This window comes from Mobula birostris, chromosome 12, assembly GCF_030028105.1.
Source record: "Mobula birostris isolate sMobBir1 chromosome 12, sMobBir1.hap1, whole genome shotgun sequence".
NCBI classification, from domain to species: domain Eukaryota; kingdom Metazoa; phylum Chordata; class Chondrichthyes; order Myliobatiformes; family Myliobatidae; genus Mobula; species Mobula birostris.
Genome location: NC_092381.1, coordinates 85,594,949 through 85,667,037, shown reverse-complemented (window position 1 = coordinate 85,667,037; position 72,089 = coordinate 85,594,949). Strand labels below are relative to the sequence as shown.

Genomic DNA, 72,089 nt, shown 5'->3' with positions numbered 1-72,089 from the left:
CACTGCTGGTCTGCCACCCTTCCCGCTAGTGTCCCTTTTCAGCCAACTTTGGCCAGTTCCTCTCTCATGCCATTGTAATTTTCTTTCCACCACTGAAATACCGACACATCGGATTTCGGCTTCTCTTTCTCAAATTTCACAGTGAACTCAATCATGTTACGATCACTGCCTCTTAAGGGTTCCTTCACCTCAATCTCCCTAATCACCTCTAGATCATTACACAATACCCAATCCAGTACAGCCGATCCCTTAGTGGGTCCAACAACAAGCTGTTCTAAAAAGCCATCTCGCAGACATTCTACAAATTCTCTCTCTTGAGATCCAGTGCTGACCTGATTTTCCCAATCCACTCGCATGTTAAAATCCCCCAGTATTATCATAACACTGCCCTTCTGACAAGCCTTTTCTATTTCCTGTTGTAATTTGTAGTCCACATCACTGCAGCTGTTTGGAGGCCTGTATATAAGTGCCATCAGGGTCCTTTTACCTCTGTGATTTCTTAGCTCAACCCATAAAGATTCTACACCTTCCCATCCTATGTCACCTCTTTCTAATGATTTAATATCATTTCTTACCAGTAAAGCCATACCACCCCCTCTGCCTACCTGCCTATCCTTCTGATACACCGTGTATCCTTGGACGTTCAGCTCCCAGAGACATGCATCCTTTAGCCACGTCTCAGTGATGGCCACAATATATACCTGCCAATCTGTAGCTGTACAACAAGATCATCCACCTTATTCCTTATGCTGCATGCATTTAAGTATAACACCTTAAGACCAGTATTTGGTATTTTTTGCTTTGATTGCACTGCAACTCATCCCAATTCGCCCCATCGCCTCCCTGTCCTTCCTGACATCTTTCCTGTTCACTGTCTTAGATTTACTTCTGTTTTCCCCTTCCTCTGCTCTATCATTCCCGCTCCCATCCCCCTGCCAAATTAGTTTAAACCCTCCCTAACAGCTCTAATAAACCTTCCCACCAGGACATTCTTTCTTTCTCCCTCCTTTTTCTCCCTCTGTCCCTCTCAATATACCCCTTGCCCATCCTCTGGGCTTTCTTCCCCCTCCCACTTTTCTTTCTCCCTGGGCCTCCTGTCCCATGATCCTCTCATATCCCTTTTGCCAATCACCTGTCCAGCTCTTGGCTCCATCCCTCCCTCTCCTGTCTTCTCCTATCATTTCGGATCTCCCCCTCCCCCTCCCACTTTCAAATCTCTTACTCACTCTTCCTTCAGTTAGTCCTGACGAAGGGTCTCGGCCTGAAACGTCGACTGTACGACTTCCTAGAGGTGCTGCCTGGCCTGCTGCGTTCACCAGCAACTTTGATGTGTGTTGCTTGAATTTCCAGCATCTGCAGAATTCCTGGTGTTTCCGCCAGGATACTGGTCCCCTTCGGGTTTAGGGGTAACCCGTCCTTTTTGAACAGGTCACACTTCCCCCAGTTCGACGTCAATAATGATTGGAAATGACAGGACAAGAGCCGTTTATGTGGTCTGTTTCCAAATTCAGATTCTTTGTAGTAGTAATAGGCTTGAGAGATGCTTCCCAATAATCAGCAGATTAAGTCTGAAGAGACCCAAAGAACAGATAGGGTCAGCAGACATACCCTTCAACTGCAATACTAATCTACTAGTTCTAAGATATCCAGCCGACGGAATGGCTGGAAATTTAGTCCTACAATAAGTATCAAGGCATAGAGATATGCTGAGTAGCAACTTTATTAGGTACCTCCTGTTCCCTATTAAAGTGGCCACTGGGTGTACACATGAGGAACGAGAATGAAGGAACATAGCAAAGGAAGGGAAGCTTAGAAGAGCTGTAAATCTTAAGGATCTTTAAGACTATATTTTTCTGGTTTTTAGCGTGACAGCAATATAATGGTTGCTGTCAGCTCAGATGCCTCAGGATTTATGAGCATGTAATCCAATGGTAGACAAGGAGCTCAAATTATTGTAGTTCTGGCTATTTCCAGTGCTATTTCCATGCATGGAATGCTAGATTGTGGGCAACGTACATTGGAGCCATTTCCAGTTTTCCATGACGATATTCATTCACAAGAATCATCAGTATAAGCCTTAATGTAAACTTTGTCCGTTTCTGGCTGCATACAAGCAGCATAACTGGTTGCCATCAATTGGTGAAATTCTTCAATGGCCGATTGCTTATTCTGGTCTTAGCTTTTATTTTTCACGTTTTATATGCTCTTGATGCAGGATCCCCTGTAGTCATCCTCCTCAACAACAGGATTATCATTTTGGACACTGTTGGGGCGGGGGGGGGGGGGGTTGACCTAACAGAGGAAAGTCACAGTGGCCGGGCCTCCGTCACTGACTCCAGTTCTGTGATTCAGAAGGGAAAGGTGAGAAAAGGCACATTGCAGTGATAGAGGATCCGTTAGTTAGGGGAACGGACAGAAGGTTCTGTGGGTGAGATCGAGGTTCCCAGATGGTATGTTGCCTTCCAGGTGCCAGCGCCCAGAGCATTTCGGATTGAGTTCTTAGCATTCTTAAATGGGAAGGTGAACAGCCAGAGGTCGTGGTCCATGTAGGTACCAATGACATGGGTAGGATGAGTGATAAGATTCTACAGAGGGAGTTCAGGGAGTTAGGTGCTAAGTTAAAGGGCAGGACCTCCAGGGTTATAATTCAGGATTGCTCCCCATGCCCCATGCTAGTGAGGCCTGAACTAGGAAAATTATACAGTTTACTACATGGCTAAGGAATTGGTGTAGAAGGGAGGGCATAAGATTTCAGATCATTGGGCTCTCTTCCAGGAGAAGTGGGACTTGTACAGAAAGCACAGTTTGCACCAGAACTGGAGGGGGAACTGATATCTTAGCAGGAGGAAGATTTGTTAATATTGCAGGGTGCAGTTCAAACTAGAGTTGCAGGGGGATGGGAACCAGAGTGCCAGAACAGTTAGTGGAGAGGTTGTGGAGGCAGATGTTGGTAAGACCTCAGACAAAGTTAGGAATAAAAAGGTTGAGCATGATGTGACTAGTGTCCTGAGCGGCGTATATTTCAATGCAAGTATCATAGGAAAGGTGGATGATAGTACTGAAGATGAAGTTGCTGGTTTACAAACAGAGACAATGTGTAGTGAAGAGAGGCTGTTGATGGGGAAAATCTGAAGTCAACAGGATGAGTTGCAATGTAAAAGGTGGAAAAAATGAAAAGAGTGAATACAGGTGTTATATTTGAATGTGTGCTGTATATGGAATAAGGTAGATGAACTTGTAGCACAGTTGCAGATTGGCATGTATGATGTTGTAGGCATCACTGAATCATGGCAGAAAGAAAATTACAGATGGGAGCGTAATGTCCAAGGATTGTATCAAAAGGACAGGCAGGAAGGTAGAGAGAATGGCGTTGCTCTGTTGGTAAAAAATGAAATCAAATCATTAGAAAGAGATGATATTGTCATGGTCCGGTCCATGAAGTCTGTATTCCGGTTCATGGTCTGGTCCATCGACCCTTGCTCCAGGTTTTCCTGTCTACCCTGTTTCTGTTCTTGTTGAGCTCTAATTGAGGCAGCTGATGCTCGTTGGGGCTGGCTGCATAAATAACTCAGAGACCAGGCTGTGGCTGCTGGATTGTTCTTGTCCTTACTCCTTGTATCCCTTCATCTGTGGTCTGTTTCCTCACCTGAAGCCCTGCCTTGTCTTGCCGATAACTCTCGCCTCACCTGAAGTTCTCATCTCGCCTTGCATTGCTTGAAGTCTTGCCTTGTCTTGCTGGTAACTCTTGCCTCATCTCGCCTGCAGTCTTGTCCTGGAGCCACCCTGTACCTAGCTCCCTTCCTGTCCCTTGCCTCTGCCCAGGTAAGCCAGGCTGTCTTGCCATTACCTGCAGTTGGTTCAGTCCCTTCCTGTCCCCTGCCTCCATCGGGTAAGCCAGGCCGTCTTGCTGTTACCTACGGTTGGTTCTGTCCCTTCCTGTCCCTTGCCTCTGTTGGTTAGTGATCCGCGCCCTGCCCAGGAGGACCCTCTAGCCTCTGGCCTCCAGCCAGGCCTCTAGCCTCCAACCAGGTCTCTAGCCTCCAGCCTGAAGACTCCAGCCTCCCGCCTCCTACCAAGCCTCGCCTCTGGTCTCTACCCTCAAGCCTGAAGACTCCTGTCTCCTGCCTAGCCTCAATCCTGAAGACTCCAGCCTCCTGCCTAGCCTCAATCCTGAAGACTCCAGCCTCCTGCCTAGCCTCAATCCTGAAGACTCCAGCCTCCTGCCTAGCCTCAATCCTGAAGACTCCAGCCTCCTGCCTAGCCTCAATCCTGAAGACTCCAGCCTCCTGCCTAGCCTCAATCCTGAAGACTCCAGCCTCCTGCCTAGCCTCAATCCTGAAGACTCCAGCCTCCTGCCTAGCCTCAATCCTGAAGACTCCAGCCTCCTGCCTAGCCTCAATCCTGAAGACTCCAGCCTCCTGCCTAGCCTCAATCCTGAAGACTCCAGCCTCCTGCCTAGCCTCAATCCTGAAGACCCCAGCCTCCTGCCTAGCCTCAATCCTGAAGACCCCAGCCTCCTGCCTAGCCTCAATCCTGAAGACCCCAGCCTCCTGCCTAGCCTCAATCCTGAAGACCCCAGCCTCCTGCCTAGCCTCAATCCTGAAGACCCCAGCCTCCTGCCTAGCCTCAATCCTGAAGACCCCAGCCTCCTGCCTAGCCTCAATCCTGAAGACCCCAGCCTCCTGCCTAGCCTCAATCCTGAAGACCCCAGCCTCCTGCCTAGCCTCAATCCTGAAGACCCCAGCCTCCTGCCTAGCCTCAATCCTGAAGACCCCAGCCTCCTGCCTAGCCTCAATCCTGAAGACCCCAGCCTCCTGCCTAGCCTCAATCCTGAAGACCCCAGCCTCCTGCCTAGCCTCAATCCTGAAGACCCCAGCCTCCTGCCTAGCCTCAATCCTGAAGACCCCAGCCTCCTGCCTAGCCTCAATCCTGAAGACCCCAGCCTCCTGCCTAGCCTCAATCCTGAAGACCCCAGCCTCCTGCCTAGCCTCAATCCTGAAGACCCCAGCCTCCTGCCTAGCCTCAATCCTGAAGACCCCAGCCTCCTGCCTAGCCTCAATCCTGAAGACCCCAGCCTCCTGCCTAGCCTCAATCCTGAAGACCCCAGCCTCCTGCCTAGCCTCAAGCCTGAAGACCCCAGCCTCCTGCCTAGCCTCAATCCTGAAGACCCCAGCCTCCTGCCTAGCCTCAAGCCTGAAGACCCCAGCCTCCTGCCAAGCCTCACCTCAAGTCTCCTGCCTCCTGCTAAGCCTCGCCTCAAGTCTCTAAGACTCCAGCCTTATCCTGCCTGCCAGACAAGCCTCATCCTTGCCTAGTTCTGGGGTCTGAGCCAGAGGGAAGACCCAGCTACTGGGTCCTTGTCCAGTCTCTGGCTCGGAGTCCAAGCCTGGGCTCCTAGATCTCTTGTCCAGTCCTGTTCCGGGTTCCTGGTTTTTATGTCCATGTCCTTGCCCTCACCCTGTATCCTAGTCCTGTCCCTAGTCCTTCAGTGTCTGTGTCTTGCACTTGGGTCCGTTCCCAGCCATGGCCTATGACAGATATAGGGTCAGAAGGTGTTGAACCATTGTGGATAAAGATAAAGAACTGCAAGGGTAAAAAGACCCTGATAGGATTGCATACAGACCCTCAAATAGTAGTAAGGATATGGCCTACAAGTTACAAAGGGAGAGTGAAAATGCATGCCAAAAAGTTCATGTTACAATAGACATAGGGGATTTCAATATCTGTGCTGGATTCTAAGAGGGGAAGTTTCTAGAATGCCTACAAGATGACATTTTAGACCACCACATGGTTGAGTCCATTAGGGGATCAGGTATTTTGGATTGGGTGTTGAGCAATGAACCAGAATTGATTAGAGAGTAAAACAACCCTTAGTGGAAAGTGATCATTATATGATCAAATTCATAATGAAATCTGAGAAGGAAAAGCTGGTCAGATGTAACAGTATTTCAATGGAGAAAAGGCAATAATAGAGGCATGAGAGAGGAATTGGCCAGAATTGATTGGAAAAGAACACTGGCAGAGATGACGGCAGAGCAGGAATGGCTGGAATTTCTGGAAGCAATTTGGAAGGCGCAGGATATAGGTATGTCCAAAAGTGGAAGAAGTATTCTAAAGACAAGGTGACACAACTGTGGCTATCAAGGGAAGTCAAAACCAACATTAAAAAGGGATTAAAAAGGGTTGAAAAAGGGTTCTAAGAGTAAATCTAGCAATTATCAGCCTGTGAGTTTGATGTCAGTGGTGGGTAAATTGATGGAAAGTATATATAATTATCTGGATAGACAGGGTCTAATTAGGGACAGTCAACATGGATTTGTGCATGGAAGGTCATGTTTGACAAATCTTATTGAATTTTTTGAAGAGGTTACAAGGAAAGTTGACAAAGGTAAAGAGGAGGATGTTGTCTATATGGACTTCAGTAAGGACTTTGACAAGGTTCCACACAGAGGTTAGTTAGGAAGGTTCAATCGTTAGGTATTAATATTGAAGAAGTAAAATGGATTCAGCAGTGGCTGGATGGAAGACACCAGGCAGTAGTGGTGGATAACTGTTTGTCAGATAGGAGGCCGGTGACTAGTGGGGTGCCTCAGGGACCTGTACTGGGTCCAATGTTATTTGTCATATATATTTATGATCTGGATGATGGGGTGGTAAATTGGATTAGTAAGTATGCAGATGATACTAAGATAGGTGGAGTTGTGGATAATGAAGTAGGTTTTCAAAGCTTGCAGAGAGATTTAGGCCAGTTAGAAGAGTGGGCTGAAAGATGGCAGATGGAGTATAATGCTGATAAATGTGAGGTGTTACGTTTTGGTAGGACTAATTAAAATAGGACATACATGGTAAATGGTAGGGCATTGAAGAATGCAGTAGAACAGAGGGATCTAGGAATAATGGTGCATAGTTCCCTGAAGGTGGAATCTCATGTGGATAGGGTGGTGAAGAAAGCTTTTGGTATGCTGGCCTTTATAAATCAGAGCATTGAGTATAGGAGTTGGGATGTAATGTTGAAATTGTATAAGGCATTGGTGAGGCCAAATTTGGAGTATTGTGTACAGTTCTGGTCACCAAATTATAGGAAAGATATCAACAGAATTGAGAGATTACAGAGAAGTTTTACTAGAATGTTACCTGGGTTTCATCTACTAAGTCACAGAGAAACGTGGGATATGGATTTCATCTCCTAGGTTACAGAGAAAGGTTGAACAAGTAGGGTCTTTATTCTTTGGAGTGTAGAAGGTTGAAGGGGGACTTGATAGAGGTATTTAAAATTACGAGGGGGATAGATAGATTTGACGTGGATGGGCTTTTTCCATTGAGAGTAGGGGAAATTCAAACAAGAGGACATGAATTGAGAGTTAAAGGGCAAAAGTTTAGGGGTAACATGAGGGGGAACTTCTTTACTCAGAAAGTGGTAGCTGTGTGGAACGAGCTTCCAGCAGAAGTGGTTGAGGCAGGTTCGATGTTGTCATTTAAAGTTAAATTGGACATCTGTATGGACAGGAAAAGAATGGAAGGTTATGGGCTGAGTGCAGGTCGGTGGGACCAGGTGAGAGTAAGAGTTCGGCATGGATTAGAAGGGCCGAGATGTCCTGTTTCCGTGCTGTAATTGTTATATGGTTATATGGTTATAAAAATCAAAACGAGGACATATAATAGAGCAAATATTTGTGGGAAATTAGAGGATTAGGGACTTTTTAAAAACTAACAGAAGGCAATAAAGGAAGCTTTTTTTGGTTGGCTGCCAGGGACTCCTGATGTTCCACAGCGGTCTGCATGAGGACTGATCCATTTTATGTTACATACCAATGATTTGGGTGATTGAATAGATCCTTTGTTGACAATTTTGCAGATGATATGAAGATAGATGGAAAGGCAGGTAGTTTTGAGGGAGTAGAGAGGCTACGAAAGGGTAGGAGAGTGGGCAAAGTGGCAGATTGAATACAGTGTTGGGAAGTTTATTAGATTAGATTAGATTAGATTAGATTCAACTTTATTATCATTGTGCCGAGTTCAGATACAAAGCCAATGAAATGCAGTTAGCATCTGACCAGAAATGCAAAGAATATTGTTATTTGCAAAATAACTGCAAATAAAAAGTAGGTGCTACAGCACACAAATATAAAATTACTGAGACAGTACGATATGGATACAATACTGCTTAGCGCTGTGATGTGAGGTTCAGCAGTGCCACAGCCTCAGGAAAGAAGCCTGCTGGTGCAGGAGAGGAGGCTCCTGTAGCACCTACTGGATGGGAGGAGAGTAAAAAGTTCATGGTTAGGGTGAGATGCATCCTTGATAATTGTCATACACTTTGGTAGAAGAAATGAAAGGGTAGAGTATTTTCTAAATGGAGAGAAAACACAAAAAACTGAGGCACAAAGGGACTTGAGAGTCCTCATGTAGGATTCACTGAAGGTTAATTTGCAGATTGAGTCTGTGGTGAGGAAGGCAAATGTTATGTTAGCATTCATTTCAAGAGGCCTAGAATATAAAAGAAAGGATGTAATTTTGAGACTTTTTAAAGCATTGGTGAGGCCTTACATGGAGTATTGTGAGCTGCTTTGGACTCCTTATCTTAGAAAGAATGTTGTGAAATTGAAAAGGGTTCAAATGAGGTTCACGTAAATGATTCCAGAATTAAACAGCTTGTCATATGAAGAGCAGTTGATGGCTGTTGTCTAGTATTCACTGGAATTCAGAAGAATGAGGGGTGACCTAATTGAAACCTATGAAATAGTGAAAGGCCTTGATAGAGTGGATGTGAAGAGGTTGTTTCCTATGGTGGGAGAGTCCAAGACCAGAGGACACAGCCTCAGAATAGAGGAGTGCCCTTTTAGAATGGAGATGAGGAGGAATTTCTTTAGCCAGAGAGTGGTAAATCTATGGAATTCATTGCCTCAGGCAGCTGTGGAGGCCAAGTCTTTATGTATATTTAATGTAGAGGTTGATAGACTCTTGATTGGTCAAGGTATGAAGGGATACAGGGAGAAGGCAGAAGAATGGGACTGAGAGGAAAATTGGATCAGCCAATGATGAAGTGGCAGAACAGACTGGATGGGCCATATGGCCTAATTCTGCTCCTATGTTATGCTCTTACGGTCTTATGGATCTGAGACCAGCAACCCACGTAGCTGTGTGCTGCTCTTTAGTGGGCAATGGGGGTGGATGACTCACACTATGTAACCACAGACATCTCAGCAACTGGGAATTGGCTGCAATACGACAAAATTCCTAGATTAATGCATGCATTACTAAATGGCAATAAAAAGGGACTGCGTGTCCTCATAATCATAATAATAATTTGCTGTAATCTATAGAAAATTTCTCCTACTTTAAATATTTGCCACTGTAGGACCATGTAGTTGTGAGCATTAATCACATCCCTTCAGTTTCTGCTTTTCTTAGTTAGATTATGAGGACACGCAGTCCTCTTTTATTGTCATTTAGTAATGCATGCATTAAGAAATGATACAATGTTCCTCCAGAATGATATCACAGAAACACAAGACAAACCAAGACTAAAAAAACTGACAAAACCACATAATTATAACATATAGTTATAACAGTGCAAAGCAATACCGTAATTTGATGAAGAACAGATCATGGGTACGGTAAAGAAAAGTATCAAAGTCTCTCGAAAGTCCCATCATCTCAAGCAGATGGTAGAAGGAAGAGAAACTCTCTTCCTGCCATGAACTTCTAGCACTGCAAACTTGCCGATGCAGCACCCTGGAAGCACCCGATCACAGCCGACTCTTGAGTCTGTCCAAAAACTTCAAGCCTCCGTCCAGCCCTCCGATACCGAGCACAGAGCACCATCTCTGCCGAGCGCTTTGACCCTGGCCCCAGCAACAGGCAATAGGCAAAGCTGAGGATTTGGGGCCTTCCCCTCCGGAGATTCTTGATTGCACAGTAGCAGCGGCAGCGAAGCGGGCATTTCAGAAGTTTCTCCAGATGTTCCTCTGTGCTTCTCACGTCTGTCTCCTCAAATCAGGATTGTGCATGGCATCCTACTTCACAAATACGATATCATTTCAGAGTGGCTGCGCGTGCTGTGTCGCGCTGCCATCTGCTCCTCCCCTTATCTCTTTGTTTTGCTGCTTTATTTAATTCCATTCAGATTGCTCTTTCATCTGCATGCAAGTTCTTGCAACTATTTGGCTAACACCTGGCCTGGCATTCCAGTATCTGCTGCTTTTCAGATGGGAAGTTAATCTCAGTGCATAGGGAAGTTGAAAATATACGCAGAATAAGAAGTGGGCTTAATGTAGGATTAGTGTAAATGTGAGGCAATAGTCCTCATGGACTTGAAGGCTGAAGGGGCAGTCACTATGCTGTATCTCTGTATGATTCCATGACCTTTTCAAGAGAAGCTTTTCATCCTCAGATCTATTGCCCCTGTCAGATGGGCACAAAAGAGCCGACAGCTCTGTTTTAAAAAGGAGCAGAGAGATCTCTCCAATATGCTCTGAAATAGTTAAATCTTGACCAACATGTTTAAGAAGCAGCTTTTCCAGTTGATCTAGTCTTGCCTGCAGAGAGTTACTAGTGCACAGCTTCTCTACACTTGAAAGTATTTAGTTGGTTCTAAATTATTAGAGAATATCCTGAAATCATGATGTGCACTGTGCAAATACAAATCTTTTTCTAAATAAGTATATTGTATTGTATACTATAGTGTTGACATAACTGCAAATTAAGGGATAACACTAAATAGCCCCTTTTCTGTCTTCCTACACCTCCAGTCATAGTATCTTTGTTTTGCTGCATGCCAGAAAGTTAATAAATCAATTTTAGAGTCTGTAAGAATCTGAACCAGTCATTAAATTAACTTATAATTATCTTGTAAGTTATTATTTACTTAAAAGTACTCTTCATGCTGAAGAGTATTACTTTTCTCCATATTCAGCTGTCAGATGTGAGCACTAACATCTTCCTTTGTTACTTGTCATTGCATTTTCACTACACTTGTGGTATTGGTGTGAAGTGATTTTGTTTCAAGTTAGTGCTAATTTGGATAACATTGCTGTAGTCTAGGTGTGGCCTAAAGAAAGTGGAGCAAAATCCTCTAGATAATGAAATATCTCCTCAAATTCTATGGAACTTCTCTGTCTCCTTGACAGTTCTTCGCATCTTTGGGAAATAAAGCTTCCTTGGAGCAACACCAGTTGTATAAAATCTGTTATAAACCAAGTGGTGTGAGTAGTTGATGTCTCAGGCCAAGACACTTCATCAGAACTGGAGAAAAAAAGATGGGAAGTCTGTGTAAGAATGCAGTGGGGCAGAGGAAGAAATACAATGTAATAGGTGATAGGTGAAACCATGAGCGTGGGGGGGTTAAAGTAAAGAGCTAGAAAGTCAAGTGGTGAAAGAGATAAAAGGCGAGAGAAGGGAAAATCTGATAGGAGAGGACAGAAGGCCACGGAAGAAAGGGAAGGAGGAGGAGTACCAGAAGGAGGTGATAGGCAGCGAAGTAGATAAGGTGAGAGAGAGAAAAGAGAATGGGGAATGGTGAGGGGGGAGGGTCATTAACAGAAGTTGGAGAAGGCAATGTTCATGCCATCAGGTAGGAGGCTAGCCAGACTGAATATAAGGTGTTGCTCCTCCAACCTGAGTGTGGCCTCATCACAACAGTAGAGGAGGATGGACACATCGGAGTGGGAATGGGAAGTGGAATTAAAATGGGAGATCCCACTTTTTCTGGCAGACAGAATGTAGGTACTCGACGAAGCGGTCTTCCAATCTACGTTGGGTCTCACCGATACGCAGGAGGCCACAGCATGAGCTCAGGATATGTTAGATGACACCAACAGACTCACAGGTGAAGTGTGGCATAGTGGCATGAACATCAATTTCTCAAACTTCCAGTAATGGCACCCCTTACCGTTCCCAATTCCCATCACCCTCTCTCACCTTTCCTCCTTACCTGCCCATCATCTTCCTCTGGTGCTCCTCCCCCTTCCCTTTCTTCCATAGCCTTCTGTCCTCTCCTATCAGATTCCCCCTTCTCCAGCACTTCATCTCTTTCACTTATCAACTTCCCAGGTCTTTACCACACCTCCATCCCACTTCCAGTTTCACCTATCACCTACAACCTTGTCTTTCTCCCACCTCTCCCCCCACCTTCTTACTCTGACTTCCCATCCTTTTTCTCCAATTTTGATTAAGGGCCCAAGACATCAACTGTTTACTCTTTTCCATAGATACCGCCTGGCCTGCTGAGTTCCTCCAACATTTTGTGTGTGTTGCTTGGATTGACAGCACCTGCAGCTTTTCTCTTGTTTGTAGAGTGAGTAGTGCTCTAATCTTGTCTCACATTCTTTTCATTTCATGATGAAAGTTAAAGGACATTAATAATCCAACAGTAAAGGAAGGACGGCAGTATTGGTACAGGAAGATCACTCTGCTAATACGATGGGTGACTTGGCTTGACATGAGTTCTTGTCAATAACATGTTCATTCAATTTATTTCATAACTATGAACTTTACAGTGATTGTCTACCACTCTGGAGCTTGATAGATGTCAGAAGGGTGGTGTAGTGGTTAGCACACTTTATATCACCAACTACCAGGGTTCATTTCCTGCTGGTCTCTGTAAGGAGTTTGTACAGCACTGTGCAAGAGTCTTATGCACATATATATATAGCTAGGGTGCCTAAGACTTTTCAACAGCACTGTATTTGTCAACGTGGAGAGGAAAGCGAGTTTGTAAATCCGGCGAGAGCAAAGAATGTAGGGAATGTGAGGGTGGAGCACCACAGGAGAGGTGTGGAATGGTTGGTAGAGAAGGAGTGTCGGGGCAGGAGATGGTGTGGGTACAGACACACCCAGCCCCGAGACACCAGGCAAGGTCATTTGATTCCAAACTGTTGGTTTATTGATTATTACAGAATGTGCTTCTGCTCCCATCCTTCTTTCTTCCACTTTTCTTAATCGTGATTCACCTCTCCCTTCTCCCTTCCCACTCCGATGTCAGAATCAGGTTTAACACCACTCACACGTGCCATGAAATTTGTTTTTTTTTACGGCAGTAGTACAGTGCAATACATAAAATTACTACAGTACTGTGCAAAAGCTTCAGGCACCCTAGCTATGTATACTGCAAATGCCTAAGACTTTTACATAGTATTGTACATCCTCCCCGTAACTCCGTAGGTTTCCACCAGGTTCTCCGGTTTCCTCCCACATTCCAAAGATCTACCAGTTGGTAGGTTAATTATTCATGGTAAATTGTCCTTTGATTAGGCCAGGATTAAATTGGGGGTTGCTGGTTGGCACAGCTCAAAGGGCCAGAAGGACCTATTCCAAACTGTATCCCAATAAATAAATACATTAAAAGAAGGGTTTAGGAATTAAATGCATCATGTGGGACACCAGTCACATGCAGAGCAGACTGAGTAGGGATGTAACACACTGCCCTAAAGGACATCATCTAATTTTCACAGTTTTTTTTCTGGTCCAAACTTAGTTGGTCAAATTGGTTTCAAGATAGAATTTAAACTCCTTTCCCTAAGAACGTAAGATATAGCAGCAGAATTAAGACAGTTGTCCCATTGAGTCTGCCCTGCCATTTCATCATCTGATCCATTTTTCCTCCCAATCTCCAGCTTTCTCCCCATATTCCTTCATGCCAAGACCAATCAAGAATCTATTGACCTCTGCCTTAAATATACATAAAGACTTGGCCTCCACAGGCTGCTGTGGCAAAGAATTCCATAGATTCACCTCTCTCTGGCTGAAGAAGTTCCTTTCTCATCTGTATTCTAGAAGGACGCCCCTCCATTCTGTGGCTGTAGACTCTCCCACCATAGTAAACATCCTCTCCACAACCACTCCATCAAGGCCTTTCACCGTTCAATAGCTTCAATTAGGTCACCCCTCATTCTTCTGAATTCGAGTGAATACAGGCCCTGAGCCATCAAATGCTCTTCATATGACAAGCTGTTCAATCCTGGAATTATTTTTGTGAACCTCCTATGAACCCTCTCCAGTTTCAGCACATCCTTTCTAAGATAAGGGGCCCAAACTGCTTACAATACTCTAGGAGAGGCCTCCCAACACAGATCTCTGTGGAACACCATTAGGCACTGGTAGCCATCCAGAAAAGGCTCCCTTCATTCCCAATCTTTACCTCCTGCCAATCAGCCACTGCTTTATCAATTCTGGAATCTTTCCTGTAATAGCATGGGCTTGTAACTTGTTAAGAAGCCTCATGTGTGGCACCTTCTCAAAGGCCTTCTGAAAATCCAAGTAAATCAATCGATTCTCCTTTGTCTATCCTGCTTGTTAATTCTTCATAGAATTCCAACAGATGTGACAGGCAAAATTTTCCCTTGTGGAAACTGTGTTGACTATGGTCTAGTTTATCATGTGCCTTCAAGAATCCTGAGACCTCATCTTTACTAATCAACTCCATTATCTTCCCAACCACTGCGGTAAGACTAACTGGCTTATAATTTCCTTTCTTCTACCTTTCTCCCTTCTTGAAGAGTGGAGTGACATTTGCAATTTTCCAATTTCCAGAACCATTCCAGAATCTAGTGATTCTTGAAAGATACTAACATCTCCACAATCTCTTCAGCCATTTCTTTCAGAACCCATCTGGTCCAGGTAATTTATCTACCTTCAGACCTTTCAGTTTCCCAAGAACCTTTTCTCTAGAAATGGTAACTTCACACACTTCATGTTCCCTGAAACCTAGAGTGTCCATCATACAGTTAGTGTCTTCCACAGTGAAGACTGATGCAAAATATTTTTTCAATTCATCTGCCATTTCCTTGTCCTCCATTACTAACTCTCCAGCATTGTATTTCAGCAGTCTGATGTCCACCCACCTCTCTTTTATACTTTATGTATGTGAAGAAACTTTTGGTATCCTCTTTAATATCATTGGCTAGCTTACTTTTGTATTCTATCTTTACCTTCTTAATTATGTTTTTAGTCACCTTGTTGTTTTTTTAAAAGTGTCCCAGTCCTCTAACTTTCCACTAAATTTTGCTCTATTGTATGCCCTCTCTCTGGCTTTTATGTTAGCTTTGACTTCCCTTGTTGGTCCACGGTTGTGTCATACTTATTCTTCTTTGGGATGTATATATCCTGTGCCTTCCGAGTTGCTTCCAGAAATTCAAGCTATTACTGCTCTGTCAGCATCCCTGCCAGTGTTCTTTTCCAATCAATTCAGACCATCTCTTCTCTCGTGCCTCTTTAATTCCCTTTACTCCACTGTAATGCTGATACATCTGATTTTCGCTTCTCCTACTCAAAATTTCAGGGTGAATTTGATCATATTACTATCTCATTCAGCCACCTCATCTTCAGAACTATCACTCCACTTCCCATCCCCCTGCCAATTTAGTTTAAACCCTCATGAACAACTATAGCTAACCCTGCCCGCAAGGATATTGAACCCCCTCTGGTTCAGGTGTAACCTGCCCCTTTTGTACAGGTCATTCCGTCTCTAGAAGAGATCCCAATGATACATAAATCTAAACCCCTTCCTCCTGCACCTGGTCTTCAGCCGCACATTCACCTGCCAAATCTATTTCTACCCTCTGTGGCATGTGGCACATGCAGCAATCCAGAGATGACTACCCTGGAGGTCCTAGCTTTCTATCTAGCTCCCTAAAATCTCTCGTCAGGACCTCCTCACCTTGTCTACCTATGTCATTGGTACCAATATGTACCAAGACCTCTGGCTGCTCACCCTCATCTTGAGAATGCCATGGATCTGATCTGAGACATCCCTGATACTAGCACCAAAACATACCATCCAGATGTCTCTATCGCTCCCGCAGGATCTCATCATGTTATTTATGTTCTGACAGAATTACAAATGTGCATTTCAACACTACATTGATGCCAAATATTAACTGTTTGAAAATCTGATCATTAGCAACCTTTTGCAATCTTATGAAGGTAGATTCTGGAAAGATGACAAGATGTGAGTAACTTAATTTGACTTAATTCCTAATATTGAATGCAACCTCCTTAGTATCAGAAGATTAGACATTTGTTAGATGCATACAGAAGGTTTTCTTAGAAAAATAATGTAGAAAGTCCAACCAGGGAAGGGGCTCTGCTAAAACTTACATTAGGAAAAGTAGATGGGCTAATTGGTAAGTGTGCAGATCACACAAAAATTGTTAGAGTTGTCTTTAACCAGGAAGGCTGTTAAAGGATACAGCAGGGTATGTATGTTAGAAATATGGGTGGAAAAATGGTAGATAATTCAATCCAGACCAATATGAGGTGTTGCACTTGGGGAAGTCAAATGTAAGAGAAAATCACACAGTGAATGGCAGAATCTTTGGGACATTGATGTACGGGGTCTTGGGGTGCAAGTTCCTAGCTCCCTGAAAAGTGTTTCTGTGGTAAAGAAGGGTTATGGCATGCTTGCCTTCATTAGGTTGCAGTACTGAGTATAAAAGTTGACATGCCATGTTGCAACTATGTAAGACCTCGGTTGAGACACCGTTGGAGTATTCTGTATGGTTCTGGTCAACATATTACAGGAAGGATATGCAGGTTTTGGAGAGGATGTAGAGGAGGTTCTCCGGGGCATTTCCCGGATTAGAGAGTATTAGCTATCTGCAAAGTTTAGACAGACTTAGCTTGTTTTCTTTGGAGTGTCAGAGGCTGAGGGGCAACCTGATCGATGTTTGCAAAATTATGAGAGGCTTAAATAGAGCAGATAGTCAACAACATTATTCTCATGATGGAAATCTCAAATACTGGAGGGCATGGCTTTAAGATGGGGGGGCGGTGGGAGAGTTTAAGGGAGATTTACAAGGCAAATCACGCAAGAGCCAGCAAAAGAGGTGAGGATTGAATCCAGTTCAGTGGAGGAGTGAGACAGCAGCTTCACCAGCTGTACAACCGTGTTCCCCCATTTTGTAGGTCAGGTCCCATTAGACCAGGGGTTCCCAACCATTTTTTATGCCAGGGACCAACACCATTAAGCAAGGGGTCCGTGGACTCCAGGTTGCGAGCCCCTGCATTAGAAAGATGTCTTGTATGGAACAGGCGGTTGGAGAACAAAGCAACAGGAGTCAGTGTTAACTTGCTGGTGCAGGTCGTATATTTTAGTACCGCTGTTCATTTCTCTGTGATTGCACATGATTGTGGTTTCTGGCGAGAATAATGGAGAAAGTATCAGCCCTGAATATTTTTCATAGTGTTCAGCAAGACCAGCTTCCAAAATGCACACATGCCCAACCATTGAAGTCAACAAGCTGTCCTGTCCCTCTAAAGTCTAGACATTCCAAAGCACATGCTTTACTGGGGCTGGTGGGTCTTCTCATAATACCTGAGCAATAAATGTGAACATTCACAACTCTCCTGAACTAGTGACTAGAATAACAACAAGCATTCTTAAGATCAGTCTGTTGGCCAGAAAGAACTACAGTCTACAGTGAACTTGAATGAATCAAGGACAGTGGAAGGAGACAGACCGATTGCCTTTGTTCTTGCCATGAGGTCGAAGGAATGGAGGCTGACATTTTGTGAAGTGGCGCTGTCCTCCATTTTGTGAACTTAAGTTGCTTTGCTTGATCAGTGTTTCAAAGTAGGCACAATGATGCTCCAGGTAATCTGCTGAACTAGAGCTCACCTCCAATTGTGAGGTGTCCTTTGATATCATATAACATGCAGGTTTGTGAACGTTGGGGTCTGTGCCTGCTCTGAGTGATTCGAGCTGGTTACTGAAGAGAACCGGGATCCATAAACTTCCTGTTGTCACTTATGAAAAGAAGGGAAATAAATTGATGCTGGTTTGCACCAGAGCCAATAAGAGATCAGTCAGGTGACCCGTAGCCAATAACACTGAAATGCAACTTTTGAATTGGTAAGAAATGAATATCAAAGCAGATGCTTTGAGTGAGCTGGCAACAGTAACTCTCCCGCCATCAGGGACTAACCGTTGCAGATGAGGAGTGCCCCACAGACATGTTCTGTGGAGATTCAGAATGGGATCTTGAGAAGTACATGGCCAATTTTAAATTCCTCAGTGTTATCAGTTCAGAGGATCTGTTCTGGGTCCAAGCACATAAGTGGCAAAAGGGTGCATGGAAATGCCTCTCTTTTCATAGAAGTTTGTCAATGTTCAGCATAACATCTAAAACTTTCAAAAACTTCTCTTGATGTGTGGTGAAGAGTTTATTGACTGGTTGTATCACAGACTGGTTTGGAAACTCTGTTGCCCTTGAAAAAGAAGCCTTTAAAAAGTTGTGGATACAGCCAAGTCCATCATTGATAAAGCCCTCCCCACCACTGAGAACATCTACAGGGAGCTCTGTTGTAGGCAAGTGGCATCCACTATCAAGGACCCCCAGCATCCAGGCCACGCTCTCTTCTCACTGCTGCCATCAGGAAGGAGGTAAAGGAGCTCCCAGTGGTGTCCACAGGGATCAATGTTGGGATATCTATAAATGATTTTCACAAGTAAATAAGTGGTCTGATTAGCATTACTGCAGATGACACAGAAATTGTTGGCGCTACAGACAATGAAGAAAGGTTATAAAATATACATCATGAAATGGATCATTTGAAATGTGGGCTGATAAATGGCAGGGGTCTTTAGTCCACTGTGAGAAGTTGCATTTTTGGAAGTGAAAGGTAAGAGGAAAATGTAGAGTAAATACAGGACCATTAGGACGCAGTGATATACAGGGGGATCTTGGGGCACAAGTGCGTAGATCACTGCAAGTAGTAACACAAACGGATGGGGTGGTAAAGGAGGCATAAGGCATGCTTGTCTTCATTGATCAGGGTACTTAATATAAAACGGCAAATTGTATTGTTGTATAAAATAGATTAGGGTATTTGGAGTATTGTTCAACAGATTTCAGGAAGGATATGGAGACTTTGTAGAGGGTGCAGAAGAACGTTACGAGGTTGTTGCCTGCATTAGAGAGTATTAAATATAAGGGGAGGTTGGACAGACTTGGATTGATTTTTTTGGAATGTCAGATGCTGAGAGACGACTTAGCTGCAGTACATAAAATTATGAGAGTCTTTCCTTTCCCATGTAAAATTGTAAAATACGAGAGAACATGACTTTAAGGCGAGAGGGAGAAAGTGAAATGGAGACTTGAAGGGCAAATATATTTACACAGAGTAGTAGGTTCCTGGAATGTACTACCAGGGCAAATGGTAGAAACAGATACACTGAGAACATGTCAGAAGCATTTGAACAAGGATCGGAGAAACATGGACCTTGTGTAAACAATGCCATTAGTTTAGATTGGCATTATGGTCAATACAAACATTAGGGGACAAAGGCTCTGTTCCTCTCCTATACTGTTCTGTGTTCTATTAGGGTCAGTATGCAAAATAGGCTAAGTAAGTAACCCACCTTTCCTTTAGCACTTTTAAGATTACTTTGGGTTTTTATTTCGGAGTTTGAATGCAGGGTCTCTTAGTGAACCGTACTTGACTTACCGCTTACTTTTCATTGTGTCTTGCTTCCTCCCACTTCATCCCATGTTCATGAAGGCAAGGGGAGAGAGCAGAGTGAGCGAGGATGAGAAATGGGCTAAAAACAGTACAATTCAGGCCAAAATAGGAATGAACCATGAAGCAACTCATTTTGACGTTTAGATGAAAAGCAGCATCATTTGGCAGAATCTACCAAATCTTTTAAAATAAAATAAACAATATCTAGCTGTATTTTTTCAGACCATCCCACTTACTTGCTGAATATTGTGTCCCAGGACCCCTCTGTAGTCCTGAATGAAGTGCTATTAATCTTGCTATGTGGCAGTGTTGTGAACCATCTCACAGTTCCAAGAACTAAAATAAGTCCTAATACAGTGGTACATTTTTCTTTCACCAGATTGTGGATATGTGCCCCCGCATCACATCTTGATTTATTATGGCATCAAGAAGCTCCAAAATCATTCTAACTTAATTTCAAAATAATCCTTATGAGTGTACTGAGAATTTAGCTCCATATTTACATTTCAAAGGGTGGAAATTGTTAACAAATTTTAATCTTTTGTTCATCTATACCCATCCTTGCCGAACTTTGAGGGACTGATAACTTGACAGTTGTGTTTTCTAAAGATGCTTTTAATAGTGTTTCCATATCTTTTTGATATCACGGCACAAAATGTCATCCAAAAGTAACTACAAATTAATGGTGTATTAAGGAATATGTGACCTTACAATGTTTAATATTTGGGTTAGTTGACTTATTGTCCTAACTGAGTATGGCTTCTGATCAGTTCACATATGGAGTTAAATTCTTGCAGTTAATTATAAATTCAGAAGCTCAAGTAGTGTTAAATGTTTTTATTCTTGTTCTACACGGATGCTGTCTGTTCATTTTTCTGCAACATTTTCTCTTTATGTTTGTTTTCAGCAGCAGATCTAACTTTATTTAACTTCTTTGCACACTCACCTACATTGAAATTTAATTTCAGTGGGTTACAGAAGCAAAGCATCACTGGTTTAGTAATTTTAAAGTCATTTTGTGTTTTAACCAAATGCTTCTTAGTATTTAGATTACAAAAGGCATAGAGTCATAGAACACTACAACACAGAAACAGGCCCTTCGGCCCATCTGGTCTCTGCCAAATCATTAATCTGCCTCGTTTCATTGACCTGCACGCAGACCATAGCCTTCATATGTAGTGTATTCAATATTTCAGTAATATCTGAGTAATACTGGAAATATGTTTAATTAAGCATTCTTTGTTTGCATAATTCACTACAGGCTACGTGAATGGCATGTGTCATTATGCCACCACATCATATGTGAGTGCTTCACTAAAGGAAAACTGACTACACCTGTTTCCAGGGCTCCTGTGTTTTTCATTCGATTTGTTTTTGGAGTTACAAAATATAACAGTGGTGACAATTAAAGTTTTAAAACAAACCTGCAATGAATACTAACGTGTTCACGTGCAGCATATGATTGTTCAGAAGGGGAGTTCATGGTGGAGTTCAAAAGAAAAGACAGAAAACAGGTAAAATTAGCAAGGAACGAGTACAGCCACCAGTTCATAAACAGTGAGTGATGACAAAAATAAATTTTAAAAAAGCAAAAATGGCTGGCTATGTAGGAAAGATAGTTCAATTGCACAACAGATACTGTAACTGAATGATGTATATTGAACAAATTGAGCAGCATTTTGAAGCAAATTAAATAGCCAATGGGAAATGAGCTTTCTGCATTGGGTTTAATGGATTAGTTTGCTTTGAAATTTAGCTGCTCCAATCAAACCAGCTGAAAAATAACTTTGCTTATATTGTGAAACTAATGCATGAATATTATAACATTGATCACGGAACACCTTAGGTTCTATAATGGGAATCAAAACCAAAGGAAGACCATTTCAGCATACATGGCTAAATTGAAGGGATTGAGCATTGTCAGTTCAATGATGGGCTTAATGAAGAACTGAGAGATCGATTAGTTTCTGCAATCTTACAAGAAAACACTCAAAAGCAGTTCCCAACTAAAGCACAACTTTGATTTAAAAGAGCAGTTGAAATTGCTGTACCAATAGAAACAGCGGACAGAGACGCAACTGAATTGCAGACAGGAATGAAAGTGAGTGTGAACAAATCTGTAACGTCTAAACAGAAACCTATCTGGCCAAACAAATCATGTTACTGCTGTGACAGAGGCTCACATGCACCAGACCAATGCCAGGTTTAAAGGGAAAACTTGCAAAAAATGCAACAAAGTTGGTCACATACAAAGAGCATGTTGGGTGGTCAAAAGTAAATGAGCTGCACAGGGAGGAGAAAAGGATAAAAGTCAAGTTGCAGTTTCAAAAAGAGCACGAATCTGTATGCTGTTGATGGAAAATCTGATAATGATGCGAGTGATGTAGGACTGAAAAGCCATGAGATTTATAATGTGAAAATTAAAAACAGGCAAGCAATATGGCTTACACCAGTAGTGAATGGCAAATTAATTTAAATAGAATTGGACACTGGCTTGAGTGTTATAGTCATCATACAAATTAATTTGTATAGCACTTTAAAAAATACTGAACTGAAGCTTTCAACTAAGAACTTACACTGGAGAAAAGATAACTCCTTGTGGGAATGACATCCGTAACAGCGAAATACAACAACTAAAAAGCCACATTGGGATTGTATGTGATAAAAACAGGAGGACCAGCTTTGTGGGGACATGATTGGCTGAGACAACTACAACTTCATTGGAGATCCATTGAACTACATGCCACATCCCCTGCAACAGAGTCAACTGAAAGTGAATAATGAATGGGCCTGGATGATCCCACTGCAATGCTCAAGGATGGCATTAGAAAACTCAAACATCTCAATGGTAAAATAGTGTTAAATTGAGATGACACATCCAAGTTTTACAAAGCCCATCCATTTCCTTATACCATCTTTGATAAAGTAGCTGGTAAGCTAGATCACTTGGAAGCTAAAGGAATACTTTCCAAGGTTGAGTGGAGCCCATGGGCAACACCAGTGGTCCCAGTAACCAAGAAGGAGGGGTCTGTCAGGATCTGTAATGATTTTAAGGTCACCATCAACCTAGTACTGAAAGTAGATCAATAGTCTCTGCCAAGGATAGAGAATCTTTACAAACCTTTCTGAAGGAAAACACTTCAGCAAAGTGGACAGCTGAGGCATACATACAGGTGGAGATTAAAGGAAATTTAAAGTGTTTTTCACCATAAAATAAGGGCTTTGTCACTACAATAGGCTTTTTTTTGGAGTAGCATCTGCAGCTGTACTCTGGCAGAAAGCGAAGTTGCTGAAAGGCGGTCTATGCATTCAGAATTATCTGGATGGCACCATTGTTACTGATAAAGATGTCAAGGAAAATCTCCAAAATCTCAACAGAGTGTTAAAAACATTAGAACAATATGGGCTCAGATCATGTCATGACAAGTGTGAAATCTCTAAACCAAGCATCACTTACTTTACACACACCAGTGACGGACAAGGATTACACAAGTGTGTTGAGAAATTTCATGCACTGGTGGATGCCCCAAAGTCAAAGGGTTTCTTATAGTTCCAATCCAATACTTTTTATGAATTGTCAAGTACTATAACAGGTTCCTCCAAATCTGGCTACTGTGCTCACCCCTTGAACTCATTACTTCAAATTGTGAAGATATAGCAACTGACAAGGCAGGGTGAGGTGGCTTTCCAAAAGTCAAAGAAATGTTGACATCAAACACCGTGCTCACACATTATGACCCACACCGTTCAGTAAGGCTTGCCTATCACACCTGGCCATATGGTAGAAATACAGTCATGTCACATTATGAGTGATGGATGTGAACACCTGTAGCCTCTGCATTGTTCCCTTACTGCTGCAGAGAAAAAATATACACCGATTGTCAAAGAGGCCATGATTCAGGTTTTGGGTGTGAAACATTTCAATCTGAACTTGAATGGGAGGGAGATAACCCTCATTACTCTCATGATCATCAAGCACTAGTGCCCACTTTCAATCCTCTAACAGCAGCAGTACAAATACAGAGATGGGCTATGTTTCTTTGATGACATATTTACAAGATTGAATTCAAGAGGACAAATAATCATGGCTGATGGATTATCCCATTTATCTTCGCAAAATTTTCAAAATGGAACACTGCCTTTGACGTATTCTCCCTAATGCAAATTGAAGGTTTCCCTATGACGGCAGAGATGATCCAAAGGGAAACCAGAAAAGACCCCACACAGTCTCAGGTCTACATGGCAACCAAATATGGCCGGAACGTGCAGCAGGAATTCCAGTTTCCATATTTTTACCAGTGCTAGGATGAACTTGCCCTTGACGGGGGGGCGGGGGGGTGCCTATGTAGGCGTTGGGAGTTTTTGCACCATCCAAGCCGAGATCTAAAGTGTTGGACGCGCTACTTGACAGTCTTCTAGGTATGGTCAAAATGAAAGTATTAGCTCAAAGCTTTGAGTGGTTGCCTGGAATAGGTCAGCAGATCAAGCAGCTTGCCGTGCAATGTTTGGGATGCCAACAGAGGAAAAGTGATCAGAGCTGTCAGAACCACTTGTGCAGTCCCAGCGTCAACCCCTACAACCGCCATGGAGCAGGCCTCAGAACCTGGGATTGCTTCATTACCACCAGTCTCACCTGCCAAGCAGAGTGAACCTCCCACCCACCCCTCCCCCAGAAAGACATAGCCCCTCAAGAGTAAGAAATCCTCCACAGCAATTAAATCCTTATGCCTGAATGCAACAATTCAAAATCTACTATGTCGTGAATGCCTATATAGCAGTTGTATTATAAAGTATACTGTGTATGTATATGTATGTGTGTGTAATGTATATGACTAGAGAGCAATACATTACATATTTGAGTTGAGAAGCATTCTATATTGAATTAGAGTTTATAACTAAGGAAGGAGGAATGTAGTGTATTCAATATTTCAGTAATATTTGAGTAATATTGTAAATATTGTTCGATTAACCTTTCTTTGTCTACATAATTCATTACAGGTTATATGTAAGAAGTATATGAATGGCATACGTCATTACACCTCCACGTCGTATGTGAGCACCTTACCGGAGGATAACTATGTACACCAGGTCTGTGTCGTACTGGACCGACCGATGCAAAGACAAAAGTACCACAAAAACACTAACACACATAATTCTTTTTCAAACCTTTATTCTTTACTCATAGTATGCTGTGGGGGAAGTTGCAGACTGATCTCCCAAAAGAGCCAGTCCAGACACTGCCCCCGAATTACACAGTTCTCCACAATTTATAACATTGATCAGGTAGCAGGAAATCTTACGATTACAAGTTTAGACAATATTAGAATCATTTCAATCATATACTAAGATACAATTAGATGTCAAATAATCATTGGTTAGTTATTTATAATTATTTTAAGCCAAAGCTAGCCCATCAGTTCCTCATTCGGACCCTTCCCCTTTTCTCCAGAACATTGTAGCCCTTACACTATTCTTCCCATATTTAGCTATACCTTGAGCTGCTTCTGCAAGATCAGAGAGTTCCTTATTTGAGCCTTTCCCTGTCTTTAGAGAACAATGACTAGTATGTCACCAGTTGCTGGATAAAACTTCTTTTTGACTGTCCAAAACAGTAAGCTAAGGTGCCCACAAGGTGATTGATCATTAGTTAATCATTGTTCTTAGTCTATACCCCTATTTACCTACCCCTTCACTGCATCATTCCCCCCTTTTATCATACCATGATAACCATTCAAATGGGAGTTGAGAAGAAAATCATCAGTTTTTCCGTGAAAAGTCGGCAGCCAGCATTTAGGCAGGTCATTATCACACAGCAAGCAATAATTATAACAATGAGAATAATCAGCCCTTGCAGTAAATAAGACTCCCATGATCCTCCCTGCAACCATCCTAGCCAGCCATCCCGCTTCTCCGAACCTTGCCTGAAATGATCCAATTGTTTCTTAATAGACTGAATGGCATGGGCCACGTTGTATGATTCATCAGTAACATGGGTGATACATTTGTCTCTGACTATGGCACATACCCCTCCCTGTTGGGCCAACTGATAATCCACAGCATACCTGGTCTGCTGTGCGTAGAGTCGCAACTCCACCAATTCTCTGTTAACAGTCTCCAGACCTTCCATCGTATTGTTTCCCACTGCCGCCAGCCCACAAATGAGGTAGTTGCGGTTCTTCACAGCTATGGTTCCTACCAGACCCCCTAGAGAGAAAGTGCTCAGAAACCCATAGCCCAGAGTAACAGGATTCCTCCAGTCAGCACAGAATTCCTTACTCACGGCTCGAGCTGTCAGTCGCCATCAAACATGGGCAATCTGAGAGCAGGTGGTCCAGTCGTCAGCAAGGAGGTTAGGCAGAGTGGTGGTAGCTGTAGTATAGGTACCATTGAACAATAACACATATCCGGTCCGGTCTTGGCCTGGTAACAGGTATTTTTGTAACTTACTATTTTATCATACCATAAGTGCTCCTGTGGATACAGGGAGGAGTATTCAAAGGTCCCTGAACCTGCCAACACATGAGTCCCATTGCAATATCCACATACATGCTGAATTCCATTAAAGAGGGACACACATTGTTCATGGATACATTCGCAAGAGAATATTCCCTGGTTTATCCTACACCGGTGGTCCGGACAATGTTTCTTCAGGCAAGGTATCTCCGGGGGAGCCCTGACAAGGATGCACCCCTCCCCCTTCTCCTGCAAAACAGAAGGGATAATCTCCGATGCACTCACCAGTAGTCTCACCACCCACTCTCTCGAGGCACTTTCCCATAACCCCCCTTTTAAACTTTCCTCTTATCCCCTTACATTCTGCTCCCGATCTATCCTCCACTATTAAGTCATGTTCCACCCAATTTAGCCCTGATGGGTCAGCAACAAACAATGCTTCTACAGATTGTACCAAAGGATAACATGCAGTAGGGTTACCATGCAGATGCATATGAGTCTTATAAAATAAATTGTCCTCCATGCTTAATACCATGGGGGCAATTATAACAATGAAAAGTCCAATAATAGTCTTTAGTCCACCTGCGGAGCCCATTGTTTGTAATCACTTAGGTGGATCCAGCGGCTGTGCCCCTAAACCTTAACAGCCGTTGGGGTTTGCAGTAGTACTTGGAATGGCCCTTTGCACCAAGGTCCAAGCTTGGAGCACTCCCAATCCCTGATCAGTACCAAATCTCCAATTTTCAAATCCGGCCACTCCATTCCCTGACCTCCAGGCTCCTTAAGGGTATTCTGTACCTGGGAGTGAAGAAATTTTAGGGAAGATGTTGGTTGGCGAAAGTACTTCTGCAATTCATCCCCCATGACATTTAGATCAATTTGGGTGGGAGGCTGCATGTCAGCGTCCCATGGGGTCCTTCCTGAATGCCCATAAACAATTCAGCTGCAGATACCCCTGTAGTGGAGTACGGGTTAATTCTCATATTGTCACAATGGGTTGCTGGGAACGGACCCAAATGCAAGACACAGACACTGAAGTACAAGGAACAGGACTTGACTAGAGTAGGGACGTGACAGGATTCAGACCAGTAGCAGGAACAAGAATGCAGACTTGGGCTAGGGAAAGAAGGACCAGAACAAGAAACCATGGACTAGGAGACAAGGCTTGGACTCCGAGCCCGAGACTGGACAAGAACCCAGAACCTGGGTCTTGCCTCGGGCTTGGACCCCAGAACCAGGCAAGGACATGACATGGCTTCAGGACAGGATGTGGCTGGGATCTAGAGGCCTGAGCTTGGCGACAGGCTGGGGTCTCTGCTCTTGAGGCTTGAGGCTGGAGTCTTGGGTCGTGAGCTTGGCCGCAGGCTGGGGAATTCAGGCTTGGGTTCTTGGAGCTTGAGCTTGGCTGCCGGCTGGGGTCTGGGATCCTGAGCTTGGCTGCCGGCTGGGGTCTGGGATCCTGAGCTTGCAGAGGCTGATAACTCAGAGGCTGGAACTCAGGGACAGACTAGGAACTGTATATTAACATAGAGCCGGGACTTATACTTAGACAAGCTGGGACTCAACTTCTCCACACCAAGGTGGGACAGGACCATCCGTCAGGCAACGGCAGAACAGCCGGATTTACCCCACGGAGGCGAGGACAAGACAAGACACCCTGCAGAGCAACAGCAGAACGGCCTGACTTACCTCACGGAGGCAAGGACAAGACAAGACAGATCATCCCGCAGGGCAACGGCGAAACGGCCTGTCTTGCCCCATGGAGGTGAGGATAAGAAGAGACAACACTAAAAAACAACAGACAGTTCCATCTCTGCTCCGGGGTAGCTCCAAGTCTCAGTTCAGCTTGCAACCTCAGCTGGCTACGGAAACAGCCGGATCCCTACCTAGCTCAGAGTAGCCAGCAGCCACTCAGCTGGCCCAGAAAACAGCTGAATCCATACCTCAAAGACAGCTCCGACTACTGACAGCAAGGCTCCATTGGGGGATGGTTCCCCAATGCAGCCTAAAGATGGCAATTGGCTGCTCTAGCCTTTAACCAGCAGGTTGCTCCCAGGGGACCTTGTCAAAATAAACCAGCAGCCCACACTCAACCCCAAGGCTACTTATATTCCAAGCTCCAAGATGGGAATCAGGTGCCTATGATTAACTCAAACAAGGGACAGCTGGAAGACCTGTAGTCCTGAGTCCACGGATCGGACCGTGAACCAGAATGCGGACTTCACGGACCGGACCATGACACATATGGGTATAAAGCCAGCAAAAGGACCTTCAGCCAACTCAGTCTGGATTCGGACATTAACTTAGACAGCTTGTTTTTCAGTGTGCCGTTGGCCCGTTCCACTATTCTTGCAGCCTTCATTCGGATGGTAGGCGCAATGAAACTGCTGTTCGATGCACAGCACCTCACATAACTCTTTATTTATATTTCCTACAAAGTGAGGGCCATTATCCAAACTTATTTCTCTGGGCACTCCGAATCTTGGGGTAATCCCTGAAGGTAACAACCTTATCACCGTAGAAGCTTTATTATTGGTGGTCGGAAAGGCTTCAATCCATTTACTGAACACATCTACAATCACTAAACAAAGCTTATAACAGTGTACGCACGGTAGTTCGATAAAATCAAACTGAATACATTCAAACGGGCCACTTGGCAAGGGTGTTTTCCCTGGGGCACACTTTACTCCCTTTCTTGCGTTTGTCTTTTGGCAAATCAAACAGGCTTGTATTTTTGCTGCAGCAGCTTCCTCCAGCCTGGGGTGCCACCATGTACGGGGCAAAATATTACTCATTCCCCCCTTGCCAAGGTGGGTGTCGGTATGCAAGCAATCGAGCAACATAGGCAGCAATGCATCAGGAATACAAACTTGGCCAACTGGGGTATGCCAGAGGCCTGTGGACACCAAATGCGCACATCCGTGTGTCTTCCAAAGTTGTTTTTCTGAATCAGGGGCGTCCCCCTGGAGTTTTTTAACTGTAGCTCTGTCTGGAGTTCCGGCGCTTGTGGTGTTTTAGTCAGGGTGAAGGCCAATCGCTCTGCAGTTAAAACCATAGCGGTTGCCTCCTGCGCAGCCTGCTTGGCTGCCAAATCGGCTCTGTTATTTCCTTTAGTCACTGCAGATTCGTCTTTTAGATGAGCCGAACATTTAATGATGGCTAATTTCTTAGGGAGGAGTATGGCCTGAAGGAGGTTACTTACATACATGGCATTCTGGATGGGGGTCCCGGAGGAGATGGGGAAATGGTTCCGTAGCAGACAGTCATGAGTAAACTCAGCAGGTGCCATCTCTAAAAATGTAACAGGGTTGATAGTATCACAGTATGCAAAGGTGAGGAGTGGGTTATTAAGTAATGCTATTTCATAACGGCTTAGTCTGGCCTGAGTCAGGTGTTGGGTTTGGTGGGTGGTCAGCAGCGCTACAATGGTGTGCGACGAATACACTGTAACTGGCTGTTGGAGAGTGATGTTGGAAGCCGCCGTAACTAGAGAGTAAATGGCCGGGAGCATCTGCGAACGGGGGGGGGGGGGGGGGCGGGGTAGTCCCTGCGCTACGGGGTCTAATTTAGTGGAATAATAGGCCTGCGCCTATCCCCGTGAGTCTGAGTGAGCACTGCAGTGGCGCAATCATCTAAAACATTCACAAAAAGCTGGAACGGACGAGAGCAGGTGCCCTCGAGAGGGATTTCTTCAATTCCTCGAAAGCCTCTCTCTGTTGCTCAGTTAGCTCTAGGGGCCCCGTAAGCGAACTGGAAGCCAGAGGACTCAAATGTTTTGTATACAGAGCAACATTGGGAATCCACGGTCTGCAAAGGTTTACCAGACCAAGGAAAGCACGCATGGCTTTCGGCGTAGTTGGCGGGGGGGGGGGGGGGGGCGGTCGCAAGGATGGGGTTCACTTTTTCTGGGGTGAGCTGCCTTTCGATTGCATTCAAAAGGATTCCCAGAAATCTCACTTGCCTTTGAGCCCTCTTTACTTTTTGGGGCGGGATCACGTATCCTCATGAATGCAGAGCATTCAGAAGCGTATTGGTGTCCTGCATGTTTGAGGTTTCTGACGGGCTTGCCAGTAGGAGGACATGTACGTACTGTATTACCGTAGAGCCCCCGGGAAATCGTAAATCTCTAAGCTGCCTATGCAATATCTGCGAGAAAATGGTGGGGGAATGCACGAACCCTTGGAGTAACCTAGTCCAAGTGTACTGCTGGTATTGAAAGGTAAATGCAAAAAGGTACTGCGACTCAGGAGCAAGGGGACTTGCAAAACTCGCATGCTGCAGTTCTACGATAGTAAAAATTTAGGAGTCTGGTAGAATGTTGCTTAAAATCGTAGCGGGATTAGGGACCACCGGATGTATAGGCTGCACAATTTCATGCTTTACTGTGGTTGGCTTGGAATCCCTGCCGTGACTCCAAAAATGCTCAGCTGCCGTTTTCATGACCTGCTTCTTCCTGTCGGGCCAGTTCATATAAATTCTAATAGCCTTGGACACATCCCCGGGGAGACACTGCAATATCATCGAATTAAACTGGGGCGAAGTATTGTCGGCATTATAAGCGGCATCTCCAGCGTAGGTTGCATAAAGGGAGCAGAAGCGTTCCCAAAACTCGCAGCCGTCCTCTCCCGCCTTTGGGCGGCATTCCAGGACCTTAGCGATGTCTACGGGGCGCTGCAAAGCCTTCTTTATTTTGTCCACCTGTTCTGCGGGCGGGGTTGCGGTGGAAAAGGACTCCCAATTGGCATGATCCCCTACAGCTTCTTTCCATTTCTCCTGGTCACTGGTCGTAAGAGCCATGCAGCACAAGCTAAAAAGGTCCTGGGGAGTCGCCTGAAACATTTGGATTGTACCAACCATATAATCGATAAATCCCTCGGGATCATTTTTCCTATTTCGGGGCCTGATTCATGATCATACACATTTCTTGGGGCTTCCAAGGTGTATAAACCTGCATAGTAGCCGCCTGGTTCAGCTGTCCTACCCTAGGGTTGGGAACGGCCCTGTTGGGAAATTGCCCCGGGATCCCTCTCCCTCTGGGTCTCGAGTCTTCGGAATCATCATTTTCAATACCAGAGTCATAATCAGTATCCGTCTCAGGGTCTGTCAGGGGGCCATCTCCCACCAAAAGGTTTCGTCGCCTCCTAGTCTGGCGCCTATTACTCCCCCGTCGCCGAAGTTGTCCCCTGGTTCGGGAGGCTATTGGGCTTGGGGACGGTGTATTCGGAGGTGCCTGGGGTTGGGCAGCAGTAACGTTATATGGGGGTGGCGGCGCCGTGAGTTGGGGTCGAATGCGGGTGACGGGAATATGCCATACCTCCTCCTCCTCCTCAGTCTCATTTTCATTAAAGAGCATGGGCAGTCCAGACAGGTCAAGAGGTACGGCTTCATCATCATCCTTCCGTCTATCCTTAGCCCGCCTACCTCTTTTCCCCCTATCCTGCTTTTCCTTATTCTTATCGTGATCCTCACACAGTCCTTTTAATATCTCCCACGGTTTCGAATTTCCTGCATTGTCACATAGACTAATCCCTCTGCGACGTGCGCTGTGCTCCCAACTACCTTGCTTAGATCTGTCATTTTAATTCTTCGGCCGTTTTTCTCCAATTGGACATTAAAACCTTCCATTTTTGTCTAGTGTTACGCTTCCAAATTGCTTCTTCTACCTTTAGACATTTATCGAAATCCCAGGTCCCACCCAGAGGCCAAATTTCACTCCCCAGTTTCTTACTTAGGCATGTTGATAACCTTCGGTAATCAGTCTCTCTCTCTGAGTCATCTTGACATAGTTTAAACAACGGTGGGTGTGTTATTTACAGACTTATCTAATGGTTGCCCCGTACTTCCTAATCGGGTGGGTCAACCGCCTCTTTTTCTCACTCCCACTTCAGGGTCCTGACCTTCGCATGGGGGATTTCCCCTCTTAACAACCGGTCTAAGGCTGGGTGCTGATACTCCAGAGTGCGGCTTTACCACTTCATAATCTATCACGCCTACTCCCCGTTAATCTTGCGCGGTGTCTCTCTGCGCCCACCTCAAGGTCCTGACCATCGCGTGGGGGATTTCCCCTTTTAACAACCGGTCTAAGGCAGGGTGCACAGACAGGCGAATTGTCACAGGTATACCCCAGAACGTATTTACAGCATCCGGATAGATTGCAGAGGAGAGCCACTTCCCCTGTGTTTGGCCAAACGTCTGCTCTGCCCTATGCTGGTCAATTTACTGCGCTACACGCCCCGGCACCCCACGCCAATTAGAATGGTTACCAGCTCCAAAATGTAATAGGTTACCGCCACTAACCCGCTGACCAATTTGCTGTAACACACTCAAAGAAAATGTAATAGATCACTACCAATGATCCGCTGCCCAATTTGTTAGCACCGGCAGGCTTTAATATTCTCAATACTTCGTCGGGGACTCTAACCCCTTACGTTACCTTTGTCGGGGACTCTAACCCCTTACCTTACCTTATACCACGTCGGGGACTCTAATCCCTCTTTTAACCTGTGGTACTCGGACGATCCTCAACTCAGGTTTCGAAAGGAGTACGTCAGAGGATTACCCGCCAGACTAGGGGATTGTCAAAGTGGGCAATTAATGAGAGAGGTCAAGATAACTCTTACCTTGTGGGCCCACCTGTCTCAGGTCACCGCCACCGAGTCGACCATTGACACTGTCTCACAAGACCCTCGTCTTGGACTCCTGGTTGGCTCGCCAAATTGTCGTACTGGACCGACCCGATGCAAAGACAAAAGTACCACAAAAACACTAACACACGTGATTATTTTTCAAACCTTTATTCTTTACTCATAGCATGCTACAGGAGAAGTTACAGACTGATCTCCCAAAAGAGCCAGTCCAGACACTGCCCCCGAATTATACAGTTCCCCATAATTTATAACATTGATCAGGTAGCAGGAAATCTTACGATTACAAGTTTAGACAATATTAGAATAATTTCAATCACACGCTAAGGTACAATTAGATGTAAAATAATCATTGGTTAGTTATTTATAATTATTTTAAGCCAAAGCTAGCCCATCAGTTCCTCATTCGGACCCTTCCCCTTTTCTCCAGAACATTGTAGCCCTTACACTATTCTTCCCATATTTAGCTGTACTTTGAGCTGCTTCTGCATGATCAGATAGTTCCTTATTTGAGCCTTTGCCTATCTTTAGAGAATAATGACCAGTACAGCACCGGTTGCTGGGTAAAGTGTTAGGGCTCCTGTAATTTTTTCACTAGTCTCCCACAGGATGCACAGGAACAACTTGTCAGGCCCTGGGAATTAATCCACCCTGATTTCCCTCAAAACAGAATGCTACTTCTGTCTGACCAATGTGTCTGATTTCTTTGCTAAGAAGAAGAAATCCATTCAATACCCCAATCTCCCTTCATCCACGAGACCTATAGCACACGATAATAGCGTTCCAGTACTGAAGCTACCAGAGGCATGGAATTTAAAGGAGGCAGATGAAGATGCCATGATGCATCAAGGACGGGTTTGTCAAAGACAAAAGCAGAAGTTTTGGGTTCAAGACTGCAAGGATGGAATCTGCTGTCACCTGGCACAAAAATTCCGTCTTTCACAGTAGCCATGAAGCTACAAGTCAAACAGGTCATCAGTGATAGGCAATTCAAAGAACTTCCAGTGGGACCGGAGAAAATCACATGGAAGGCATTCAAGGATATTGCTGAAAAATTTCTTGCCAACTACAAAGCACCAAACTACGTGCAGCTGGTTGACAACATGCTTCAGGCATACAAAACCATGAAGTTCAACATGTCACTAATGAATCATTTTCTGCATTCCCATTTAGATTTCTTCTCTGCAAATCCTGGCACTGTCAGGGACAAGCATGGAGAAAGTTTCACCAGGACATTGTGGTCATAGAGAAATGGTATCAGGGCAACTGGAATCCTTCAAAGCTGGCCGATTATTTTTGCACACTTAAATGAGAAGCCTCAGACACTGAGTACAAATGAAAATCATCAACAAAACATTTTTAGCTTAGTTGAACTATTGCCAAGTGTCAGCATTGTAATGTAATTGAATACATTATATTCAATAAAAGTATTATATTTATTTCATTGATATATTATTCATAAAGCTGTCATTTTTAGAGATAGTTGTGTGAGAGTTGAGAGCTCTAACTATTTTTAGCCAGGGCATCAAAGGATATGGGGAGAAGGCAGGGGAGTGGGGATGACTGGAAGAATTGGATCAGCCCATGATTGAATGTCCTACATCTGCTCCTATAACTTATGGTCTTAAATAATGAGAAAATCCACCAACGGCATTCACCTGCCCTCACCAAAGCCTTGATGAGACAAAGCCTTAACACCCCACTCCAACACTGGCCCACCCACACAATGGCCACTCAGCTTACATCTAACTTCTTTTTACTGGTCCTTGCCAAATGCTTAACTATGCACAATCCAATGTCACCTCAAGCCTGTGCTGCACAAAATGTACCAACTGCCCCTGCTTGCTTCTTTTAAAATCTGTCCCCCAATACACAATCCATAGATCTCTCTACGGATTGTGTAGAAGGAGGGATTGCTTCTCATTTGTTTGTAGTAATTTTATAAATTGTGTCATTCCTTAACAGACTTGATGTAAAGCAAAGGTCTGCCATTGCTTTATATACTTTCTTACCCGTGTGGATGTATGAAGGCAAAACTCAACAGTAGCATGCCCGAAGCTTGCTCACCACTATTGCTCAATTACATCTCACAAGTGCCCACAGATGTACTGGGCTGGTAGAACTGTTTCCAACTCAAATCCCACAACGCAGCAGTATTAGGATGACTTCAGCCCATTAAAGAGACATTCAATCACATCCCAAGCAAGTCAGGAATGGGAGCCCTTCTGGTTTATTACAGTCTCTGTCGACCTGCATTCAGAAAGCAAGTTAGTGATATGGAGATCTAAGAAGTGGGAGAGGATAGGGAGAGAATAATGCGGTTCTCTGAAAGGGGTATTGAACTGCTGGAGTAGAAGTAGAAGATGCATGTCAGATGGTGAATCCTCTACTACAGAATGATGGCAGGAAAAATACTTTAATGTTACTAGATGTCAGTCATCTTTACAGCATTAAGACCGTAAGACATAGGAGCAGAATTAGGCCATCTGGCCCACAGAGTCTGCTGCGCCATCTAACCATGGCTGGACTTTTTTTTACCCTGCTCCTCAACCCCAGTTCCCGACCTTCTCCCCGTATCAGATTTTTAATCATTGCTGATAGGCAGACAGACAGACAAGCTTATAAACACAGATACTTAGACATCTACACACTTACACACAGATACTTTCACATCTACACCCTTATACACACAGATACTTAGACATCTACACACTTACACACAGTTACTTACACATCTACACCCTTATACACACAGATACTTAGACATCTACACTGTTACACACAGATACTTAGACATCTACACCCTTACACACAGATATTTAGATATCTACACCCTTGTACACACAGATACCTAGATATCTAGACCTTTACACACACAGATACTTAGACATCTACACCCTTGTACACACAGATACCTAGACATCTACACCTTTACACACACAGACTCTTAGACATCTACACCTTTACACACACAGATACTTAGATATCTACACCCTTATACACACAGATACTTAGACATCTACACCTTTACACACACAGACACTTAGACATCTACACCTTTACACACACAGACACTTAGACATCTACACCTTTACACACACAGATACTTAGACATCTACACCCTTGTACACACAGATACCTAGACACCTACACCCTTATACATTCAGACTCTGTCACTCAGGCACTCTTCTGCATTTCCCACCCCCGTCATCTCATACATCTCCTATCTTTGAAAGTAGTCCACAACCTCACCACATCATAGATCAGGTCTGTAAGTGTAGACTGCATTGCTTACTTTCCTTTAAAGCTTCCACTGCGGTGTAAATTGCCTAGAATAAAGAGGAGGTCACCAGAACGAAAGGAAGGTGCAGAGGGTTGTTGCAGGAGAGTTGCGTTGTGAGAGTATATCTCAAACGCACCACTTCAGTAAGCTTGAAGACAAGGGCCTTCTCTTCATTGAGGGGCATTCAAGATAGCCATTAAATGTCACAGAATTATCTATAATGCACTCTTGGCTACTTTGAGCCATCAAAGTACACTAGAATGCGAGTGAGCAGTGCCCCAAGGGTGGTGAAGCACGGTTGTTATGTCTTCTGTTATTGTGATAATCCAAGAGGCCTATAAATAATGTCTAAATTCAGAGTTCCATCAGTGTTGCACTTTGCTGCAGCAAGATTGACAAATGAAAGTGATTTTCCAGATTTAAGCTACTTAATTTATGTCAGTAAGCTTTAAAATGTGCATTGAACAATTGACATCACTGGGTGTATGTCTTTTGGGAATACTTTCAACTTTGTACCATAAATCCGAACTAGAAGTTTCCATTATGACTTTTTTGAAATTAGTACAAAATTAATAGTCAATATGACTTACTAATTTCTCAACTCTCACATAACTATCTCTAAAATTGACAGCTTTATGAATAATATATCTATTTTTCCACAAAACCTAGATTTGGAGTCAGAGGTGTCAAAAGCTATGCTACAAATGAATTGTCAGTAGCAATCTTTTCCTATATCACAAACAACAGGAATTCTGCAGATGCTGGAAATTCAAGCAACACACATCAAAGTTGCTGGTGAACGCAGCAGGCCAGGCAGCATCTGTAGGAAGAGGTGCAGTCGACGTTTCAGGCCGAGACCCTTCGTCAGGACTAACTGAAGGAAGAGAGTTAGTCCTGACGAAGGGTCTCGGCCTGAAACGTCGACTGCACCTCTTCCTACAGATGCTGCCTGGCCTTTTCCTATATCAAATAGCTTTTAATGTTGGATTTTCCCCAACAAATCCCACAATTCTTTAGGCATTAGTTCAATCAGAATGTGTTCATTTGATGATTGAAACATATCCTTATAAACAGTTGGACAGATTCATTCTGGTAAAGTCCAACTTTTTAAAGAGCAAAAAAAAATCATGTGTTTGCACACAAGACTTTTATTTTTAATGGCTCAAGGACTGGGGCATTAAATATGAGTTATTTATTTTACAGATTAAATCTATTAAGCCATCTGCTGCTTGGGTAATTAAAAATATTTGAACATGATCTGAAAAAATCTCTGACAGGTAGTAAATTGGAATAGCATTGGCTTTCTGGGAGAAGTCAGAGAGTGGTAGTAGATGCATGCTTCTCTGACTACACGCCCGTGACTAGTGGAGTCCCGCAGGGATTGGTTCTGGATTTGCTGTCTGTCATCTATATCAAAGATCTGGATGATAATGTGGTTAACTGGATCAGCAAATTTGCAGATGACACCAAGATTGGGGTGTAGTTGACGAGAATATATGAGAGCTTGGAGTGGGATCTGGACCAGTTGATAAAATCGGCTGAAAAAGTGGTAAATGGAATTTAACGCCGTCAAGTGTGAGGTGTTGCACCAACCAGGGTAGGTCATATAGAGTGAGCGGTAGGGTTCTGGGGAGTGTGGTAGAGCTAAGGGATCTGGGAATACAGGTCCATAATTCATTGAATGTGGCATCACAGTAGACAGGGTCATAAGGAATGTTCTTGGCACATTGGTCTTCATAAATTGAAGTACTGAGTACAGGAGATGGATGTTATGTTGAATTTGTACAAAATATTGGTGAGACCTTTTTGGAGTATTGTGTGCATTTTGGTCACCTACCTATAGGAAAAGATGTAAATAAGGTTGAAAGAGTACATAGAAAATTTACAAGGATGTTGCTGGGACTGGAGGACATTAGTTATAAGGAAAGATTGAATAGGTTAGGACTTTATTCCATGGAATGTAGAAGATTGAGGGGAGATTTGATAGAGATATACAAAATTATGAGAAGTATAGGTATTTGTTGTAAATGCAAGCGGGCACTGATCACTAATCAGGAAACTATCAACTTCTGCTTTAGGTACACCCATGGACTTGGCCTCCACCTTAGTCTGTGGCAGAGCATTCCACAGATTCACTGCTCTCTGGCTAAAAGAGATTCCTCCTTACCTCTGTTCTAAAAGGTCACCCCTCAATTTTGAGGCTGTGGCCTCTAGTTCTGGATACCCCGAACAACCAAAAACTGATGGCACCACATAGAACGAAGCAGTTCACGATTGCACAATACAGTGCTGGTAAGCTATCATTCCAAAGCTCACATTCCAGACTGCATTCTCTCTTATCCTCACACTACAGATGACAGTATATGAGATTCTGTGCAACTGCAACTAGAGGTCATGGGTTAAGGATGGAAGGTGAAAAGTTTAAGGGGAAATTCTTCACTCAGAGGCTTGTGGAAGTGGAATGAGCTGCCAGCACAAGTGGTGCATGCAAGCTTGATTTCAACATTTAAGAGAAAAGTATGGATAGGTACATGGATAGTAGGGGTATGGGTGGCAATGGTCTGGGTACAGGTCAACAGGAGTAGGCAGTTTAATGGTTCGGTATGGACCAGTTGGGCAGAATCACCTGTTTCAGTGCTGTACTTTTCTATGACTCTCTAACATCCTCCTTCACATTAACTGAAACTTTTCCACAATTAGATCCAGAATTCAATATATGAAATTTATACTTTATACTTATACTTTATTGTCGCCGAACAATTGATACTTGAACGTACAATCATTACAGCAATATTTGATTCTGTGCTTCCCGCTCCCTGGATTACTAATCAATAGTAAATATTAAAAATTTAAATTATAAATCATAAATTGAAAATAGAAAAATGGAAAGTAAGGTAGTGCAAAAAAACGGAGAGGCAGGTCCGGATATTTGGAGGGTATGGCCCAGATCCGGGTCAGGATCCGTTCAGCAGTCTTATCACAGTTGCAAAGAAGCTGTTCCCAAATCTGGCCGTATGAGTCTTCAAGCTCCTGAGCCTTCTCCTGGAGGGAAGAGGGACGAAAAGTGTGTTGGCTGGGTGGGTCATGTCCTTGATTATCTTGGCAGCACTGCTCTGACAGCATGCGGTGTAAAGTGAGTCCACGGATGGAAGACTGGTTTGTGTGATATGCTGCACCATGTTCACGATCTCCTGCAGCTTCTTCCGGTCTTGGACAGGACAACTTCCATACCAGGTTGTGATGCACCCTAGAAGAATGCTTCCTAAGGTGCATCTATAAAAATTAGTGAGGGTTTTAGGGGACAGGCCAAATTTCTTTCGTTTTCTCAGGAAGTAAAGGCGCTGGTGGGCCTTCTTGGCAGTGGAGTCTGCTTGGTTGGACCAAGTCAGGTCATTTGTGATATTGACCCCGAGGAACTTAAAGCTTTTGACCTGTTCCACTTGCGCACCACCGATGTAAATTGGGTTGTGCGGTCCAATACTCCTGAAGTCAACAACCAATTATAAATTGTGAATTATTTACCTTGCCTTTCACACACAAAGTGAGAAGGAACCTCACCTGGAGTGTTAGCAGTGCAAGGTGAACAAAAATTTAATGGAGTCCTTATGGTTTGCTGATGTTCTTCTCAGAATGCAGCACCAGCAGTTCTACATTTGGCTTCACAATTATAACGAACTAACTTCCAGTCTGTTTCTTCTAAGGCAGTCCCTTGGAATTAAGGGTAACTTGCTTGCATTCTGGTTTTGTAAGGTTCTGAGATGTCTCATGAGAGAACATCAGACCCTTCCACAGAAGGGCGAGAGTTACCTGATAAGGCAGGACTGGTGGGTGGTTTACGAGGTGCCGTTCTCCTTCCACTGCTATTGCAGGCTTTCTGTGTATGTTTGATACATGGACACAAATCTCCAATAACTATCCAGCAGAAGCATTATTTGCAACTCAACATTTGATTTCCCTTTGGGACTATGAGTAAACACAGATAATTCCTGATCAGTTCATGTAATCTTATGATTTAATTTTTTTTAATTGACAGGTGTCCGGGGATGGGTAGCACCTCTGGTGAAGGGACTTGTCGTGTCCTGACCTTCCAGCCAGCTCACTCACCTTTGGTCCATACCTGGCACCCAGTGCTTACCTGTGGCACTAAGTAATTGTTTGCATGTGACAGCAGCCATGCCCGGTGAAGTAGGGATGTACTGTCCTGGAATGTGAAGGCAGCTCTGGTGGACTGGATGGCTGACATGAACAGCAAGATCCAATGGTCAAGAAAGCAGCTCTGCAACACTTTGTAGAGCATGAAAGGCATGACAGGGCACAGAAGCTATCGTGATCATCCAGTGCAACCAAGGAAGACCCCAGTTGTGACAACTATTCATACCACTGGAACCGGCGGTCAAAAGAGTGGAATTGCCCCAATGCAACAGTTTTTCCACTTTAAAAACCCACCTGCACAAGTCTTTTTGTGCAGCTCATATAATCTCATCTGTTCATCATTGGATACAACAGACAACCAATCATGATTTGATAACATTGACTGGCTTTATTCAAAACGTTTCTGTATTTTCAAAAATAATAGGCAGTTATTGTTCATTCCCCATTGGTTTCCTACAAATGGAAAAGCTGAATTTGCTTCACATAACTACATAGTGAAGGGTGTAATTATGCAAAGCACATTCTGCTTATCCATTTGTAGGAAACCAATGAGGCATGAACAATGACCGCCTATTATTATTGAAAATACATAACTGTAAAGTTTACAGAGGAAAAGGGATATTTGGCTAATGATTTTGTGTTACGTGGGGCCTCTTTATGGTGGAAAACGGGTTTTCCTGATACAAATAATAGCAAGAGTCCAGATGAAACGTCTCCACCCAAAATGTTAACTGTCTGTTTCCCTCCATGGATGCTGCTTGACCCTCTCATTCCTCCAGCATTTTGTTTGCTGCTCCTGATGCAAGTAGACACCTCATAAGAGAACTGGGCCAAAGACCATTGAGTCTGCTCCACTATTCCATCATGGCAGATCCCAGATCCCACTCAACCCCATTCATCTGCCTTCTCGCCAAATCCTTTAATGACTTGACCAATCAGGAAACTATCAACTTCTGCTTTAAATATACCCACATACTTGCCCTCCACCGCAGTCTGTGGCAGAGCATTCCACAGATTCACCACTCTCTGGCTAAAAGAAATTCCTCCTTACCTCTATTCTAAAAGGTCACCCTTCAAGTTTGAGGCTGTGGCCTCTAGTTCTGGATACTCTCAACAACCAACAACTGATGGCATCACGTAGAACGAAGCAGTTCACAATTGCATAGTACAGTGCTGGTACACTGTCATTCTAAATCTCACGTTCCAGACTGCATTCTCTCTTATCCTCACACTACAGATGGCAGTATCTGACCGCATGAAGGAATCTTACCAGTGGCAGTCAAAGCATATGCTACCTTGCTGGAATATTTCTTCTGGCTGTTGATACACTAGTGCATTTTCTCATAACTTTCCACAACTTAAGACAAAATAAATTTATTATCAAAGTAAATATGTCACCATATACAACCCTGAGATTCATTTTCTTGTGGGCATACTCAATAAAACTACAGAATAATAACCATAACAGAATCAATGAAAGACCACACAACTAGAGCGTTCAACCGGTGTGCAACAGACAACAAACTGTGCAAGTACAAGAAGTAATAATAGTAAATAAATAAGCAATAGATATCAAGAGCATGAGAGGAAGAGTCCATAAAAGGGAATTCATTAGGTGTGGGAACATTTCAATGATTGGGTAAGTGTAGCTGAGTGAAGTTATCCCCTTTGGTTCAACAGCCTGATGGCTGAGGGGTAATAACTGTTCCTGAACCTGGTGGTGGGGGTCCTGAAGCTCCTGTACCTTCTTCCCGAAGGCAGCAGTGAGAAGACAGCTTATCCTCGGTAGTGGGAAGGGTCCCTATTGACAGGTGCCGCTTTCCTGCGACAGTGTTTCATGTAGATATGCACAATGGTTGGGAGGGCTTTACCCATGATGGACTGGGCTGTATTTATGTTTATAGGATTTTGCATTCAAGGTCATTGGTGTTTCCACACCAGACAGTCAATACACTCTTCAGCATACATCAATAGAAGTTTTAGCTGTCATGCTGAATCTCCACAAACTCAAGGAAGAGGCACTGCTATAGTGGACCCAGGACAGGTTCTCTGAAATAACATACTGCACTATTTGAGCTGTTTTATTGCTCAATTGAACCAAAAGTTGTTTCCAAGCATTGATAGCCCACCCCTCCCAGAGGGAAGTAAAGGATAATTAAATATATTCAGTACAGATATTGTGGACCAGAGAACCTTTGTTTGTGCTGCACTATCTTCAAGGTTGATATTAACTGCATTTGAACAACAAGTGTGTCAAGAGTTTTGGGAGTGGACTAGAGCATAGGAAAGTTATGTGGAAGACAAGATTCGATCAGCTATGACTTTGCTGAATGGTGGAGTACCTGACTAGACTCATCCTGTTGCTCTCTTATGCCATGGGCAAAAGCTATCATATGATGCAATGGTGGCATGTGGCACTGCAGTCATATCCTCTGCACACCTGCTGCCTTCACAGCCACTAAACCCAATCATGGAAGTGGTCCAATAGTCTATTTCAATGATGTATGAAGCATAAAAGTTGATTGAGATACTGGAGGAACTTGACAGCTTTTAGTAGAAATGCTGATACTCAAAAGGAATCTTGGTGCATGAGTCACTGAAAGACAATAGGCAGAGACAGCAAGTGATATGTTGACTTTTTAGTGCATTATATAGAGATATTGAGATCATACCAGATTTGGTCATCTTATGCAGAGATATAGATAGCTAAAGACCACAGCACCAGTGAGAAGGACCAAGAAAGTATGGTCAAGAGACTCCAAGGAGTTCTTACAAGATCGCTTTGAGTGAGTGGACTGGACAACATGCAGTGATTCATCTTTGAATCTGAATGAATACACCACAGTTGTCACCAGCTTCATCAAGACCTGTGTGGACAAGTATGTGCCTTTCTAGAACATACCCACACCAAAAGCTGTGAATGAACTAGGAGATTCAGTCTCCTGACAGCTAGGTCTGTGGCATTTGAAACCGGTGATCAAGAATGAAACATATACAGCCTACAGAAGGCTATTTTGAGAGTGAAAAAAAAACTATTCCGACTGAAGTTAGAAAGCAAGTTCGGTGCATGTCAACACTGACAGGGTTCGTAGACCATTATTTCCTACAGGGCAAAATCCAACATCATGAGTGTCTGTGATGTTTCACTCCCAAATGAACTCAGCATCTTCTATGCGTGCTTTGAAAAGGAAAATAAAAATTACATCTGTGCAAATCCCTATAGCATCTGGTAACACTGTTATCATGAGAGTGGAAGACCTGGACATCCATATTAGACATTTTGAATTGGGCTCATTTCCTTTTCAGTAGCCCTAAATGTTCAAAGACTTGGGGTCAGGAGACAATGACTGGCATTCATTTAGGCAACTGGTACTTCAATCACAGCTGAATTTCTTCCTAAATTACATTTCTGAATATTCTATCACTTTTTTGTTTTAAATTTGACCACTGTTTTTAATGGTCTCATGTCTTGGTGATGACAAATAATTGGAGACAAGAAACTGCAGATACTGGGATTTGGAGCAAAGAAGAAAATAACACTGCGGGAAGAACTCAGCAGAACAGGCAGCATAGCATCTGTGGAGGTATAGGTACAATCAATATTTCTGAATGAGACCTTTTCTCAGGTGAATAATTGCTTAGGAAGAGAGTCACAATCACTGTCTGAGCTTTGCAATGTCACCTCAGCAGTTCATTATGCTCCCTACAGATTCTACCTAACAGAATGGATTACAAATACACTACCAAAACATCACACTCCACAAAATTAGGTTTTTATTGGTAGAAGGCTTAATTAGAATTAATCTTTTACCATAAAATTCAATTCTATCTTCATACAATAACCGAATAAATGGACAGGCACAAGAGGTATAGTGTAACTGAACTCAAGCTGCTGCCCGGTTTCAAGGTTGGGGTGTGAAGCGCATGTATTCCTTTGCAGAAGGGAGCTTCTCAGTGCGATATTTCTTTGGGAACAGTTGGGCTGCCTCCTCCGAACTAATGCTGGGAAGAATCATGCATTCCCCACCCAACTGTGGAGAAAAGAAATGCATTTTAGACTGATTATTCATAAAAGTTCTTAAAAATGAAACCACAGCAAACTCTGCAAACTCTAGTCTAAGCCTAGCTATTACAGTAAATGGTGCCCAGTGTTTATTAATTTCTCTTATCTATGGGACAGAAAATTCATAATTTCTGCATTGAACCAAAAAAACCCAAACATTTTCCCTGTTTTCTCTCATTATAGTTATCAGGAAGAGACATAAAATGAGGAATGGATTTGTAATCATCTATTTCATTTTCCCTTTAGCCAAAAACATTAAATTTGCACCCCAGCCTCTCACCAAATCAATTGCACATTTCCCACAGAAATTCATCAATTTACGAACTTGTGTTTCAGGTCATTAACTTTTCAACAAACTTTCTGTTTGCAATAAATTCACCCCTTTTTAAAATATGCAAAATATTACTTAAAATATTTCCTTTTGTGAATAGATTGGTTGCATTTTGTGCTCTTATTTGATCGTTAGCTAACTAATGCAATTTATACAATACAGTATTTAAAAGGTAAAAAAACAAAGATAATTGAGTGTTCAGTTTATCCTCACCTTCCAGTTCACAGGTGTGGCAACTTTCTTGCAAGCTGTCAACTGCAGAGAGTCAATAACTCTTAGAATTTCATCAAAGTTCCTCCCAGTGGTCGCTGGGTAGAGGATGGACAACTTCATTTTCTTATCAGGGTCAATCACAAACACCTGGAGAAAAAGAAAGTCCATTGTGAAGAGATGCTGCTGATTATGAGCTCTGTTACTTTAAATGAGACAACATAGATCTAGACAGAGGTGTCGTTAGCAGATAACATTTATCTATTAAGTTATAGAGAACAACTGGAGAGAAGCCAAGGAGAATTACTTTAATGCAGGACATCCTCATCATGGTGCTGCAGAGAGATGAGCTTTTAAATAGGTTCAGTGTTATTTTCGGTGGGACTGGGCTGTGTTGAAGAGGTTTTGGTGGGTTGTAAATGTGTAATGTGATTTCTGTACAAATGATTCAATGGACATCACTGGTGATAATTGGAATTTCCTCTCCATTTTTTAACTGAAATTGACAGGATATCAGTGGACTGGCACTGCAGAGTACTGTGTCATCTAGCTGCCATTTGAAGCCTCTGGCATTGTGGCAATGGGTGAATAATCATACCCTCCACCAGAATGGTATTCAGGGTCTCTGCTAATCTGTTTTTAAACTCAGTTCAATTCAATGGTGTTAATGTGCTGTACGTTGCTGTCAGAATGCTCCAAGAACTTCGACCCACTACCTGGATGCATTGAGGAACTCAACTGGCCACTCAGCAACTTCAGTAGTTGCTATCTGGAACGTACTGCCAAAGGAGGTGGTGGGATCAGATAAAATTGTTTAAGAGACATTTAGGCATACACTTGAGGCCAAAAAAGATACAATACTAACACAAGCTAGTGGGATTAGTGAAGATGGTTAAAAAATGATCAACATGGTAGGCCGAATGGTCTGTTTCTGTGCTCTGTTACAATTAAAACAAGTAAATGTTATCAAAGCACACAACATAATGTCAGAATCAGAATTAATTATCACTGCCATATGTCATTAAATTTGTCAATTTTGTAGCAGGACAATGCAACACAATAATAGAGAACAAGCTGAATTGAAGTATGAATATACAGCATATATTAAATGGTTAAATTAAATAAGTAGAGCAAAAAAAAAAAGTAGTGAGGTAATGTTCATGGATTCAATGTCCATTCAGAAATTGAATGGCAGAGGGGAAGAAGCTGTTTCTGAGTCGTTGGGTGTGTGCCTTCAGGCTTCTGTACCTCCTTCCTGATGGTAGCAATGAGAAGAGGGTATGTCCTGAGTGATGGGGGTCCTTAATGATGGACACTACCTTTCTAAGGCACCACCTGTTAAAGATGTCCCAGATACTATGGAGGCTTAGTGCCCATGATGGAGCTGACTGATGTCACAACACTGTGCAGTAGCCACTCATACCTGACGGTGGTACAGACAGTTAGAATCCACTCCGCAGTACATCTGCAGAAACACCTTAGTGTTTTGGTGACATATCAAACCTCAAGTTTGTAATGAAATATAGCAGTTATGCCTTCTCTATAGCTGCATGGATACGTTGGGCCTCAGCGATATTGACACCCAGGAACTGGAAATTGCTCACGCTTTCCACTTCAGATCCAGCTATGAGGACTGGTGTGTGTTCCCTCATCTTACCCGTTCTGAAGGGTAATGTGAATGGGGAAAAAAAAAAGCCAGGGGTTATCATACTTGGATTATTTTAGCTTGTCAGCAAGGCAGCTCAAAGAACTAAGTACTCTCATCAAACAAAGCTGGTTAATTCAGCACGTCTTATAAAACTTGGCAAATTGGGAACAGGTACAAAAACAACAGGGTGTTGATGCAGGAGGACTCAACTTCCTCAGAATACTTTACTGTGCGAAAGTCTTAGGTGCATATACTGTATATAGCGAGAGTGCCCAAGACCTTTGCACAACACTGCAGTAATTTCATGCACTGCACCGCTGCCACAAAAAAACAAATTTCATGACATATGGAACGGGAATCATGGTTGTGAAGAGAGAGGATGGAGCAGAAAGCACCAGAGAGACATCTTGTAATAATCAATAAAAGCAATTGTTTGGAATCAAGTGACTTTGCCTGATGTGTCAGGGTTGGGTGCGTCTGACAAATACAGTACTACGTAAAAGTCTTAGTTATATACCCTACTTATATACGTATACGTGCGCCCATGAGTTTTGCACAGTACTACAGACTGGGACCTCTTTGGTGCAAGATGTGTAGACATGGCAGAATCTGTTGTTAGGTGCATCCAAGAGGGTTTCATAAATTAGTATGTTGATAGTTCAGCAATCCAATTAGAGAAGCAGCCATACTGAACCTGGGATTGGCAAAGGAGCCTGGGCAGGTGACCGACCTTTCAGTTGGAGAAAACTTAAGAGAACAGTGACCACAACATTAAAGATAACTATGAATAACACTGAGTAGATATAGGTCTTGCAGGGGAATACTTCCTTCTACATTCCAAAGATGTACAGGTTACAAAGGGTTAGTACATTGTAAGCATGGTATGTTGGCACCAGAAGCATAGTGGCACTTGTGGGCTACCCAGCACATCTTTTCACTGTATGTTTCCATGTACATGTGGTAAATAAAGCTAATCTTTAATTGGGGAAAAGCAAATTATGATTGGATTAGGCAGGAACTAGGGAGAGTTAAATGGCAACAGTCGTTTTTGAACAAGTCCACATCTGACATATCGAGGATACTTAAGGACATCTGCACAGAGTACAGGAGAGTTACAGTACGTTCTAGTAAAATAAACTGATAGGATGGCAAGGCAAGGAAATGTGGATGATGACAGCTGGTGAATATAGTCATGAAAATAAAACATATGTAAGGTTTAGAAAGCTAAAATTAAACAGCACCCCTGAGGAATATAAAGCAGCCATAGAATAACTCAAAGGGGAGCCAGGAAGGGCTACGAAATGTCTATGGCAAGTAGGACCATTCAAGAATAAAAGACGGCAAATGGGTTTGGAGGAGAGGTCCTAAATAAGTATTTGCATCAGTATTTACCAAGGAGGACATGGAGTATGCTAATATGCTGGAGACATTTCCAATAAAGAAAGAGGTCATGTAGGGTCTCTTGAATAACATTAATATGAACAAATCCACAAGATCTGATGGGATATATGCAGGTTATTGAGAGTGCAAGAGATGACATTGCTGAGGTCTTGCCAATATCTGTGTCCTCTTTAGCCACAGGCAGGGTACTGAAGGACTGGGAGTAAAAAAAAATTCCACTTTCAAGAAAAGAAATGAAGATAATTCTGTTAAGTATAGACTGCTGAGTCTCCCATCAGTGGTAGGGAAGTTATTGGAAAGGATTCTTAAGGTAGGATTTATGAGCTTTTGGGAAACGATGACCTGGCTAGGGTACCTAATGGTCTCTCTGATGACGACATCTGCAGGAAGTGCAATCGACTTCAGCTCTTGATTGACAAGGTCAAGGAACTGGAGGTGAATACAATCAAGACCATCTGAAAGGCTGAAAACTTCCCAGAAAACTAGATGAGTACTTCACTGAGGTGAACACAACTCGAGTGCAGGCTTCAGATAGTAGATGGGTGACCACCAGGAGCAGTAAGGGGATAAGCAGTCAGCGAGTGCAGGGTTCCCTTATAGCTGGTAGAAAAACCTATCAGAGCACAGCAACAGGCAGTCCAGCAGCAACGTGGCTTTTTAGAGTAGCTTGTGGTTGAGCCCACTAGGGGAAAGGCAATTCTGGATTTGGTGTGGTGAATTTTAATTAGAGAGCTTAAGGTAAAGGATCTTAATTTAAGGTTTCACCCTGCATTTGAGACGGAGAAGTTATCAGATGTATCAATATTACAGTGGAGTAAAGGGAATTACAGAGGCATGAGAGGAGCTGGCCAGTCGATTGGAAGGGGGCACTAGCAGGGATGACAGCAATGGGTGGAGCTGCTGGGGCAATTCGAAATGCTCAGGATAGATACACCTCAAAGATGAAGAGGTATTCTAAAGGGAGGATTGGGAAGCTTTTAAAAACCCAACAAAATGCAACTAAAAAAAAACGTAACGAGAAAAAAAATCCACGTCAGCTAGCCAAAACATCAAAGAGAATACTAAACTTTTTATCAGATATATAAAGAGTAAGGACAGGCAAGTGTGTATATTTGACCACTAGAAATTGATGGCGAAGAGTCATTAGTGGGGTCATAGAAATTGCAGATGAACTTAAGTATTTTGCATTAATCTTCACAGTGGAAGTCACTACCAGTACATCAGAAATTCAAGTCTATCAGGGGGCAGAAGAAAGTGTAGTTGCTATTATTAAGGGAAAGGTGCTTGGGAAGCTGAAAGGTCTGAGGGTAGACAAGTCACCTAGACCAGATGAACTACATCCGAGGCCTTTCTTTGACAGGGTACCACACATGAGGCTGCTTAACAAAATAAGAGCCCATGGTATTACAGGAAAGCTAACATGGATAGAAGATCAGCTGATTGGCAGGAGGCAGAGTCAGAATCAAGGGCGTCTATTCTGGTTGGTTGCCAGAGACTAATGGTGTTCCACAGCAGCTGGTGTTGGAACTGCTTCTGTTTATGTCAATGATTTGAATGACAGAATTGAAAGCTTGTGGTTAAGTTTGCAGATGATACAAAGGTAGGTGGAGGGGCAGGTGGCGTTGACGAAGCAGGGAGACTTGCAGAAAACTTGGACACATTGAGAGAGTGGACAAAGAAGTGGCAGATGGAATATAGTGTAGAGAAATGTAGGATCATGCACTTTATTCCTTTAACCAAGGGTGTAGACTATTTTCTAACCTGGAAGAAAATTCAAACGTCAGAGTTGCAGAGGAACTTGGAAGGATTCCTCAACAGATATTTTGCAGGTGGGTCAGTGGTAAGGAAGGCAAAATGCAATGTTAGCATTCATTTCCAGAGCTTGAGAATACAAGAGCAAGGATGTGATGCTGTGGCTTTTTAAAGGCATTGGTCAGACCTCACTTTGCGAATTGTAAGCATTTTCAGGACCCTTATCTAAAAGATGTGCTTGTTTTGGACAGAGTCCAAAGGAGGTTCATGAGAATGATTCTCTGGGAAAGAAAGGGTTATTGTACGAGGAACTTTTGTTGGTTGTGGGCCTGTACTTGCTAGGATTTAGAAGAATAGGTGGGAATCTCATTGCAATCTATTGAATATTGAAAGGCCTAGATAAGGTGGAAGTGGAGTGTAAGTTTCCTATAATGGGGGGGGGGGGTGTCTAGGACTGGAGGGCACAGCCTCAGAATAGAGGGATGTCCATTTAGAACAGAGATGAGAGGGATTTTCTTTAGCTAGCAATGGTGAATTTGTGGAATTCATTGCAATAGACTGCTGATAAGACCAAGTCATTGAGTATCTTTAAAGCAGAGGTTGATAGATTCTTGTTTAGTCAGGGTGTTAAAAGTTACGGGGAGAATGAGGTTGAGAGAGATAACAAATCAGCCAAGATGGAATGGCGGAGCAGACTTGATTGGTTGAGTAGCCTAATTCTGCTCCTACGTCTATGTCTTATGATATAATAAAGTATAGATCAGTTGCAGATATGGATGGAGAAATGGCAAATTGGTTTAGTCTAGCTATTTGTGAAGTGTTGCATTCTGAAAGATCAAATGTAAAAGGGACAGTACACAGTTATTAGCAGGATGGTTAACAGAGCTGACGTACAGAAGGAGCTTCGGGTCCATGTCCCTAGCTCCCCGATTGTGGCTACACAAGTCAATGGGATGGTAAAAGAGTACGGCATACTTGCCTGTCAGAAGCATCAAGTTCATGAATTAAGAAGTCATGCAGCAGCTCTAAAAAATATTGCATTCAATTCAGGTCACTCATTATGAGAAAGAAGAGCTTTACCAGGATGCTACCTGGATTAGATGGCATGTTACATAAGGGGAGGTTGGATAAACTTGGGATTTTCTCGCTGGAGCAACAAAGGCTGAGGGCAGACCTGATAGAGGTTTATAAGATTATGAGAAGCATAGGCAGACAGCTGGGATCTTCCATACCACAGGATCAAAGTGTCTACAGCTGGAGAGCATGCATTTAAGGGGCAACTTCGAAGAGGTGCAGGGCAAGAAATTTTTTGTCTATACAGAATAGTGGGTGCCCTGAGTGTGCTGCCAGGGGCAGTAACGGAGGCAAATATGATAGAGGCATTGGATAGCCACATGAATGTATAGGAAATGAAGAGAATTGGACATTGTGCAGGCTGAAGAGAACAGTTTAATTAGCTCAGCATATTATGGGCTGAAGTATTTTAACTTGGGGCCAAGTTCTTTTTCAGGTCCCCACTAAAGAACAAGAAAGCAAATCTGTCAACCTTCACTCCATCACTTAAGCAAAGGGAAAAGAAAGTAGAAGTGCTATGAGTGCAAGCAAGTCTGCTTTAACACCTGTATTGGATTATAGGTGTCCCAGGTTTAAAGGCAATGATCTTTTAACACAATTAATTGATTTACCAAATAGCACAATGTTTATACTAGGTCCCCGAAGGTTGCCATTATCAATTCAAAACTTACAGCACGAGCAGTCAATGGGAGGCCATCCTTGCTCTTTTCTGCAGGATCAAGCATTCCGAGTTGCACAGCCAGTTCTCTCTTCTCGTCAGCAATGATGGGAAATGGCAGCTTCTCAACAGGCTTGCTTCCAATGTAGGCATTGATATCCTGCATTTAGTAAACAGAAATCAGCAAAGTACCACATCTCCCTCGCTTGGCAAGATTTCTGAGTGGAATTTCAAACAATTTGCCATGATTTCTTGTTGGGTCAAGAACTGTCCTTAACAGAATAGCTAAAGAATGGATGTCCATCTCTACCCTACAGCTGGGCAGGATACTGGTGAAACCACAATTGGAGGACTGCATACAGATATGCCCTTCTTATTTGGGAAAGGGACATGGTCACGTTGCAGGCAGATCACAGAATTCTTGCAAAGTTGTCCTAGGGATGAGAGAGTTAATTTATGAGACATAGTGGGGAAGGTTGGGCACATCCTCCCTGGAGTTCAGAAGAATGAGGAGTGATCAATTTGAACATATACAAGACTTAGGAGGGGTTGATGGTGAGAGGATGTCCCACATGGGAAAACAACCTAGAATTAGGGAATCTAGTTTCCAGAATAAATGGTTGGTCAGATGGAGACTAAGATGAATTTCCTCACTCAAAAGGATCACAAATCTACTCCAGAAAATTGTAGCGACTGAATTGGTAAATGATTAATATTAAGTAAAAATCCAAAACTCAGTCCACGACAGAGCCAGTGAGGTTTACAGGAAGGTGTTTCCTGCTTGGCACTGCTGCCTGCCGCACCTCCAACAATGCCCCTAGGTCAGCTGCAGGGTCATCCGCCGGGGACCACCATTCATTGATGTTTCACTACCTCAGCCCTGGTTCATCTCCTGGTGACAGAGCAGTGGCAGCAACGTCTCCCTGCCACCCCCTTGCAGCTTTCAAAGGTGTTTGTCAGTCCCCCAATTTTTGTCCTTCCTCCTCAGCCACAGCCAAAAGCTGCCCTTTTCTGCTTCTTCAGCCAACTCTCTGGGACCAAAGTGGAGACTGGATTTGACAGCTGTGACGATCTTACTCAATGGTGGAGCAGTTTTGAGGATCTGGATGGCCAAAAGCAATTCCCATTGATATTCTTAAACATGTGAGCTACACAATGCAGCAGTTCAGTGGACAACTTCATGTTCATCTTTATAGCCTATATTTCATTCCAAAAATGGATTGCAAAATTCACCCGCTCCATTTTTGGGGATATTACAACATAACATTGCTCCATATATCTATTTTACAATCCTCCAAATTTGGGAAGTTCATTTGCATGCTATATCCTTTCATGAACAGAAGGTATTAATGGTCAAATTTCTCACTACGTCCAGCATTTAGATACACACCTGAAACCTTACTGGGCAAGCCTTAAAGATAGAGCATACGGACAGGACTCCAAGAGTTACTGACTGACAGCAGGTACAGATACACTATATCACTTACAAGGGATGACTTGTGTTCAAGTGAACTTCAGATTGTCATTACCACAGTTTGTATTTCAAAAAAAAAACAAACAGGTTGGGGTCAAAAACCCTTCATCAGTACTGATAAAAGCAGATATTGCTGGCAAGAGCTTGCAGGGAGCTCTCCAAGGCCATAAATGCAGCAAGTGACAGCCTGCATTTTGGAGAAGTACAGTGCAGGGATATCCCTAGACCTGCTCTGCCTGCGTCTGTAGCCTAAAGTAACAGTCAGGTCTCGCTGAATGAGAGTTTCGTGAGCTCCACTAATACAGTAGCAATTAGCAAACTCAGCTATCACATCAATCAGCAAATATGGGATCAACTCCTGAGGCAAGGGAGGTGGATAGCAAGGCTGACCAGTCCCAGTGGATACCTGTGTTACTTGGGAGATATCTTTTGTACACCCAAGTGATCTATACTAACGGCTGTTAGAAAGCAGTTTTGATTATAGTGTTCCAGGGTCAGTGTTGAGTGTAAACTGGGTAGAGTGCGCTGTGAATGTAGGTTTACAGTAAATGGTGCTTTACATATAGTCAATCTGAGACTTCAGGGTTTGCAACGACTGATTCTGAAAGGATACACAAACTCTCTCTCTCTCTCTCTCTGATGTTCCTTTCCAGCTGGACCTACCTTCAGTCACTCATTCTATACAACTGTGTTAAGTGGTGACAAACTTAGTCAACGGTACTTCAGTCCCGCGACTTGTACCCACCATTACCATATCCATTTTAATGTGAGACACCTCTGTACCTATTGGTACGGGATAGTAGACATGAGTTCAGAAATAAATATGGATTTGCTCCTCGACAGACAATCCATTGCTCTCTGGTCCCTGAAATCAAGCTCAATCAGATACCTGTGTGTCACTTGCTGTGACATCCCAAGTTGACTACAGAAGTATTGTCGACAGGACTTAAATACAGAAAATGATTGTAGACACTTCCTCAAAAAAAAAAAATCCCACTGTTGTTTCTGAGTTTTTGCTAGTTCCTCAAGGATGAGGCAAAAGGAAGAATATTCCTTTAAACAATTAAACTAATCCAATAGTTAAATAAATAGCAATAATACATTCATTATTTGCAGTAATTTCAACATGAGAGACAATGAAGTAAGAACACAGATTTTATTGGTATAATAGTTGAACACAAGGCTGACACTGGGACTGCAACTAAGGCATGAAGAGCTAACATGCATTTGACAGCCACGTACCTCAGGGCCAAGTTCACTTCCCATAATGAATCAAGATCACAAAGTACTCAATTCAAGAGACTAACCCACATCATTCCTGAATTCCCAGTAGTTGAAAATATAACAAAACTAAATAATTCCCTTTAAGATGGCAAATTTAGTAATTGTTAAAAATGTGTTTTGGCCGATACCCGTTTCGTTGTTTAGACCATTGAACTGATCTCAACGGAAGTTAACCCACCGGATTTTCTAAAAAAAACACTGTACATAACTATAGAAAATTTTGCACTGTACCTGGCTCCATCCTAGGTGATCTTGAACACTGTCAATTGATAGAGCAATTACTTTCACATTGCGCTTTTCAAATTCTGGAATCATTTTTGCCATGAGGCCCAGCTCTGTAGTGCAGACTGGGGTGTAGTCAGCTGGGTGGGAGAACAAAATGCCCCATCTGTACAACAAACAATGTCCATCAGTACAACAGCTTTGTTAAAATAACAAAATAACAAGTAGACCCAAAACTAAAAAATTGGCTAGACGTATATATAACTACATACTCAACCACAACATTGAAATCTAGCTCAGCGACATTTTTCGCAATTGCAAAATAACCGTTGTCATGCAGAATTGTCATACAGTCACACTCAGAAACTGTTATAATGACAAGGTTATGAATCAAAAAGGTACTGCATGGAGAAGGGGCACTTTAGTTCACTGTTCTGCCCTGAATATCAAGTATCCATATGTATATGAATGTCATCTCACCCATTATATTCAGCCCCCATCAACTTTTCACCCTCCCCTTCCTCCATCTTCTCCTACGCATGTTCACACCATAGGTGACTTACAGTGCCAATTTTTGGGTTGGGCAGGAAACCCAGGGAGAACATGCAAACTCCAACACTCAGCATGAGGGATCAGGATCCAACCTAGACCACTAAAGCTGTGAAGCTGCAGGTCTCCTAACTGCATCAACTTTTTAAGGGATGTTGGTTTTTGAATATGGGGAATGAAAGAGGCCACAAAACTTTTTAAGTCCAGTTCAGAGAGTAAAGCTTTAGCTTCAACGTTTCATCAGAAGGGAAACATCTCCGAGCACAGTAGCCCCTGAGAAACACACTCCAGTTTTAGCCTGAACGATAACACGGACACCATTCAGAAACAAGCCAGCAGTTTACTCATTAGATATTCTCAATGCAGACCAAAAGGTTTTAACTGCGAGTCTCAAATCAAAGTCAGAAATACCACATCTGCATTTTATATACAAACAACAAGTTTCCATCTTGGTTAACATGATTAGGGCACTATCACAGAAAAGATGCTTAACCTTAGAAGAAATTATGCTACAGGCTCACCAAAATAATAAAAGGGTTTAGACGGTGGTTAGGTAACAAGAGGCTATAGAAGCATAGTTTGTATAACCTTGTATAACCTTGAAAAATAACTATCTAAAAAACAATATTAAAAGCAAAAAATATTTCTGCATGTCAATGAAAAAAATGTTGAAACTGTACATTAAGAAAAACATTAATATCTAGAGACAAGACATGGGCAAATAGGGGCAATAGTGTGAGGAAGAGCTGGTGAGGTTCTGAGATTTCAGAGCATTTGAAGGAAAGGATGGATTTTACATCAAACCAGGCTCACTAACTGTGGATATTGTCAATAAATTCAGAAATGAAAACCAAAACTGGCCAACATATTCCAAGTATTCCCACTGTTAAGTCATTTAATCTTATTTCTGCAAAACTAAGGTTTACAGATAAATTTACCTATTCATAGCAACATTTATACAGAAGATTTAGTGTAGTGATGTTTCTAACTTTATTTGCTCCAAAAAGTAAAAACAATCTTTGCTAAAAACATTTGCACAAATAGCAATTTACAATCCGCAGGGCATTCTTCCACACTACTCTGTAAGTAATAAGGTGTTTGAAGAAAGGATACAGCACTATTTATTGAATTTTGTTATGGCCTTTGAATTTCTGAAACCAACAGAGGTACAAAGAATAGCAATCTGTGGTTTAATTTATTACATGACAGAGCATAGTGATATGTTAATCTTTAAACCACAAGAAAGCCCAGAACTAAATCATGTAGAGTTGCTTATTATTTTCAAAAGCAAACTGCTACAAGGGAAAAAGAGCTCGGAGGTGTTGGAGTTCAGTGTTCAATTCCGGCACTGCTTGTAAGGAGTTTGTACGTTCTGCCTGTGACCGAGTGGGTTTCCTCAGGGTGCTCCAGTTTCCTCCTATAGCACAGTGGACTACCAGTAGTAGGTTAATTGGTTTTTGGAAAATTGTCTTGTGATTAGGCTACTGTTAAATATGTGGGTAGCTGGGTAGTGCAGCTCGTTGGGCCAAAAGGGCCTGTCGTGCACCACATCCCTAAGAAAGAATAAAATAAAATACTGCAAGTTCCAGGGAATTATCACATTCTGTTATAAAAAGAAATGCATCCTGGAAGTGTGGACCCTACTGTATATTAAGGAATAAAGTACAGTTGGGGAAAATCAGCCTAAACTCTAGCAAAACCAATCAGTCCAATAGTGGTGAGTTCTGGGAATTAGATATTAGAATAAAATAGGATGCTGCCACAACATATTTCTGTTACTTTCATTAATCAAACAAGAACATAGAGGCAACTTACACTGAAATAAGTTGATCAATTATTTGGAAGTATTATTGGAACATTTATTAAGATCTGGAAGAAAATTTGCTGTTCAATGAGGAAATATTATTTTCAATCATTTACCTGCAACTGTGAAAAATGGAATTACAAAAGGAGATAGGAAACTTTCTCAAAGTTGTTTTGCATTGGATATGTGGTCAACGGATAGGAAGGAATTGAGTTTTGTTCTCACCGCCACCTGCAGTTACTCCAGCATAAGTCTTAAAGCAACAGGATTAATAAAAGCTGCATAACTAAAACAATGCACTGATTCACTGTGGCGAGAAATCACTCCAGCCTAGTCAACAAAATGGAAACATAACATTTTAACATCCAAGTAAAATCAGGAAATTAAGAAAAATGATTTGTAGCAAGATTAATAATGAATAATTCAAATAACGATGCAGTTATGTACAGAATTCAATGTTACAACCTCCCCACTAACTTCGCTCTGCTCTCAAATTCAGATGAACCTTTCTATTACTTTTCTAGATTTCTCCACCTTAGGAGACAAACTATTCACTGACATTTGCTATAAACCAACCAACTCCCACAATTATTTAGACTACAAGCACCCAGTGGCCTGGCCTCCAGAGCCACCTGTGTCAATGAATTCCACAGATTCACCACTCTCTGGCTAAAGATATTCCTTTGCATCTTTGTTCTAAATATACAGCCCCTCATTCTGAGGCTGTGCCTTCTGGTCCTAGACTCCCCCTCTATCTAGGACTTCCAATGAAATCTCTTCTCACCCTGTGTCTTGTAAGGATGTGACCCCCTTTCTCCCAGTTTCTTCATCTCTGCTGCATCTGCTCCCAAGATAATGCCTTCTGTTCTAGAACACAAGGCCCTAAGACATAGACGCAAAATTAGGCCATCTGGCCTATTGAGTTTGCACCACCATTCAATCATGGCTGATCCTTTTTTCCCCTTTCTCAGCCCCACTCCACGGCCTTCTCCCAATAATCTTTGATGCCATGTCCAGTCAAGAACCTATCAATCTCCACCTTAAATACACCCAATGACCTGGCCTCCGCATCTGCCTATAATAACAAATTCCACAAAGTCACCACCTTCCGGCTAAAGAAATTTCTCTGTATCTCTGTTTTAAATGGACGCCCCTCTATCCAGAGGCTGTGCCCTCATGTCCTAGTCTCCACCACCATGGGAAACATCCTTTCCACATCTACTCTGTCTAGGCCTTTCAACATTCAAAAAGCTTCAATGAGATCCCCCCTCCCCACCTATCCTTCTAAATTCCAGTGAGTTTAGATCCAAAGCTATCAAACGTTCCTCATATGATAATCCTTTCATTCCCAGAATCATCATTATGAACCTCTTCTCAATGCTCTCCAATGCCAGCACATCTTTTCTTCGATGAAGAGTCCAAAATTGTTCACAATTCTAAGGTGAGGCCTCACCAGTGCCTTATAAAACCTCAGCATCATTTATTCAGTTCTTATATTCTAGCCTTTGAAATGAATACTAATATTGCATTTGCCTTCCTCACTACCAACTCTACCTACAAGTTAATCTTTAAGGTGTTCCGCACAAAGACTCCCAAGTCCCTTTGCATCTCAGATTTTTTTCTTCCTGTTTAGAAAATAGACTGCACATTTATTTCTTCTACCAGTGTACAACCATGCAGTTCCCAATATTGTATTTCATTTGCCACTTTCTTGCCCGTTCTCCTAATCTAAGTCCTTCTGTATCCTACCCGTTTCCTCAACACGACCTCCCCCTCCACCAATCTTCGTATCATCTGCAAACTTGGCAACAAAGCCATCTATTCCATCATCCAAATCATTTATATACAGCATAAATAGAAGCGGTCCCAACACCGACCCCTGCAGACCACCACACGTCATTGGGAGCCAACCAGAAAAGGATCCTTTTATTTGCACTCGCTGCCTCGTATCAATCAGCCAATGCTCTAACCATGCTAGTACCTTTCCTGTAATACTATGGGCTCTTAACTTGGTTAGCAGACTTACATGTGGCACCTCGTCAAAGGCCTTCTAAAGTTCCAAAAATACAACATCCACTGTATCCCCTTTATCTATCCTTTGTGTAATCTCCCCAAAGAATTCCAACAGGTTCATCAGGCAAGATTTTCCCTAAAGGAAACCATGCTGACTTTGTCCTATCTTGTCCTGTGTCACCAAGTACTCCATAACCTCATCCTTAACAATTGACTGCAACGTCTTCCCAACCACTGAGTTCAGGCTAACTGACCTATAATTTCCATTTTGCTACCCCCTTCCTTTCAAGTCAAGTCACTTTTTATTGTCATTTCGACCATAAATGCTGGTACAGTACACAGTAAAAATGAGATAACGTTTTTCAGGACCATGGTGCTACATGAACAATACAAAAACTACACTGAATGACGTAAAACAACACAAAACTACGCTAGACTACAGATCTACCCAGGACTGCATAAAGCGCACAAAACAGTGCAGGCATTACAATAAATAATAAACAAGACAATAGGCACAGTAGGGGGCAGTAGGCTGGTGTCAGTCCAGGCTCTGGGTATTGAGGAGTCTAATGGCTTGGGGGAAGAAACTGTTACATAGTCCAATCGTGAGAGCCCGAATACTTTGGTGTCTTTTGCCAGATGGCAGGAGGGAGGAGAGTTTGTGTGAGGGGTGTGTGGGTTCCTTCATAATACTGTTTGCTTTACAGATGCAGCGTGTGGTGTAAATGTCTGTAATGGCAGGAAGAGAGACCCCGATGATCTTCTCAGCTGACCTCACTATCCGCTGCAGGGTCTTGCGATCCGAGATGGTGCAATTTCTGAACCAGGCAGTGATGCAGCTGCTCAGGATGTTCTCAATACAACCTCTGTAGAATGTGGTGAGGATGGGGGGTGGGAGATGGACTTTTCTCAGCCTTTCTTAAAGAGTGGCGTGACATTTGCAATTTTCCAGTCTTCTGGCACCATGCCAGAGTCCAATGATTTTTGAAAGCATTACTAATGCCTCCACAATCTCTACGGCTACCTCTTTCAGAATCCTAGGCTGCAGTCCATCTGGTTTGGGTGACTTATGTACCCTTAGGTCTTTCAGCTTTTTGCTTCTCCTTTGTAATAGTAACTGCATCCACTCCTCTTCCTTCACATCCTTCAACACCTGGCAGACTGATAGTGTCTTGCACAATGAAAACTGATGCAAAAATACTCATTTAGTTCATCTGCCATCTCCTTGTCCCGCATTACTTTTCTGGCCTCATTTTCTAGCACTCCCATATCAACTCTCATCTTTTTTTTAAAAATACATACTTGAAGCAACTTTTTCAATTGACATTGATATTGTTTGTTAGCTTATTTTCATATTTCATTTTTTCCCTCTTAATGATTCTTTGTTAGATGCTCTCTGTAGGGTTTTAAAAGCTTCCCAAACCAAGCCATTGCTGGTCTTCTGTCATCCCTGCCAGCCTCTCCTTCCAATTTACTATGGCCAATTCCCCTCTCATACCACTGTAATTTCCTTAACTCCACTGCAATACTGCTAAGTCAGACTTCACTTTCTCCCTATTAAGAGATCAATCCTCCCACCACATTTCATTGGTTCTCTCAAACTATGTTGTGTTTAAATTTAGAAAAAATTAGAAGTGTCACTTATGATCCCTCTATTAAATTTGAAAACACTTGGAGGCCATTTATTCAACACTTCCAAATGATGTAATTTAACCTTTTCCAAACCTATTCTATTTCTTTTAAATATATGCAGAGAGGAGCAGAGTCAATGACACTAATGGTTCTTTTTGACATTACACAACAGCCCATGTCTTTTCCTTTAGTTGATTAGCATTGTTTAGATTAGTTTTTTCTTGAGGGGGGGGTATTTTTTTTCCTTTTCCTTTTTCATGCTATTTCTGGGTTTTTTTTGTATATTATATTCGTATTTTATACGATTTTGGGAGGTTTAATACCTGTGTGCCAACTGAGTTTATATTTATATATGTTAATTATTAACAAGGTAATCCCAATAGCTTTGTATTAATACTGTTATGTTTATCATTTTGATATTAATAAAAAGATTGAAAAAGAAAGAAAAGAAATTTCAAGTTGAACTCAATCATTGCTTCTGAAGCTTCCAAATCGCCTGTAAGCATAACACCCAATCTAGCTGATTCCCTAGTAGGCTCAACAACAAATTGCTCTAAAAAGCCATCTCATAGGCATTCAACAAACTCCCTCTCTTGAGATCCATTACCAACCTGATTTTCCAAATCTACCTGCATATTAAAATCTCCCATAACATTGCCCTTTAGACATGCCTTTTTTGTTTCCCATTGTAATCTGTACTGAACATCCCAACTACTGTTTGGAGACCTGTACATAATCGCCATCAGGGTTCTTTTACCCTTGCAGTTTCTTAACTCAACCCACAAGGATTCAAAATCTTCTGATCCCATGTCACATTTTCTACTGATTTGATGCCATTCATTACCAGCAGAGCCATGCCAACCCCTCTGCCTACCCTCCTATACCTCCGATACACTGTGTAACCTTGGACAATCAGCTCTCAGATACAACCAGCCTTCATCCACGATTCAGTGATGGCCACAACATCATACCTGACAATCTGTAAAAGTGCAACAAGATTATCTACTATATTTCTTACAGTCCATGCATTCAGCTATAATACCGGGTACTGTATTTACTCCCATTTTGATTCTGCATCCCTTAAGCACTGATACTCACCCTGCTGGCTGCAATTTTGTCCCATCATCAGGTGCAACCAGTCCCTTTTGTACAGGTCATACCTCCCACAGAAGAGTTCCCAATGACGTAACATCTGAAGTGTCTCCTTCTTCTAGGAGCATGGCTTCTCTTCTGCTGTGGTCAACAGCGCACCCTCAATTGTCCTTCACTATTGACATAATTCTGCTCTCAATCCACCTACCTCAAGACCGTGGATTCCCAACCTGGGTCCACGGACTGTTTGCTTTATGTTATTGGCCCATGGCATAAAAAAAGGGAACTCCTGCTCTAGAGGCGCCAGAGAATTCCCGAGTCCTCACCTTTCACTCTACAAGCCCCCACATTCATCCTTTCCACCAGCTGTAATGCAATCTCACCACCAGCCATATCTACTCTTTCCCACCCCTTTCTGTAGAGGGGATGCCATCTGCGACTCATTGGTAAAATCAACCCTCCCCTCCAAGCCCTGCTTGACTGCTGCCTCTTCTTGCGTGAACATCCCAAGCATGATGCCTGCTGCTTGTTTTGCTGAATAAAGATTTCTGTATCCACCAGCTTCAGTATCTCTCTGGTGACTTTGCTCACAGTCAAAATACACTTCTGTCCTTCACTCATCTGATACAAGTACTGATGGTCCTTTATGTTCCTACTGATCAACCTCCAACAACTGTCTTTAATGTTCACACTCCCCTCTTCCCACTTCACTCCACATGCCTTATTTTTCTACCCTTTTCCTGTCTCAATCCATCGTCCACCTACCACTGTCTCCCAGATCCTCCTCCCTTCCCTGGTGCAACCTGGCCACCATCTTTCACCTTTCCCCAGTCCAGAAATGACCTCGGACAACCGTCTCTCTACACCACCACCCCTTCTCTTTATACTGGCTGTCTCCCCTCTCGGTCCTGATGCAGAAGGTCAATGATTCACATAGAAAATACCATTTTCCTCCCACCCTCACCCAGATGCTGCCTAACCCCAGTTCCTCCAGCAGATTGTTTGTTGCAGTGGTTAAAATGTGTTTCAATATACAAAAAAAAAAGTTGCATATTGCAATTATGAAAATAAGACTGCATTGTTAGCCATTCGTATATCATTATGTATTTAGACCCCTCTCAGTGGCATTATGTTTTATAATATATATATCTCCTATTGTTTTCTTCCATTTTCATAACAAGTGATATTATATATATAAAATACACTGTATCACTTGTTATGAAAATGGAAGAGAACAATAGAGGATTTCAGTTATTTTGTTACTGCTGTATTACAAATAAAGACACAAGTTAACAAATAGTTTTTTTTTAAATCTTAGGTGTAACCTAAGAACCAGCTGACAGCTCATTTCCAAAAGGCAATTACAGAAGTTGGCCTTGCTTTATATGGGACAATATATCAACTGAAATTGAGATAAGAAGAAAGGAGAATGAATAAAGTTGTTGATACTGGAAATCTGAAAAGAACAAATTACTGAGGAAATACTAAGTAGCTCAAGCTACACCCATGGTTAGATATCAGTTAACTCTTATCTCCAATAACAAAAAGACAAATGAGGCTTTGTTTAAATTACATCTGCCACAAGATTAAGATGGTGACTGAGAGTTCTTATAGGAGAACTCAGAATATTCACTTGCAAGGACGGGGATAGAGAAAAAAAGATTTGTAACTGTTTGCTCATTAAGGGGAAATTCAATGGTGTACTGTGCAGTTACAAGTTGAGAAGAGGAGCTAAAAATAAATTGGCAGGGGGAAGAGAAAAAAAGAGAACCAGAGACTTTTTAAAGTGGATTTGCACGAGTGTTGGCTTAATAGTTTCACCCGCTCAAGATGACAGCTAAGAATTTGAAGCGACTGTCAAGACTGAGCTGCCCCATGTCCTGTTAACCATTCTCTTGCTCAATCTGTGATTTTCAGAATAGGTCAAAGTTTTTTATGCTGCGTTTCCTCTTCTGAAGTCATTCACTACTTTCTCTAGCATGGTGCCACAATGTATGTTGCAAGGTTATTCAGTAATGTGGGGGGGGGGGGGGGCCTTGGAACCAGCTAATATTCAGATCCATTTCCATGGTGCTGGCTGATATGGAACAGGCAAAATGCTGTACAGTAAACCATCTATTTTCTCTCTATGATGTCCTTTGTCCTGCCCACTTACAGATAAACCTGGAAGGCAGCTAGGCCACAGACACTGCTTTCACACAGATGGTAAAAATAAATCGCCATTGTTTTCCTATGAAGCACAATGCCACAACACTAAAGAAAATATACACAGTTGAAAAGTTCTTACTTCTCAAAAGAAGAATTTCTTTAACCTCACTGATTGAGAGACATCAGAATTGTTGTGAAAAAAAACTACTAGTTTCATCAAGCTCGACTTTGAAAACCCCAGTAAGCACATATTGCAATGGCGAGTGGATTTGAATCACTTGATTCACCAGGTCTGTGCTATTTCATTGCAGAGCTTTTCAATCTCCCTTCTTTTCTTCCAAAATTTGAAAATTATTTTCTCATGCCCACGTGTCTCCTATTAGAAAGCTCTGATTGTTTCCTTTACTGCTCCCATTACTCCAATCTTTTTTAACTCTATCTCACAGACTTTGAAAATTCCACTGATGTCAAAAGATTCTCCGTCTCCCTTGCTTAAACCCACTGTGACCGTGTACACTACCATCAAATTCTGCATAATCTTCTTCACTGAATGGAAGGAACTCTAGTTCTATTTATCCTTGAAGCTGAAATCCCTCATTCTTGGAACCATCGCAGTACACCCCTTTCCGCTTCCTCCCCAATACCTTCCTAAACAAAAGTGAGGAGCATTGAATGTAATGCTCTGGTTATGGCCAAAGTAGGATTAACACAAGTCTGGTTGCTTTTCTTTTGTACTTTAAAGAATCCCAGAATTCCATGCATTTTACTAACTACTCTCTCAATAAACTCAGCCATTTCCAAAGATTTGTTCACCTATATAGCAAGGTACCTCTATACTCCTTCGAACTGTGTACTTTATTCTCTACTAAGATTCCTCATTCTTTGCCTTCCAGGTGTTGAGGCACAGAGGGACTTGGATGAAGGTGTGCATAAAGTCCTTGAAAGGCCACAGGCCATGTTGAGCAAGGTATGGAATCCTGGAATTCAAGAGATTTGCCATCCATTTCTACTGTCTATACTTGACTGCACCTCCAATTTTTGAAATCCTCTCCTCCAACCCATTTTGACAGAAAATGACGGGTGGTCCTAACAGTAACAGTCCGCATCTTCTGAAAGGAACCCACGAAAAACACAACACAAAGAACATCAAATAGCATCCGTGCAAAAAATATCAATAATAAAAAGTAAAAAAGGGATCTGAACCACAGAGTCCCCAAAACCGAGTCCACAGCCACGGAGCCAGTAGTGTTGAGGCGAGTGAAAGCTGTACAGGAGCCTGGTGGCTGCAGGCCATAGCTATGGAACCAGTTCAATGCTGAGGAGAGTGCTGATGACTGCAGACCACAGACATAGAACCAGTTCAATGCTGAGCAGAATGAAGCCGGTCCAGGAGCCTGATGGCTGCAGGCCACAGCCATGGAGCCAGTTTAACGTTGAGGCGAGTAAACCAGATTTAAAAGCTCAAGGCCGAGGGTGAAGGACAAACAGGTGTAATGAGTTGAAGCAACACATTTCAAAGTTGCTGGTGAACGCAGCAGGCCAGGCAGCATCTCTAGGACGAGGTACAGTCGACGTTTCAGGCCGAGACCCTTCGTCAGGACTAACTGAAGGAAGAGTTAGTAAGAGATTTGAAAGTGGGAGGGGGAGGAGGAGATCCAAAATGATAGGAGAAGACAGGAGAGGGAGGGATGGAGCCAAGAGCTGGAAAGGTGATTGGCAAAGGGGATATGAGAGGATCATGGGACAGGAGGCCCAGGGAGAAGGAAGGGGGGGGGGAGGAGAACCTGGAGGATGGGCAAGGGGTACAGTCAGAGAGACAGAGGGAGAAAAAGGAGAGTGAGAGAAAGAAAGTGTGTATAAAAATAAATAACGGATGGGGTACGAGGGGGAGGTGGGGCATTATCGGAAGTTAGAGAAGTCAATGTTCATGCCACCAGGTTGGAGGCTACCCAGACGGAATATAAGGTGTTGTTCCTCCAACCTGAGTGTGGCTTCATCTTTACTGAACACCTATGCTTTGTCCGCCAGAGAAAGCAGGATCTCCCAGTGGCCATACATCTTAATTCCACATCCCATTCCCATTCTGATATGTCTATCCACGGCCTCCTCTACTGTAAAGAAGAGGACGCCGGTTTGTCCTTCACCTTCACGTTTGACTTTAAAAAAATTCTGGCCTGGCACTTACAATCAACCAAACATCAGTTTGTTTTTCTCTCTCGGGCCCAGGCCCTGCCACTTCCATTCAGCCCCAAGTCCACTCCAGCAATGACCAAATATCGATTCATTTTTCACTCTCAGTCGAGGACCCCACTACTTCAATCTGGCAACATCAACAGATCAAGAAGTTCTGCCCACAAAACTAGCAAAATAATAATTTGGCAGCCAGTTAAGCAATACCATGGCTTGAAGGATGTGAAGAAATTTTTTGACACTCAAACATTATATTTAAAAAAAAGCTTCTAGAATTTTCTAAAAATATCAACCAAAAATCTTAAACATCTAAAAAATGTTTGAAGTTTGAATTAGAACATTTTAGAAAGAACACCTGAAGAAAAATCTGCTATTTATTTGGTCACTCGCAGCTGCTCTCCTCCACTGAAACTAAAGAGAAACTATTGTGTTTGGAACAGGTTCTCCAAGCAGACTCCCCAGTGCAAGCATTGAGAAATTGCAACTTCCAATTCTGCCACAGGACTCTGCAGGGAACTGCTGGAATTTCCCCACAAAATCCAGTCCAATATTTGGAAGCTAAGTAACAGAAAGGTTGGAAATGGCAACAGGTAGAACAAAATGCATTATTTTAGTCATTTAAATGGCTTTTACATTAGATTTTCCTCAGAGTAGATGAGTTATTTCTCACCCCTCACTCAATGCTGCCGAAGGCCATTACTTCACAAGCTCAGTTATTGTGTTAGTTTCTGTGAAATCTATAATGACTGCAAGTCAGGGTTTTAGTAAATAGCAGCAGCAACTGTAGAGTGGCATGGTATTGTAGTGGTTAATACAACACCTTACAGTACAGGCGATCCTGTAAAGAGTTTGTACGTTCTTCCAATATCCACGTGGATTTCCTCCCGGTGCTCCTGTTTCCTCCCACACTCCAAAGACGCGCTGGCTGGTAGGTTAATTCATCATTGTAAATTGTCAACAACCAACTGCAATGACTAATGAACTACAGTGCTGAGCAGCGTGGCTCAGAAAGCCAATTCCGTGCTGTGTCACAATAATTAAATAAATCACTAAAAAAAAGCTACATACAAGTACAAATCTGGAGTAAGCCTCTTGGCTTCGAGTATGTTCCACCATTTAATCAGACTGACTGTTCTGAACATAACCTCAACATCACATTTCAGTCTCCCCACAGTAATCTTTCACCTGTTTGCTTAAATATTATTATGATTATGAGGACACATAGTCCCCTTTTATTGCCATTTAGTAATGCGGCATTAAGAAATGATAAAATGTTTTTCCAGAATGATATCACAAAAACACATGACATACCGACTTAAAAACTAACAAAAACCACATAATTATAACATATAGTTATAACAGTGCAAATCAATACCGTAATTTGATAAGAACAGACCATGGCACAGTAAGAGTCTCAAAGTCTCTCGAAAGTCCCATCATCTCATGCAGACGGTAAACCTCCAGCGCCGCCAACTGCTGGTGCAGCATCCCGGAAGCATCCGACCACAGTCCAACTCCCAGTCTGTCCAAAAAAACTCCGAGCCTCTGACCACCTCCCAACACCGAGCACCATCTCTGCCGAGCGCTTCAACCCTGGCCCTGGCAACAGGCGATACTCAAAGCCGAGGATTTGGGGCCTTCGTCTCCGGAGATTCTTGATCGCACAGTAGCAGCGGCAGCAAAGCAGGCATTTCAGAAGTTACTCCAGATGTTCCTCTGCGCTTCTCACGGCTGTCTCCATCAAATCTGGACTGTGCACGGCACCCCTAGTTACACATATCGCTATCATTCGGAACGGCCACGTGCGCTGCGTCACTCTGCCATCTTCTCCTCTGTCCCATATTCATCCACCTCAGAACTGAGCAGCAGATGAAAAGGCTCTTTGGCCAGTACATGTCCATGCCAACCAAGATGTACTATATTCAAGTTCATTTCATTTCTAGGCACTTGGCTCACATCCCTCTCAACCTTCTTTATGCCATGGACCAATACCATTAAGCAAGGAGCCCATGAATCCCAGGTTGGGTGCCCCTGCTCTAAACTCTTGTCATCCTTACAGCTGACCACATGCTTCCCGTTGCTGCCTCAACCACTTCCTCAGGAAGCTGCTTCCACCCACTGTTACAAAAATTCTGCATCTCAGGTTCTTATTAAACACTTCACCTCCCATCTTATAACTATGTCCACTAGCTTTCAATTTTCCAACGATGGGGAAAAATGGCCACTCACTCCAACTATACCGTTCTTCATTTTACATATTTTTATGAGATCATCTCTCAAGAAATAAAAGCCCAACCTGTCTAACCTTTCCCTAAAAATCAATCCCGAGTCCCAGCAAAATTCTGGTAAACATTCTACCTTTTTTTGCGTTTTTTCCCAGTTCAATCACATCCTTCCTATAGCAGGGTGACCAAAAATTGAACGCATTTCTCCAAGTGTGGGTTCACTAATGACTTGTACAATCAAAACATAACCTCCCAACTTCTATATTCAAAGCCCTGGCTGATGAAGAACAGCATATCAAAAAGAGGCAGTGAAGACAGGTTAAGTAAATTAAATGACTAAGTAAATTGTACACCTGTACTCCCAAGTCCGTGTTCTACAACAGTACCCAGGGCCATTCAATTCAATGTAGTAAGTCCAACCTCGACATTTCCTTTCAAAATGTGAAGGGCAGCACAGTAGTGTAATGGTGAGCATAACACTTTAGAGTACAGGAGACCCGGGTTCAATTCCCACCGCTCTCTGTAAGGAGTTTGTACATACTCCCCCGTTGTAAATTGTCCTGTGATTAGGCTGGGATTAAATCAGGGGATTTCTGGGCAGCACAGCTCAAAGGGATGGAAAGGCCTAATCCAGGGTTTATCTCATTGATAAACTCTTTGTACTTATCTGAAATAAATTCCATTTGCCATTTAACCCACCTATCTATCTAATCGAGATTCCACTGCAACTCTTGCTACTCCAATTCTTACTCACTTCCTTTCAACCAGCTCCACTTACAAATCTTGCATACTTTCTCTGAACTGCTTCTGACACATTACATTTTTTTCAAGACTATACATAGTACTTGAGATATGTGGTCAATTGAAACATAACCTCATAATGTGCTTTCAATTCCTATTGCAATAATTATACTGTAGTATTGTGTCAACTTTCCAAAATTAATTGCAGGGTTGCTGCTTGCTGGCTATCATACCACTTATTTTAGGGACATCTGCAAAGTCTTTTAACTATCATTATATATTCTCATCCAAATTGTTCATATTGATAACAAATAACGAGCCCAGCACCAACACCCCCCCCCCCCCCCCGAGGTTCACCACTAATCACAACCGCCAATCCACCATGAACCTGTTTCCTATCATCCAGCCAACTTTGCATTCAGTTTGCTCTCTCTCCTTGGATGCCATATTATCTAATCTTACTATGCCAGAACATTATCAAAAGCTTTACTGTAATCCATATGTACACCACACCCCATTGTCACTTCGTCAAAAATCTCCATAAAATTTCCCATGCACAAAGCCACACTGGCTACTCCTAAATCAACCCCTGCCCTTCCAAATGCAAACATACCCCATTCTTTAGAATGCTTTTCCAGCAGTTTACCTACCACTATTAGGCTAATGGGTCTATAATTACCAGCTCTAAGCTTATAGCCCTACTTAAATAAACAGAATGTTATTTAAATCCAATACCTCACTAGAGGATAATGCCGTTGCAAATATCCCAGTGAGGACTCCCACAATTTCTTCTCTAGCATTCCATAGTGTTCTTGAATACACCTCGTCTGAACCTGGAGATATATCTGAATACTCTTCTACTGTAATACAGACTGCTCTCAAAATATCTTCATTAAATTTGGCAGGTTCCCAAATGTTTTTCCACAGAAAAAAAATACAGGAGAAATAATCACTGAGAACTGCTCCTGCTCTTTGAGGGGTCTTAAGGCTGATTTATACTAGCTTACCCAAGTAGGCTACGCTAGTTGGCGGTGGGGTTTCTATGCCACTGTGTTGAGTTTCAGACGCCATTGTTTGAAGTTTGAGTTTCTTCGCGTTGATACGAAGAAACTCAACACAGTGGCATAGAAACCCCAGCGCCAAATAGCGTTTTGGCGGTGAATTGCACAACGACACAGACACACCACCGCACGTATGAATACTCACAACGCGCGTAGGTTACAGCGTCCAGTTAATGCATAATAAACCAGGCTTAATGCTCACCACGGCGTAGCCCACTTGCGTAAGCTAATACGCACGTATAAATCAGGCAGTAAAACACATTCCCATTTCCCACTTGGCCGATAGGCGCAGACTGCCCTCCTCATACCCAGCCCCCTTATTATCAGCCTCCTGTCTGACTAGTTTCGATTTTTCCATCTTTGATCCGCCATTCCCGCTTGAGCACCAACATTTCGCTCCAACAAAATGACGATCACTCTTTGCAAAATGTAATGTTATTTTAAATTGGTCGTCTAATAAAACTGAGCATTTTAATATGGTATATTCGAAACGCGTATTTTAGTTGATATTCAGGACAACGCCATCATGAAACCTGGACAGCAGGCGACCGCTCATATCAGAACACAGGAATATAAAGCAAACAGAATGTTGCCTGCGCGATTTTGATATCAAAATGAAATATGCACATTGCTACAACGTGCTCTGCGCAAACGCAGCATGTCACTGCGTTTTATACGTCTGAAATTACAAGCACGATTAAATAATATTAGTAACTTACGAGTCTCCCAGCCAGTCATGAAATTTTATCGTGCCTTCGGTAGTATTTGCTTCAAAATTCGGGAACGTATCGCCCAAATTGATTCCCATCGTTGTTTATTGGAATGACTTCCCCCTGGACTTCGGCAACGAAAAACAGAAAGCAGTGACACAGGAGGCAGATAATAAGGAGGTGGGGTATGAAGAAGTCTGCATCTATAGGCCAAGTGGGAAATGGGAACGTGTTTTACTGCCTGATTGACATGGCCTGTGATCTGTTTCTACACTCCCATTCAGCTCGGCACGAATCAAAGTTACACGGCGCTTGGGCATGTTATAAAGCACAAGCTGACTGGGAGAGTGTCAGAATCGGAATCAGGTTTATTATCACCGGCCTTTGTCGTGAAATTTGTTAACTTAGCAGCAGTTCAATGCAATACATAATATAGAAGAAAATAAATAAATTACAGTATATGTAATTTATACTGTAAGTTACTCCGGGCTGCTCCACGAGGCGAGGGAAGAGATTGCTGAGCCTCTGGATAGGATCTTTACGTCCTCGTTGTCCATGGGAATGGTACTGGAGGATTGGAGGGAGGTGAATGTTGTCCCCCTTGTTCAAAAAAGGTAGTAGGGATAGTCCAGGTAATTATAGACCAGTGAGCCTTACCTCTGTGGTGGGAAAGTTGTTGGAAAAGATTCTTAGAGATAGGATCTATGGGCATTTAGAGAATCATGGTCTGATCAGGGACAGTCAGCATGGCTTTGTGAAGGGCAGATAGTGTCTAACAAGCCTGATAGAGCTCTTTGAGGAGGTGACCAGGCCTATAGATGAGGTTAGTGCAGTGGATGTGATCCACATTTTAGTAAGGCATTTGACAAGGTTCCACATGGTAGGCTTATTCAGAAAGTCAGAAGGCATGGGATCCAGGGCAGTTTGGCCAGGTGGATTCAGAATTGGCTTGCCTGCAGAAGGCAGAGGGTCGTGGTGGAGGGAGTACGTTCAGATTGGAGGGTTGTGACTAGTGGTGTCCCACAACGATCTGTTCTGGGACCTCTACTCTTCGTGACTTTTATTAACGACCTGGATGTTGGGGTAGAAGGGTGGGTTGGCGAGTTTGCAGACGACACAAAGGTTGGTGGTGTTGTAGATAGTGTAGAGGATTGTCGAAGATTGCAGAAAGACATTGATAGGATGCAGAAATGGGCTGAGAAGTGGCAGATGGAGTTCAACCCGGAGAAGTGTGAGGTGGTACACTTTGGAAGGACAAACTCCAAGGCAGAGTACAAAGCAAATGGTAGGATACTTGGTAGTGTGGAGGAGCAGAGGGATCTGGGGGTACATGTCCACAGATCCCTGAAAGTTGCCTTACAGGTAGATAGGGTAGTTAAGAAAGCTTATGGGATGTTAGCTTTCATAAGTCGAGGGACAGAGTTTAAGAGTCACGATGTAATGATGCAGCTCTATAAAACTCTGGTTAGGCCACACTTGGAGTACTGTGTCCAGTTCTGGTTGCCTCACTATAGGAAGGATGTAGAAGCATTGGAAGGGTACAGAGGATATTTACCAGGATGCTGCCTGGTTTAGAGAGTATGTATTATGATCAGAGATTAAGGGAGCTAGGGCTTTACTCTTTGGAGAGAAGGACGATGAGAGGAGACATGATAGAGGTGTACAAGATATTAAGAGGAATAGATAGAGTGGATAGCCAGCACCTCTTTCCCAGGACACCATTTCTCAATACAAGAGGACATGGCTTTAAGATAAGGGGTGGGAAGTTCAAGGGGGATATTAGAAGAAGGTTTTTTACTCAGAGAATGGTTGGTGCG

General features: G+C 42.8%; 1 protein-coding gene across 1 annotated transcript; it reads right to left on the bottom strand.

The window, feature by feature from the left end:
- Positions 1 to 43,747: 43,747 nt before the first annotated feature.
- On the bottom strand, positions 43,748 to 70,454 carry prdx6 (peroxiredoxin 6). Its single transcript, XM_072274283.1, has 5 exons — positions 70,282 to 70,454; positions 54,117 to 54,273; positions 51,141 to 51,287; positions 44,598 to 44,744; positions 43,748 to 44,021 (listed from the first exon to the last, which is right to left on the bottom strand). The coding sequence occupies exons 1-5, from the start codon at positions 70,368 to 70,370 to the stop codon at positions 43,893 to 43,895; spliced, it is 669 nt and encodes a 222-aa protein (XP_072130384.1). The 5' UTR covers positions 70,371 to 70,454; the 3' UTR covers positions 43,748 to 43,892.
- Positions 70,455 to 72,089: the final 1,635 nt, after the last annotated feature.

Coding starts and splice junctions, on each gene's coding strand:
- prdx6 (XM_072274283.1), bottom strand. CDS start 70,370: ATGGGAATCAATTTGGGCGATACGTTCCCGAATTTTGAAGCAAATACT. Junction 51,288..54,116: donor ATCACCTAGGATGGAGCCAG/GTACAGTGCAAA, acceptor TACTAAATGCAG/GATATCAATGCCTACATTGG. Junction 44,022..44,597: donor CCACACCTGTGAACTGGAAG/GTGAGGATAAAC, acceptor TTTTCTCCACAG/TTGGGTGGGGAATGCATGAT.